This window comes from Centroberyx affinis, unplaced genomic scaffold (genome assembly GCF_046629955.1).
Source record: "Centroberyx affinis isolate AG114_WGS23_722 - 3 ecotype Tasmania unplaced genomic scaffold, CSIRO-AGI_Caff_v1 ptg000709l_1, whole genome shotgun sequence".
Lineage (NCBI taxonomy): Eukaryota > Metazoa > Chordata > Actinopteri > Beryciformes > Berycidae > Centroberyx > Centroberyx affinis.
Genome location: NW_027279326.1, coordinates 227 through 72315, shown reverse-complemented (window position 1 = coordinate 72315; position 72089 = coordinate 227). Strand labels below are relative to the sequence as shown.

General features: G+C 41.3%; 1 protein-coding gene and 3 pseudogenes across 1 annotated transcript; 2 read left to right on the top strand and 2 right to left on the bottom strand.

Moving 5' to 3' along the window:
- The first annotated feature begins 24750 nt into the window (after nucleotides 1-24750).
- On the top strand, nucleotides 24751-25938 carry LOC139644119 (gap junction gamma-1 protein pseudogene; annotated as a pseudogene).
- Nucleotides 25939-26876: 938 nt separating this feature from the next.
- On the bottom strand, nucleotides 26877-31387 carry LOC139644118 (lactase/phlorizin hydrolase-like; annotated as a pseudogene).
- Nucleotides 31388-35017: 3630 nt separating this feature from the next.
- LOC139644117 (RNA-binding protein 41-like) lies at nucleotides 35018-53866 on the bottom strand (annotated as a pseudogene).
- A 9603-nt stretch (nucleotides 53867-63469) lies between these two features.
- Nucleotides 63470-70490, top strand: LOC139644120 (cell surface glycoprotein MUC18-like; the record flags this gene model as incomplete). The annotated part of the gene is made up of 5 exons (XM_071519498.1): nucleotides 63470-63577; nucleotides 65812-66040; nucleotides 67249-67319; nucleotides 69356-69443; nucleotides 70311-70490. Coding segments are annotated over exons 1-5 (676 nt in total), but the record flags the coding sequence as incomplete, so codon positions are not given.
- Nucleotides 70491-72089: the final 1599 nt, after the last annotated feature.

Here is a 72089-nt window from a genome sequence, read left to right as displayed (position 1 = left end):
AAAGCACAGACCCCCTGGAGGAGGAGCAGGTTGACGGTCCAAATTTATGGCAGCAGGGCAGTCCCGACGTTCAGCGATCCGGCCGTGGGAGCCGAGCCGGCCCTCGGCGGCGCAGGAAGTAGATGGCGCCAAGTTCAAAACGAAGTCTGCGGCAGCGGTGGAGCCACCATCCAGCTCGGGAGCGGAGGGCTGGGCAGAAGATGGATGGTCGCCCAGCTGGAGGGTCACTGGAGAGTGCGGTCCATCCCCACTGTCCAGGGATTGGAATTTATTGCTCAGCTGAAGAGCGTCAGATGAGAGCGGTCGGAGGGAGCGTTTAGCACGACCCTTGCCACTCTTGACCAGGACCCACGGCTCCGAGTTGCAGGGAGTGGAGCAGGCTTGGGACTTGGGTTTAGCCCTGAGGATGGGCCACATGTCATCGCCCAGAGCCAGGACGTCGGCTGAAAGGTTCGGCTCCCCACCGGTGGTGACAGAACCAGACCAGGGAAGAGTGGCATCGTTGTGTGCGACAGAGGCTGAGCACTTGGTGGACGGACTGGCGCCTCTGTTGCCGCAGCAGGAGGAGCCCAAAGCGGAGAGATGTTTAGCTTGGGAAGTGGCAACAGAGGAGAACCCCAGGATTAGCTCATCCTTGTTCTTCAGATCCCACTTCAGCCGTCTGATGTCGTCTTGCAACTGTGAGTATGCCGGCAGGCAGTGTCCACACACAGGCATGATGATGTTGTTTCAGAGGCCAGCTAGCAATAGCAACCAGGCTAAAAACAAGCCTAGCTAAGCTAGCCTGGCGAAGGTGTAGTCTCTCGCACAAAGACCACAATCAAGACTTCAGACTTCAATCAAGACTTTCTGTCATAAATTAAAAACATTGGAAAGAAATACAGCTTATTTCCTCCTCAAACTGAAAAAAAAAAAACGAACTCCCCAAATCAGTACACGGAGGCAAAAAACCAGTGTGTAATAAATCTAATAACAGTTAGCTAGCTGTTGCTAACAATAAGTTAGCTCTCCAGCATAGTTAACGTTAGCACACAAACAGTTAGCGCTAAGCTGAATAAAATTTAGCTAACAGCTAACACTAGGTAAAAGTTCGCTCTTTTGTTCTTGTTCTCACTTTTGACTCGTTGGCTCTTTTCGTTAGATTACAGGTTCAAGCAAATGACAGACTGTCTAACACTGTCTATTACTGCCTCTTCAGCTGGGACGCCATAGACAGTAAATGAGGAAGTCCAATCTGGACACAACATATTTGATATGGAACTTCCCCCTCCTCTTCTGTCTCGAAGTGAGATGAGGAATTACGGTGCGTTCTTTTTCTGGAGGTCTTGCGAGAGGTGGAGGCGTCTGCAGAGGTGGAGGCGGCTGCAGAGTTGGAGGCGGCTGCAGAGGTGGAGGAAGGGGTCTTGGAGACGGTCTCCTCAAAATGCCGCCGCATCTCGCGAGACTGTTCGATGTCTAGATGCAAGGCATAAAACCTGTCCGCTGTGGACGTATTGTGGCACATGAATGTGGCGATTTTCTCCCTCACCTCTGGAGTATGGACGTTTTTTGCCTGGAGACAGTAGAAGAGAGGGACACAAAAAGTTTGGTACTCTTAGTAAAGCCAGCAGAGTTTTAATTGCAATAATGCTGCAGGACGAGTGACTGAAGAGAACTCACGTGTGCGGACACGGCTGTTCTGATGTCGATGAAGCTGGGCTTTCCTGGTAAGCCCATCTCCACCCAGGCCTCCTGCATGTAGTGGAGCATGTTTCTTGCCGGCCCTTTCCCGGTGGTGAGAAAAACCAGCTTGTTACGGGGCCGGCACTTCTCCCTGAGTTGCAGCCATGTCTCCAGCCACTGGTATTCTTCAGGTTCTAAATAGATCTGGGCCTCCCCGAAGTCTCGACTGGTTTTGTGCTCGCTCACCTGCAATACACAGAAAACAGACAGACGCCCGGACCCTGTCAGATGAAACACTTCTAATAAAACTCAAATTATAACCACACATCTGTCAAGACCCTGATACTTACACAGATCACAAAACCTTGGCAGCCAAGACCTCATCCACTGTCATGTTTATGAGCACTCCGGGCCGGTGTCCGTATATCGCAGCCACAAAGGCTGAAAAGTAGCCATAAAACCGGTAACGGAGCTGCTGTGTGTGGTTGTTCTTCATTTCCTCTGAGAGGAGGACACGGCAAAAGAAAGAGCACAGAAACCGTTTCAGCACCTTGGAGAAAGACACAGATACACACACACACACACACAGGCTAAACTGTCCATTATGCACACTTACCCAGCAGCTCTGGGATTTGGCCCTGGACAACTCCCGGCACTTCCTCAGTGTCTCCTTTGAGATAATCTTGGACATCTTCCTGGCCTTCACTTTGAGTTGGTGCAGGACCACCTTCTTATCGATGTTGGTCAGGGCTGTGAGAGCAGCCCTGACCACACCGGTGAACTGAGTCTGTGACAAGCGACAGAGACGTGGTGGGGTTTCCTTCATATATTCGAGGAATTTCAAAACATTCCTCAAGTAAAATTTTGTGGTTGTTATTGCCTTCCCCGTTGTTCCCAGGTGTTGTAACCATCTGCAAAAGCACAAGGTTGGACTTTGTCACTGTTCACAGACTTGTGTCATAATCGCTTAATAACAATTTATTAGGAAAGCCACACTTACAATTACAATTACAATCAAAGCTGCAAGCAGCGATGATCGGGCCCTCGCGCCTTCGTGCATGTCGGGTTGCGCCGCAGCCGAAGGGTTTTATTGCGGGTATGTAGATGTGTTCAGGCCTGGACTCTTATCGGACGTTGTATGAAGGAGATAAATATCACTTCCTGTGTCCACTATGTGGCGCTAGAGAACAAACACTAAATATACAACATGTTGCTGTATATCATGTGTAGACCTCACCATGTAAATTCCATGTCAATCGGATGATGTTTGTCACTTAAAGCTGACTTCCTGTTGTCAGTAGGTGGCGCTATGACAATGACTCAATATTGACATGTAGATGTGTTCAGGCCGGGACTCTTATGAAGCATGAGAAATTTGGGGAAGATTGAATGATGTACATTCAAGTTACAAGAACTTCCAGTTTCATGTCCACTATGTGGCGCTACAGAACACCCACAAATTATCTGTCATCTTGCTGTATATCATGTGTAGACCGCACCATGTAAATTTCATGTAAATCGGATGATGTTTGTCACATAAGTGTGTCTTCTTTTTGCCGGTAGGCAGTGCTATACAGGTGCTATACAGAACAAAACACTATAATGGTTCAACCAGAGTGACAACTGAAAGGGCAGAAAGAGACAAAGATACCTCTGAGCAACAGAGAAATAAGAATATCAGAAGTCACCAGTTATTGGTAAAAGAAACAAAGAAAAGTTTAAATAGGAACAGGTTCATGTTTCAGTGTCAACTGCAAAAGAATGCACAAACAATCTGAAATTAACAGGTGTGTATACAGTGCTCATATGAAAATGTAAGATAGTTAAATAACAAATATGCAGATTATACTGGCAATGTAGTGCAAACTGGCCAGCAGCAGAGAAATGGCATCATTAGCAAGGCAGCACTGCCATCTAGTGGATAGTAGAAATATGTGCAGGATATTATTACTGTTTCATGATCAAACAGATTGTTTGTCTTGTCATGTTAATGTTATTAAACTGCTCTGAGTTTTCCGGATTATTAGACACTGTGTGACTGGTTATAATATTTCTGGAGGAGTTAATCTAAACAAACACAGTAAGAATATGAAGAAAAAAGAGATTTTATGAGTTAAGTACCTCCTCAGTTTCAGCTGGTCCATTATATGTGGTGTTATGCTTTTGTTATGTCAGTAGCTGGTAATATTTAGCTATGATTCCTTTGGGGACTGGAGTTTGAGGATACAAGTTAGATACTTGTTTTTCTTTGAAAATGTATCACAGGGTTTGCCTTAACTGGTATTTGAACTTATGTTTAAATACTCCTTCTTAAATATGAATTAATATTTATCATAAAATCAACAAGCATTATTGTTGATGTGACATTTACAAATGTGTGGTCGTAATTGTACAAGTAGAATGTATTCTCCTGTGAAAAGGTCAAATTTAAATGTACTTTTGCAACTGTTTTAAGCAGGATATCTGAAGGTGTAGTCACTCAGTTCTGCCACCAGAGGGAGTGCACACCAAAGCGAGCACTACACATCACAGTAAACTGAAAATTGGTGACTTCATGTGGGATTTAGGTCATGGCACCAAGAGACTTTTTTTTTAAGTCTGGAGATGTTACATATGTCTACCAAATTTTGTACGTCTAGGTGAAACATACCTCGAGGGCTCCTCCGTTGAAATCTTTAGGGGGCGCTATGGAGCCCCCTTGCCACACCCTAAGCCCAAGACCCATATCACACAACAAAGCACATCCCTTCTGACCTGTGTGCCGAGTTTTGTGAGTCTTCAAGCATCTAAAGCGCCTGAAAAACAGCGTCCTATTTCATGGTGAGGAATGCATCGCCATGGTAACAGCGTTTGACAAAAACTCCAAAGTTTCACAAAGTACCATCTTCAAAGTCTTACAACTTAGCTACCCAAATTTTAGGTGGGTCTGCATAACCTGCTAGGACTAGTAAATAAAGGTATAGGACCTATAACTTCTTGTTGCCAGTAGGTGGCGCTATGACTATGACTCAATATTGACATATAGATCAATAGACAATAGACAATCTTGACAGTATATCATCATCAAGGTCTTAAGGCTTTTCTGACCACATTTCAGGTGAATCTGGCCAACATGCTCAGAGGAGTGCATCAAAGTATAAAAATTGTCATTTCCTGTTGCCAGTAGGTGGCGCTATGACTATAAAGGAATATTGGCATGTAGATGTTTTCAGGCCGGGACTCTTATCAGACATGAGAAGTTTGGGGGAGATTGGACGGTGTACATTCGAATTAGAACAATTTCCTTTTTCATGGCAAAACGTCGAAATTCGCCGCGTCGCCACGGCAAGGGTGTTCCACAAAAACTCAAGCTTTTAATAACTTTTCATCGCAAAGGTCTTAAGATGACACTGACCAAATTTGAAGTCGTTCTGATTAATTCTGTAGGAGGAGTTCGTTAAAGTACAACTCCTGCAAATGGCAAAAAAAACGCCAAAATTGGACAGTAAATACAAAATGCCCAACTTCATGTTGTGTGTAGGGTATGGCTCCATGAGACTTTTATGTAAGTCCTGGGATGTTACATATGCCTACCAAATTTCATACATGTAGGTGAAACCGCATTGTGGGGCTTCAACTTTTCTTCAACTTCAGGTTTTTGTGGTGGCCGAAAGGGGATGTTACTAAGACAATGGAAGTCTACCGGATGAATGTTCATCTTTTTGGTGCCGTATCATCTCCAAGTATTGCTAACTTTGCCTTGCAGCAAACAGGAAATGATAACTCAGACAAGTTCAGCATGGAGGTACCTGACACAATTAAGCATAGCTTCTATGTTGATGATTGTCTCAAATCTGTGGCTTCTGTGAGTCAAGCGATCAAGCTGACAAAGGACCTCAGGGAAGCATGCTCTCAAGGAGGCTTTACTCTAAGCAAATGGGTGAGCGTTGTGTATGGAGTGCTATACCGGCAGTAGGGGCTGTTAGCTTCACTTTCTGGTCTGTACTTAAGCATTGCAGCAAGTGCAATGAGATGCACGTGTAGATCAGGATCAGTGGCTGGGAGGCAACTTCATCATCAATCAGTGCTTCTCCTTTACCCTGAGGAAGGAGTCAAGGGATCCCTTCTCCATGAACTCGGTGATGATCATCACGGGGCTGCTCTTGGTCAACACTCCTTCCAGACGGATGATGTTGGGGTGGTCAAATTGGCCCATGACGGACGCCTCACTCAGGAAGTCCCTCCTCTGGCGTTCAGTGTAGCCCATCTTCAGTGTCTTAATAGCCACCAGGATCTCTCCCTTCCCAGGCTGCCGGAGGTTTCCACTGCACACCTCCCCAAACTCACCTGACAGGAAGATGGAAGCAGACAATGGAGGGTGAATTACATTAAACTTAAGACGCTCCAGCTTTTACCTAAAAACGTTTACTATATTTCAACCTCAGCTACAGTATTATCATTTTATTTACTATTCATTTCATTTGTCTTTAAATCTCTTTAATTTGCAGTGGGCTGATGATATATGAACTAAACCAAAACGGTGTATATTTGGGATGATAAAAAATGAATATGGTACTGAGAATTATGTTGTATATAATTTGTCTAAAAATGTGCCCAGCTGAGATCTGGTATTTTACCACTTACTGTTAAAACTGGACAGTATGTTAATCCAGAAGAAGCAATTTGTTCAGTGTGTTTTCTGAATGATATAGAAAATGAATTCCATTTTGTTTTCTACTGTCCTTTTTCCTGGTAACTGTACAATACTTTGTTAGTAAGACAAAAATAGATATTGATTTTCTAAGTATGGATGATGCACAAAGACTGAGGTGGCTGTTCACATATGAAACATATAAATTAGCCAGTTACTTGGAGAAAGCGATAATAGAAGCGATGATAGAAAGAGATAAGCTGTAGATATGTAACATTTCTTTTTTTGTGAACAGTTCATTTGGAATCTTTTGCTTATGTATTACCAGAGGATGCATGTTTTGTAAAATAGCGGTGTCAGATGTGCCAGATGTTTGGCATGACACAGAAATAAAAATAGAAACTAAAATACTAAACTAAAACTTAATCTAAACATTGTAGTTGTAAAAGACAGAATGAAATTCAAAGTACCTAAACTAGAGTTTTCTATGACATAATCTTGACAGGGATGATACATAAACTATGTTCTTATCTTGCTAGACAGTAATATGACATGTGGCATGGATATGGCCTGATGTACTAAGCCCTGAAAAGTTCCAATAAGTCCAGTAAGTCACCCTGTGAAAACCTCACCCACACTTCTCTGAGACCTGCCATCATTATCTTTTTCATGCACTGTCGTACTTCACCTGCACCGATCACTTGTTCAATCTCGACACAGGAAATGTCGATCTCCTTGGCAAACTCTCTCACTGCCTCATTAGGGTCTTCATATGTGAAGGGGTCGATGTAGATCTTCATTCCTGGTGACACTTCAACAGAGAGATACAAAGGACAGCAACAGCTATACACACACAAAGCAGAAAAATAAAAACAGAGCTAAAAGATCCAGCAATTTCAATATACTCTCTCAAATCAAAACTTGCCTCATGATGCATCAGTGTTGCTGGCTGTCAGTCTGATCATTGGACTCAATTATGCCAACAGCCTCTCTGATAACAACATACTTACTGTGACCACTGGTGTAATGTTGGAGTTTGTCTGTGTACTCTGATTCTGGTCTGTCTCCTGAACTCCTCCTGCTGGGGACAAACACACACAGAACCTTGCATGACAGCAGGTCTCCCTGAAGTGAGCAAACTCTACCCACTGACAGAAAAACCTAGTAAGTGGACCCCTTAGTTGGGATTGTTTTGTCAAAACACAGAGCTCTATTTTTAAGTGTACAGTGAGGTTGGATATCAGTGAAGAAGTATTTCTGTCTGATGCATGTTTTTTTTTATTGTCTTGCTTGGTAACTTGGTTGTACAGTGTTGTGAACTTGACTGTAACCAAGTGATACAACACACACCTACTGCACTACACAACACTGTCACTGTACTCCACCGATTTAGTGTCCCACTCACAATGGACGGTTTAAAAAAAGGATCGAAATCGATGCAACAAAACCAAAGACACACACACACACACACACACACACACACACACACACACACACACACACACACACACACACACACACACACACACACACACACACAGGCTAAACTGTCCATCATGCACACTTATCCAGTAGCTCTGGGATTTTGGCCCTGGCCAGCTCCCGGCACCTCTTCAGGGCTTCCCTGGAGATGACCTTAATCAAAGAACAAATTTAGCTAGCTGTCACAACATTTGACTGCCACCATCATCTTTTTGTAGGCTTGACAAGCATCTCAGACTGTAAGTTCTCCATGAAGCTAATTCATGGGGACTGGATCAAGGCTTAATTTCTTAGTTTGTTAAAGTCCTGCTGTGGTAGCACTGAATAGCAAACTACCCACATACATCATCAACATTCATTAAAAGCTGTGGACATTCTTCTAAGTGGTATTTTGACATTCACAAACATTTTTTTCTTCACTCTTATCTCCACCTTAAAACATTCTCACTCACTCAGTCACCCAGTTAACCACATTACCCAACTGAGAGCAATAACCTATACCCCCAATTTGAACAACTTGAACTTTTTTGACTTGAACTTGAACAGCAGATTTTGGATGAAGGTACTAGATCTTAGTGATGAGGTGGCTGACAAGCCTCTGGAGGTCCTGGGTTCAGCGCTGGGTAGTCCTCAGCACCTCCTCATGGTTTGCTTTCTCATCGCTGTCATAATCTGTCACGGCCTTGTTGGTGATAAGCGACAGACCCAAGACACGCAAGCCACAGTGACGAGCCACCACCACCTCTGGGACTGTGCTCATACCTAGACAGAGGGAAGAAGTCTGTTTCAGGTGCACTGACATGACTTGCAACATGAGGATATTTTGGGTACTGTATGTCCTGAGGCTTGAGCACATACCCAGATGACATTTAATTATATAAATATATGTATATGAGACACTCCTGTGATTTATTATTGGGCTTCCATAAAGTTGGGAGACTTGCAAGAGATAGATTAAAAAGAATAGTCAAAATCGAAGCAGCAAAGGCAGAGATATACTGACTTTTAGTCTATAGTATGGATCAAGCGCCCAAAAGACTGGATCCTACATTTCCCATAATCCAACTTGACAGCGACTTTTGTTAGACCATCCCATGCCCAAATTCTATGCTCCCGGTTTATAACGCTGGCTTTCTGTTATAAATTAGCAATATCTACGTAAGCCATACTGAGATATATGGAAAACTGAAAGTGCCACAAGAATAAATAAATGAATAAAAGAATAAATAAATAAATGTGGAAATATAAAGAAGAATAAAAAAAACAATTGGGAAATATATACAGAAAAAGATTGATAAATCTGCTTTAATTGCTTTATTTTTTTCCACATTTATTTCTTTATTAATTTTTATATTTATTTTCACATTTATTTGTTCATTTATTTCCACATTTATTTTTTCATTCATTTTTATATTTATTTTCACATTTATTTGTTCATTTATATCTATATATATTTCTTTATTTATTTTCATATATCTTTTTAAATGTATCTATTTATTTATTTCCATATAAATTTATTTATTTATTTCCATACATATTTTTGCATTTATTTATGTATATATTTCCCTATTGCCTTTGCCTTTTCCTTATGAGCCCAAACTGTCAATCAACTTGTTTTGGCCCGCCCACTAGGTCCGAGTAATCACTCCCACATGTATTCGTTCCAAACTTTCAAGGAGCCCCCAGGAACAGCTCTGGGCTGTGCAGTGATTTTGGTGTACTGGCCAAGCTCCGAATTGCAAGTGACGTGACACCATGAGGCCCAAAAAGACTTTTTCCCATAGATACATTAGAAACTAAATGCCTGTAAAACTCCGGAAAACGTTTTCTGGACATCGCACAAAGTCAAAAAGGACTCCTTGAATTATCAACTTTTAAATCATTGGGTCAATTTTTCTTTAGAAGCCACAAAGCGTTGTATAAAGCTGTATTTTCTGGAGCTCCCTGAACGCACCTCTAGGCCACGGGATTCTCTATGCGCATTCACTGCTCCTAATTCCACTCATTGTTGACAGGCTTCACAAATAGCTGACTGTTAGCAGAGGCTTTTAGCGATATCTATCAAACTAGATCACGTTAAACTCAACCTACAAGTCCGCTGACACATAGGTTTACCAAGCAAGACTTCAGAACAATGACGGATGGTTTCTATTTTGGTGTATTTTCTCTGCCGACTAAATAGGTCGCTTGCAAGCTTGCTGTATGTAGTTAACTAGCTACATGTAGCATGCAGTTTTATGCACCTACTTATTGTATATTTATTTATATCTCAAAATTCTCAGTTTACAGACTATGCCTATGTACTTTTCTTTATCCTATTAAAGTTCTGAATATATGTTGGCTTTGATGGTTGTTCTAGTTTCTTTTACCGTCTGTAAATGTATCTTTAGATGTCCAATTTGAGTTAACCTGCTTGAGTTACATAATTGACTCTATTTCCAACCAGGTGTGTCTCAGGGCACTGTATAGGGAGATCAAACATATAGAAATTGTGCAATGACAGAGTCTAGATACTAATAACTACTTGTAAACTCAAGTAAACCTTGGTGTTGCTGTGACACCAAACCAACCCTGAATATTCCCAATGATAATAGTTTAACAGATTTTTTTCACTAGCAAAACTTGCATTTAAATTGCATATTGCAAACCTATCTTCACTGTTTACATAGGACTCCATTTGATCAGAGAGCTTTAATATTGATGTCATGGACAAATGTGAGGCGACTCACCTTTGATCCAGTGTAGTTCAATCCCATGTCTTAAATGAGTAGCCTACATGCAGCAGAATAATAATGGCTACAAGCAATGCTATCTCTACACTGAGGCAACAGCATGTTCATTAACTTGAACTGTGTGATCTAGATGTGTGGCTTTAGTCAATGTTGGCAGAAAGTACTCACAAGGAAGAGACATTCAAACAATGTACAGTATCGGTGTATATTCTGTAAGACTGGCTTGTATAATTAAAAACACTGTTGGTAACACAATATTGATATTTGTGACTGGAAAAACAATATGCTGGTAAAATGTAATAACCAAGGTAAGATGGAGAAAAGTAATTTGAGGGCAGTGGACTACAGAGTGATGATAGATGAGACTTATTTATGAGATGATCCAAGACAAATTGTTGTATGTAGCTAGCGTAAACATTTATTTTAAAATACAATATTTCATTCTACATGTTCCATTTAAAATGGGTGAATCATTATCGGGAGTATTAAGCATTACAAGACAGTCTCAGATTTGGAAAAAGACCAATCCAGTGATTAGAAAATACCAATCATCTTTGAACTGGAACACTAGTTTATAACAGGTGGATGGTTTGAGAGCGACAGTCCACAGAGAGCAGCTGTAATATGTCAGTACAAGGTAAGATTCAGTAAAAGCAAGGGGGAAAAAATCTAGTGTAGGTGTTACTGTAACAGATAAATAACTGAACATGCTTACTCCCAATATACAGTATGTGCCAAAGTCCTGTTTAGATAAAAGGCTTTATCATCAGAAAGGATCACAAACAACAAAAAGTGATCTAAAATAACAAAAAAAAAACATGCATAGAAAACAGCCTCATTAAACACTAAAGTAGCCTAAGATTAAAAAAAAAAAAAAAGATGGGGATGCTTGTCTCATACCTTACAACCTTCTTTGACTTAATTTGACTATGCATTTCCCAAATACCCCAAACAATAAATAAGTAAACCCTACACCTAAATACATATGGATTTACTAGCTAGTGAAAAGGCCAGAACACATCATAAATAAGTTAATTTCTTTGGGAGCATTTTCCAGAGAAGTGTCAGGTGGTTCCAGGGTGGTTCTTGAAGATCAGTTTCTGTAACAGAAGAAACTGCAGTAAGTATCTTGGGGCAGTTGATAGTACAGGTGGCGACCGGCGACCAGCAATGGAAGACCATACATTTGTAGAAAAAGTAATGAACACAATTACAATATTGCCGTGTTTAATTAAAAAGGCAAATTCCTGGACAGCAGGGCTGCCACCGATGACAGCTGTTTAGCCTGGATAATCATAGCTTTGTAAAGTTTGCAGACAGATTGAAACAATTTCATCTGAAATGTTTAAATCAAGCATGAACATGACTGGCTAGTAATAAAAGATAAGCTTCTCTGTCCAACCCATGAGAAAATATTCCCAAATCATGTAAAACTGAAGAGTGTAAAAGACGCCACTAGATGGCAGTATGTGCACACTGCTACTCCCGTTCCTGTCTGGTCTTAAAAGCCCATTCAACAACACAGAATAGACTGGAGACTAAAAGAAAGTAGATTTACTTGAATGAAACTTGAAAAGCTGTTACATATAATAACATGTTATTAGGCTATTCTGCAGACTGGTGATAGTCCCCGTTGTCATATTTACAAATTGTATTATTATTTTTTTTCAAATGGTTACATTTTTAGTTAGTGCAAGTAAAATAAAAGATTCTGTGGCGTTATTAAAAGTCTACCATAGCTACTATGCAGTAGCGTTGTAGTGGTTGGCACACGGTAGAGGCTTGTAGGCTTTCAGAACACAATGATACACTTAACAACTTGGGAATATTTGCATTACTTTGAACTGATCGAAGAAAAATGTAAGAACATTACTGTTAACTGTTAGCTGTGCATCGGGGAACTGAAAGCACTTGCCAATGTGTTGTGAGTGCTATTTATTTTTTATACCAGACATGATCTATCAAGGCTTCCTCTGTGATCTTACTAGTTTACCATAAAGACGATCAGACCCCTAATAAATGAAAGTTACCTTGTATTAGATAACAATACTGTACTCAGTGGTGATTTCTATACGAGTGAGGACATCTCCAGAAGACATAATGGCTGTGAATGAGTGGGTAATTAGAAAGCACTGTACTGAGTTGCTTTTAATAAAGACTAACTTATTAAAGTAACTTAGAGTCATAGTAACAAAGTAAAGTAACTAGATGATTTTCTGCCTCCATGTCTTGAGAGCAAATGACTGAACATCTGCGATGCGTTCTATAATCGCTCTAGTGTTTATACTTTTTTATGAGCGTCCAAAATCAAAGTCGAGCAATGATGGAATATTGGTGATATTGTAGCGATGTCAATCGGGCGATCATACATCACTACACATACATAGCCAGGGGTTAAAGTGGGATTTGGCAGGTGGGGGAACCCTGTTTGGGGGGGGGGGGGGGGGGGGGATAGAATAGTAATTTAAAACAAATTTACTGCATTTCTACTCCACCTAACCTCTTGGATTAAGTCAAGAAACAGCAACCCTGTATAATATTAACCAAAAATGTAAAATTATGTTATATTACTAGATTTCAGCATTGAGGTACTTACATTCATGATTTTGCATAGGCATACTAACCTAAAAACCTATTATTGGGAATCGTGAGAAAGTTTCAGAGTGACAGACACAGAGCGTCCCCGTAACCATAGCAACTCACTCTCACTCCTGCCTGAGAGGAGAGGGAGAGACAGAAGAGCCGCTGACTGAGATTACTCTGAGCAGCATTCATGGGAATAAATTACAATATAATACTTTTGTGTATATTTCTCGCTATTCAGATGGTCTGAATAACTCGCTGCTGCACGGTGCTGCTCTGTCTCGTCTGTCCTGCTGTCAGTGTCATTTTTTCGCTACGTTATCAGTTATGAATTCACAGTTTTTCACTGTGTGAGAAAATGGACTTGTGGCGTGAGAGCGTGTGATAAAAGTCAATTGCGTGAGTCTGACGGTCGATGCGTGAGAGTTGGCAGCCCTGTGAACTCGCTTGACATTACTTATTAAATAACCCCTGTACATAGCTATACATCTCTAAACTGCCCTTAGGAGTACAGTATGTTTGAACCATGTCACACTGAAAATGCTCAACATTAACTTCAAAATAAATCTCCTCACTGGTTAAGCAGAGTAAACCCGCAGAGCCACAGGCTGACTGCCTGGCTAGTGATGTGTGGGATGAACTTGACTCCCTGTAAGAAACACAAGATAACGCTCAACACACGAGTGGAGCACAAACCACACATGCAGACTTTAGTCTATGATCTAGCGAACCTTTCTACATGTCTTTAAGTTAACTTGCCGAACGTTAGGCAAGCTGACTCTAGCTAACTATTACCAATGTTAGCTTAGCTTGGCTTTATCCAGACTGAATCAACTTCACATCGGATGTAAATTTTATACAAATAAAGTCAATGTTATATGATTGAATAAATTATAGGGTCATACCTGGACGATGGTTTCCAGCAAAAGTGAATCAGAACCAAATACATCCATGGTAATCAGTATTTGGCGGCGGCAAGCTAATGCTGCGTTCAGGACAACTGGGAACTAGGAAACTTTCCAACTTCCTACCATTCAATATACTTCCATGCCATTCACTATGAACGGCGCCGTAGTGATTTACGTGTAAGTGACGTCACAGAACTACATGTCGGGGGACTCGGAGCTCAGAGAAGACTCCTCAGTTTCAACTAGTAATCACGTGTTGGAGGAGTATTCATTTTCCTATTCAGAAGTAGGGCATTCTCCAGTTCCCAGTTGTCATGAACGCAGCATATCGACACAAAGATAGTATCAGTCATCTGCTGCTCAGACTTGACGTAGTGGGCGGGCCAAAACAAGTTGATTGACAGTTTGGGCTCGTAAGGAAAAGGCAAAGGCAATAGGGAAATATATACAGAAATAAATAAATAGATAAATTTAAAAAAATATATGAAAATAAATAAAGAAATATATATAAACATCAAACAAAAAGTTCGGAAATTTGTGTTTGGTAGATTATTTCTCTGTTGTAACAATGCTTCTTGGCAATACATTTTATACCGTTGGAAAGCCTGTTTATTTCCCTTTTAAATGGTGCCTCATTTGTAAGGAACATGCATTTGTGGGATGAGCAGCACAGCTGAGTATGTGGGTTGCGCTCATGTAAAATTTGCCAAATCTTCTCTGCCAATGCCAAACAGCTTATTCTGCTGTTGCTATTGACTCTTGTTTGGTGTTGTTTGGTGGATTGGATGATTGAAGTCTATCAGTAACAAGGAAGAAACAAGACATATTGGCAATTTTACAATTTATTAATTTAACAAACAGTCAGGAGCCTCAGTAGCGTGTGGAAGAACCATACACAGCCACAACAGCCTGGCACCTCCTCCTCATGCTGGTCACCAGCCTGGTCACACACTGCTGTGGGATGGCATTCCACTCCTCAACCAGGATTTGTCGCAAGTCAGCCAACGTGGTTGTGTTGGTCACTCTAGCACGAACAGCACGCCCAAGCTGATTCCATAAGTGTTCAATTGGGTTGAGGTCAGGACTGTTGGCAGGCCATTCCGTTCTCTCTACTCCCAAATTCTGGAGGTAGTCTCTGATAAACCCCGCTCTGTGGGGGCGAGCGTTGTCATCTTGGAGGATGGAGTTCGGTCCCAGACTGTGGAGATATGGGATTGCCACTGGTTGCGGAATCTCATCTCGATATCTCTCTGCATTGAGATTGCCTCCAATGATGACAAGCCTCGTTTTTCCAGTGATGGAGATGCCGCCCCACACCATCACACTGCCTCCACCAAAAGGTGTTACTCTATCGGTGCAGCAATCAGCATAGCGTTCTCCCCGTCTTCTCCACACTTTGACCCTACGATCCAACTTCCGTAGGCAGAATCTGGACTCATCGCTGAACATAACGTTCCTCCACATGTTCAGGTTCCAGTGCAGGTGTTGCCGACACCAGCGCAAACGGGCCTGACGGTGAAGGGCGGTCATGGCAGGCCTCCTGGCAGCCCCATGAGCCCGGAGATTGGCTGCGTGCGGTCTGTTCCGGATTGTCTGGGCCGAGAGCCGTGTGCCATATCGTCCTGCAAACCTTGACTGCAAATCTGTAGAAGACAGCCTACGGTTCCTAAGTGCTGAAAGGGTGAGGAACCGGTCTTCTTGGGGTGTCGTCTTCTTGGGACGCCCACTTCGCGGTCTGTCTCTGACATCCCCCGTTTCATGGAACTTGGCCTTCAGTTTGGAGACGGTACTATGGCTCACTCCAAATAATGCCGCAGCTTTTGTGGAACACCAGCTTGAAGTTGCCCTATCGCACAGGCCTTATCGAGATCAGACAAACGTGGCATGCCGATTCTTGGAGCAGACACCAATTGACCACTGTAGCAGGGCCCATGCTCACAGGTGCTGCCAATCAGGTGCCAATCAGGTACCTGATTGTCAGCACCTGGGGGTACCGGAAGCTCAAAACAAGAGTCAATAGCGACAGCAGAATAAGCTGTTTGGCATTGGCAGAGAAGATTTGGCAAATTTTTCATGAGCGCAACCCATATACTCGGCTGTGCTGTTCATCCCACAAATGCATGTTCCTTACAAATGGGGCACCATTTAAAAGGGAAATAAACAGGCTTTCCAACGGTATAAAATGTATTGCCAAGAAGCATTGTTACAACAGAGAAATAATCTACCAAACACAAATTTCCGAACTTTTTGTTCGATGTTTATTTGCCGAAGCCCCCAGCTGCTGGAGAAGTTACATCTGATCTCCCATCTACACCACTCTCTGAAGCAGGTAAGTTCAGCCAATTATTTGTGGTCTCTGTGTAATTGATAATACACTGCTATGTTGTCATTATTATTATTATTATTATTGAATGTTACAGTTACACCTTGTTACTAATTAAATGTAGGTCTTAGTCAAATTAAATAAAGTTTATTTGTACAGTGCTACTTTATATGCAGTAGAATGACACAAAGGACTTAATGCAGTGGTGTAACAGTATGGATGTACTGTATGTTTGAATACAGCTGCAGGTCAAGCAACATCCAGCACTCCAGCTACCTCCAGTGAAACACAGCTGGTAATATTTAACAATTTATTAATTCTTTGATACGTGATTTGTTTGTTTGAGAAGTGATTTTAATGTATAAAAATAAAAAAATATATATTTGTCTTGAAACCATTGTGGTGTCTGATGCTTGTTGTCCATATTTTACTGTAGAATAAGTGGGTGGTGATGAGGCAGTACCGGTGGGGTAATGTGGTGGTCGAAATGGTGCTGTGTGTGTGTGGGGGGGGGGGGTGCACCAAATCCTAATCTCGCCTAGGGCACCAAAATGGCTAGAGCCGGCCCTGGGCATGACCTCTTTGTCCTTTCACAAGAACAGTGCCATGAATTCTTTTTTGTGTGGTATGACACCATGACTCTTCCCAATCGACTGTAATATGAAACTGTGGGCTCATGAATGGAGATGTATTTCTTTGACTGAGTGGTTCCAATTTTGGAGTACACAGACAGAGGTACATGGTTGGCTTTGGCAAGGTTTTGCCGATCGAGGCAGACCTTTTTATACCTCATACTTTATTTTGGACATGCAGAGGAGTACTGGTGCCATGAAAAGATTTGTGGACAGTATAGACTCCATTCTCAGGATCTATACATTCACTCTGAAGGTGGGAACTTGCTGTTATGTCCTAGCAGCCTCTGAGATGCTGCGCTAGTATTATTATTTTATGATCATATTATTTAAAAGTGTAAATATGAATACCCAAAATCTAAATGAAATATCTGGTCACCACAAACAAATCAGAGAGGGACTTGTTTTGATTCATTGCTCAAATGGAATTGATCATAACATTCAGGCTGCTTTTAATGCATAAACACGTTGTAACTCCATTTGCATTTTCCGAGAGAATGTTTGCAAACTTTACCTTCATGGAGAACTGCACGGTTGAAATGGCTCTCTAAATGGGTTCTGACCTTGCTCAACTTTGTTGGGTGGAACAAAGTTGAGCTACAGAACGGGCAGTGGAAGTCCTTGCAGCATGTGGTGCATCTTTTCAATTTGGGCAAGGATCTCCCTTCTTGGATTGTTATATGCATCTTGAAAAAGAGAAATTAAACATTTTGAGATCATTTCACAGACATAAATTAGGCCTAAGCCTAGTGCTGGACCAAAAGATATTTTTAATCTTCTGTCCTGGATTGAGTTTAATCTGTGTCCATGAAATCACTTCATATAGGCTATATGGTAGGCCTACATGACAGAATCTAACACGTGGTAACACGTGGTGTAGGCCTGCAGAATAGGCATACATAACTGACTATTACAAATACCAAATGTCTCATCTTACCAACATTACAAAACAATGTCAACACGAAGAGACTGGCTGATAACATGTATTGTGGGGAAAACAGGCAGTCAGCTAGTCAGTTATCCCCACTGAGCAAAAGACATGATTTCAACGTCGCCTAGACGGCTACGGGCCATTTAGACGTGTTTGAGACGTCTAATCAAGTAAGATTGTTCAGTGGGCCAATTCGCTAGGTGGCGCTGTCGCAAAAAACATGATTAGAGCGGGAGGGATTTCTTTTAATAAAGAGAAAAGGGAAGGAAAAGCTCTCGAAACTTTGAGGGGCCGTCGGGCGAGAAACAGGACCTTAAAATCACAAGGTAAAATACTTAACAAACAAAGCGTGGCGGCGCAGAGCGCCATCATCACTCAGCTGTTTAGCTTCTTGCTAACAAGGATGCTTAAGCAAGTTTCGAGTTTTGTGTTCAACTTTTGCACCGGAGAGTTGTCTTTAAAACTGCTTCTGTAATTTAAAAGAGCAAACCAGGGAAGGAAAATACATCCTTTTAACGCCAGAGCAAGTTTAGGCGCACAGGCTGGCGCTGATTGAAGCAGCAAATTGGCCGCATTATGTGAGTATTGGCAATTTACGGCGCATTTGGCGTACAATTTGTTGTCATGGCACCACAAGACGTGCTAATTGTTCAGGTATGTCGATTATTTTGGCATTTTGAGTGTGTCGACTGGATTTGGTGATGGAGGAACGCGCAGGGATTGTCTCGAAGTTGCCTCAATACAAAATCTCACATTCTGGATAATAGGTGTAACGTTGTATCTTTCATTAAAACAACACGGTGATAGCGTTAATCCCGCCCTGACCGACATGTGTTTGTGTGGGAGCATGTGGGACACCCCGTCCATGCAAATTGGATTCGTTTTCCATTTCACATTGTGGTGTTTTTAATTAATTGGAGTGCTTTAACAGAATAAGGCTTCCAGCAAAAACCACACTAAGCCACATTTTTTATGGCTTCATGGATCCTGGTGATGTGAAGGGTGAATGAGTTTATAAATTGGGGGACATCCATCTTTAGATGACGTGTTAGTCATGATCGGGCCGACGCTATTTCAGCCATAACTCTTAATGTAGCCTATCTCAGCTCGTAAATGGTCACATAGTTTAGTAATTAATGTAACACAACAGCGTTTGCACTGCAATGTGTCTCAAGAATAAAACATGAGACGCTACTTTTGCTGAAAAGAAAGTTGGAAAAGAGGCTATGATAAGCCCTGCTAACCCGACGTCTCATTCATAAAAAGGAAGAATATCGAGTTATAACCGACCAGTCTGATGTGTGTAGAGGTGTGTGTGGTTATTCTGCAGAAGCCTGGGGCCTGATGCATAAAACTCTGTTAAGATTCATAACTAAAACTGTGTGTATGCACAAAGCCAGAAATATGCATACGCATTCTTTTCGTCAGATTTATAAAGCTGTGCGTACACATGGTTCTGTTTTATATATCTCATTGAGCTGGGCACACGTGCACGAGCCTAATTTCCACTCCCACAATGAGACATAAATGGATGAAGACGCCCTGAACCAGCTGTTTTCATATCAACATGATGCCTGGTCAGTCTGTACACGCCTGGCCAGTCTGTACACCTGTCAATGAAACAAACTGGAAATAAACAGTGCCGTTTCACCGATCGTGTTGCACCAGCGTGGTTCTCCAACAGTGGAACAGGTGTCATTACGCGCGACCATTACGCACGTATCGTCCATATCGTTAATTCATCACATGGACTGTAAACCATCGTCAGCAGTGATATCTCAGAAATGTAACCATAGTTTGCAGCGCTCATATCTAAACCGACTTTACAAGGTGTGACACAAGTAAGGATATAAATAAAAAGAATATTAACAGCAAAATAAAATGTGGACTCCTGTGTAAATAAAAAGAATGATAAAATTAATCACACAACGTAATTAATCAATGTTACTTTAATAAATGCGCCTTTGATTGGCATTTTACAAATCTCTGTGAAAATACAAGAAACAATCACACAATCAGTGCAGCTGGTTATCAACATCAGCAAATGTTTTACTGAAAGATTCCGTCTCTCACCTTATATTTCATCTCCACCTCATCACATCACCCTCAGATCGCTTTAGAAAAACATGTGTACGCCTGGTCTGAAGAATGCACGAGGTGCGCACATTCTCACCGCACATTCTGCTTTTGTAAATACCAGTTTATGTGCGGGAAATGGCGTATGCATGGTTTTTGTGCGTATGCATGGTTTTTGTGCGTATGCATCGTTTATGCATCTGGCCCCAGGTGTCGTTTTCAGCCGATTTAATAAAGGTAAACACAGTGAACGGCCGTGCGTAACGGCACTGCGCTCTGGCGCAGCATCTCAGAGGCTGCGGATTTATCACCATATCTGTCCTGCCGCCTTCAGATGCTGCAGGGATTTAATGAACTGAAGGAGAAGCTACAGTATAAAGCAGCTGCGGAGAACAGACACTGTAAGAATCACCCACATTAATTTACAGATGAGTACAGATGCTTTAACCACATTAAACGTTATTTTGAAATAACTTATATTTCAAGCATATTGCAGCACATTTACAGCAAGTATTTAGTTTGCTCTTGTTAATAAAATCACCAAGTGGCAGCAGAGTGACTTTGCTCCAGAAACAGATGTGGTTCTGAGACGTCTAAGACCCATTTTCCACAAAAACACCAACAACTCGCTTTGTTTTATTTGCGCTTCTCCTCCCGGCAGTTCACCACGCACGCAGCGCTGGGCACCACAATACCACACAGAAGGTCAGGAAAATACCAAACTGTCCGCACTGGTCATTGCACTATCATGCAAAATGTGGCCCAATGTTGTATTTGGTGGTCAAATTATTTAAACTAGTCTGAACTGGCAGCCATAATAGGCTACTCACAGTCCCCTGTGTTCTGATTATGATGGGATTTAAAGGTCCAACATGTTAGAGGCGGCTTAGAAATTATCGCTGTGACCATAATACCTGGCTTAGACGTTACCACTTTATTACCATAACACCTGAAAGTGGGGGGACAACACCTGTATATCTAGCCTCCCAGATGTGAGAGAAAAAAGCCTCTCTGTTCCACAGGGCTCACACAGTGTTGAAACTACTTTGCTCCTTACTTGGAAGCAGGCTGTTTTCTTTGAAGTGCCTCATATAAATATGCCTGTGTTGTCCCTGTAAATAGGACATGAAAAGGACGTGAAATTGACATGTGATGTGGTTTTAGAGAGTGAAAAGATATTAGAGGCAACTTTTAGTGTATCTGATCAATACTGAACACATACCAGCAGCTTGTTTGGGAAAACACAAGCTTCAAGATATAAGCATTAAAGAAGGTCTACAAAGTTAAGTTTTTAACATGTTTTGTGTGTTATTCTAAAGTCAGACTGATAAATCGGCTTGACAGGTGTTGGTGTAAATGTCGGCCAATAAGTGAGAAGAAAGTGCAGTAAAGAATTGCAAAAGATGTTTTTGAGGTAGGACATATATTATTTACAAGATTTAATAGCTAATTATGACAGATCTTTATCAAAAATGCTTGTTTCTGTTAGAGTACGAGCCTATAGTTTATGAAATTGCATGAACCAGATCCATTTAAGTTATATTAAAGGCAAAATCCGTTTCCACACATTGTTGCCCTCTATGGCAGGAAGAGGTACTATTATTATAATTATTATTATTATAATCCAGCATCTAGAGTAATGTCTGTAACATCTTCTCACCTCATTGTGTCTAGCTATTTTACTAATGTAAAGCTGCCCTCAAGACACACGGAAATCCTGGTGTTTATTTATCACCCATTACAAAAGTTAAAACCACAAAAAGACGCTGCAGTCCCTATGTGACAGCTCAGGCTTGAACAGACTTTGTTTGCATAGAAAGGTAGCAAATTGCCATTGTCATTGAGTAATGACACAGAATAGCAGCACAGGCACAACCGTGTTGTCAGTGAGTTTATGTCTAACAACTCTCGGCCATGGAGATGACAAAAAATACAATATTTTAAGTAAAATAGTTACATATTTGCAGCTTTAAGTTTAGATTCTTGCTGGCATGTGAAACAGTGGTTTTCCTTGGACATGGATGTTAGCTCTGACAGCAGCTTTGGGCAACTCCTAACATTTAACCTACATTACAAGTAGCAGAGTGTGATGTTGACTTCCATGTCTTCCGTAGCCTGAAAAGAGAGCATTTTAGATGATTGATATACTGTAGACGACCACTGTGATGGTGGAATGTAACTGATAAGATAAAATGGTAGCTCAATATATTTTTAGGGCTCCAACTAACGATTCTTTTCATTAGCGATTATTTTCTCGATTAATCTATAAGTCATGTTAGAAAAGGTGAAAAATATCAATCACTGTTTCCCAAAGCCCAAGGGTGACGTCCACAAATGTCTTGTTTTGTCCACAACAGTCCACAACCCAAAGATATTCAGTTTACTATCATAGAGGACTAAAGAAACCAGAAAATATTCACATTTGAGAAGCTGGAATCAGAGAATTTGGACATTTTTTCTTTAAAAATGACTCAAGCTCATATATCTATTTTCATGATTGATTAATATGCTGATTATTTTCTCAACTAACCATTTTGTTAATAAAATGTCAGAAAAAAGAGAAAAATGCACATTATTATTTCTTAGAGCTGAAGGTGATGTCTCTGAATATCTTGTTTTTTTCTGATCAGCAGACAAAACAGCAGTCCAGAATCCAAAGATATTAAGTTTACTATCACGTATGACACATAAAAGCTTAATCATCACATTTGAGAAGCTGCTACGATATTCGATTATCCTAAATAAATGCTGATTAATTTTCTGCTGTCGACTAATTCTTGCAGCTCTATATACAATCAGTTGGTGCTAAACGTGTCTCTGCATTTGTTTTCAGCATGAAACCGCGTGTCTCCCCTGAGGAAAGTGTTGTCAGTTATCTTGATTTAGAAACCTGGCGGTAAAGTCGTCAATACTGTCATTCAGGTGTAACTGATTGTATGCAGGATGCAGTTGCATACAGGCAGCACTGCAGAAAGCCACAGATGAAGGGTGATGACAGCGGTAGACACTGTGAGCAGTAAATGGTTAAACTTATCAATCAACTATTAACTATTATCAACTTATCAACTATTTCTTTTGCATCCGGCTCTTTTCTTTACTGTTATATGTTACGTTTATGACACATTTTATATAATAAAAATAGTGAAATATCAGATTTTGATTTGAGTAGATAATCTGTTTAATAGCATAGATTTTTTTCTGTAGAGCTTGAAGCTTTGTCTGTCAGGAGAGTGTATTGGATAAAGCTTTGCTACTTTAGGTTTTAGATACCCTGTGCATTCTAGTGAATTTACTTGGTGCAGGAATAATAGGAGATTAAAGGATACTACCATGCTACTTAAAGAAAAAATGTTAAGAACAGTGTCCAAAAGAAACAGATGATTTACTCAGTTTACCTATCAGCTAATAGTTAGTAAAATCTGCTTAAGTGGTGTTTGACTCAAAGTAAAACCTGCAGATTCCATGACTTATGATTTCACACATTTGGATTAGAGTTGAAATGATTAATTGATAATTTTGAGAGTTTAAGCTTCTTAAATGTGAATATTTACTCCTTCTCCTTGTCTTACATCATAGTAAACTGAAAATCTTTGGGTTTGGACTGTGAGTTGGTCATAAAAAAGCGATTTAAAGACATCACTTTAGGCTGGAAAATGTAATTTTGGGAAATTATGATGGACATTTTTCACCATTTTCAGATGTTTTATAGACAGTTAACTGATTAATCAAAGCCTGAAAGAAAGTAGTTTGCTGTGCTGTTTCAGTGTTCATCTTGTTGATTTAAAAGAAAATTAAAGCTGTGAAAGTAATGGAATAGGTAGCTGTAGAGTGATATGCTAGTTTCAATAAGCACCCTGTCATGTAGCTTACCTACTTTGCACAAGCCTGGTAGCACAGTTTATAGCAGTGGATAATTACTCAGCAAAAGTTGTTATGAGGTTGGTCACAGATGGAGTGAAACCACAAGAGCTCTTCATTGCCTCTTTGGTGTTTTTACTATCAGCTTTTTACTTGGCAGTCAGATTAATAAACAATGATTACCAGAAAATGGATGTTACATCTGTATTCAGTGTGTGTAAAATGTTCAAGTGTGATAAGACTGATCGTATACAGTTGAGGGTTATTGTGGTATTTTACATTTGGTGGATAGTGGAAAGACAGCCTTGAATGATGCTTAGTTACATAGCACAGCTCGTCATATTTCTCGTCAGAGCTCATAACCTTTTCATTTTTCAGTGTGATATGCCGCATGCGCCCTGCTTACTGTCTTAGTAGAACTTGTGGTCGCATGATTTGATGATAGCACCTGCTGAGGCCTTTATAGAAATCCTTGCCTGAACATGCCCTTGTCATAGCAGTGATGTTAGTGTTTGGGACATCTCAGCTTTGTAACAGTGACATAGTAGCTCCACCTTGTGGCTATTATTGCAAAATCACAGGAAAGTCGAGAAGACAAAGTATTTTGAGATGTGGTGTACCAAAATTAAAAAAGTAATGAGATTATTATTTAGGATTGTAGTGAAAAAGAGCTTATATTTTTATTTTATTTTAAACGTTTCATACAGTTCAACTTTAATTATGGCCTTAGCTGTCGCTTTGATTAAGACCAAGTGTCTCTAGTATGTCAATGACTGCGTTAAGGTTTTCAATGACAGCTATATATTGCCTCTCACATGCTTTCGATTACACTCAATGAACACTTTCTTTATTTAAAAATGACAGCTAAATTCATTTTTTGTCTGTTCTTTTTCTTTGCAGATTTGAGAGGTTCCCCACTGTTCAAGAGGCAAAATGAGCTGGAGCTTCCTCACACATCTGTTAGATGAGATTTCCAATCACTCCACCTTCATGGGCAAAATCTGGTTCACCCTCCTCATTGTCTTCCGCATCGTGCTGACAGCTGTCGGGGGCGAGTCAATCTACGATGATGAACAGAGTAACTTTGTGTGCAACACACAGCAGCCTGGTTGTGAGAATGTGTGCTACGACGCATTTGCGCCACTGTCACACATCCGCTTCTGGGTCTTCCAGGTGATTATGACCACCACCCCGACCATCATGTACCTGGGCTTTGCCATGCATAAGATCGCTCGCATGGAGGACAATGACTACCGGTCCCGGAACAGAAAGCGGATGCCCATCGTGAGCCGCAGCGCCAACCGGGACTACGAGGAGGCAGAGGATAACGGGAAGGAGGACCCCATGACCCTGGAAGAGATCGAGCCAGATAAGGAAAAGGACGTCGTTGAGAAGCCCAGCAAAAAGCACGACGGACGCAGTCGCATCAAGCGAGACGGCCTCATGAAGGTGTACGTGTTTCAGCTGCTGTCACGTGCCATTTTTGAGGCCTCGTTCCTGTTTGGACAGTACATCCTTTATGGGCTGGAGGTGGCACCGTTGTATGTGTGCACACGCTCTCCTTGCCCGAACACAGTGGATTGCTTCGTCTCACGCCCCACAGAGAAAACAATCTTCCTGCTCATCATGTATGCTGTCAGTGCTTTGTGTCTGCTCTTTACCGTGTTGGAGATCCTTCACCTCGGCTACAGCGGTATTCATGACTGCTTTTGCGCACCACGGCCTCGGCCTCGGCCTCCCATCCCCCGTCATCCAGCTCTGGCCAGCCAGACGTCCTCCATCTGCCGCCAGCCATCTGCACCTCCAGGCTCCCACACAGCTCTGAAGAAGGACCCATCAGGAAAAATGGGTTTCAGGGACAACCTGGGAGACTCGGGCCGCAAGTCGTTTGGGGACAAGGCTTCATCGCGAGAGCTGGAGAGGCTGCATAGATACCTAAAACTGGCCCAGCAACATCTGGATATGGCTTACCAGAATGAGGAGGGCAGCCCGTCGCGCAGCAGCAGGCCAGAGTCCAATGGCACCGCAGTGGAGCAGAACAGACGAAAGTTCGCCCGGGAGAAGCAGAGCAGTACATGTGAGAATGGTGAGGCTTCTACCTTTTTCTTTCCTCCACCTTAGGCAGTATAGATTTTCAATTTGAGAACACTTCATCGTACATCATCGCTTACATGTTTGAGCCTCGGTTGTAGTTTGAAAGAAATGTTCGCAGTATAATTTCTCCCTTAGAAATTTAACCTCTGTCGTGTCAGTGTATTTTGACTTTAATAACAAAACGCTTTACTGACATCGTCACCATCTCTGTGTTCACAGGTCTCCGTGTATAGGTTCTCATCAGTCCAGCTGACACTGTAGATCAAAGTTTACATCAGGAGCAGTGAGCGGACATGAGGGAATCAAACAGGGAGTGTGTGTATGCGCGTGTGACGTCATGACCTTGCTTGAGGTAGATGAAGTCATCCCAAGCCTTTCAGTGTTACCGCCAGCCGTGGTCAAACATCAAAGTCAAAGGAGGAGTAGATTGGTCGTCTCAACCCAGCAATACTCAGTAATTTTCATGCTGATGAAGACTTTTTGAGTTGTTAATTTTCATACAAAGGTTTCTTTCAAGTGTGTCACTTATTTTATTTTTTTAAATGTTGGCACTGCACCAGTCAATGTTCTTGAGTCTGGTGCCAGGTATGCTAACTGGAACACACTCGGGGTGCCTTTTTCCAAAGGAATAAACAAATCTGGGTAATGCTTGAAAAAAAAAAATGCTTGAAAGAAAAAATTCTTGATATTGTCTTGTATTGTTCAAACTTGTATTTGATACTGTTCTTTATTTTATTTGTTTTGAGTATTGTGGTATTGAAAAGAGGCTCTTGTCACTGTGGCAAACTTGTTTTCTCATTTTTTTTTCAAAGAATGACATTCACTGCTGTCTTAGTTCCATGAAGCCTGATTGATGGATTCTGAAAATGGTTTGGTACAATTCACGTTCACGCCATCAAGGTCAGATCAAGACTAAAAATCAAAACAGTTATGACAATCATTAATGTTTATCCTAAGAAATGTATTTAAGTCAATGCACGTTTGAGAGCCTCATCAATATAGGTCTTATAATAAAACACTCTGGCAGAGTCATCCCAAGTTGTCTTTGAATCTGTAGCTACTCCATTCTCAGTAATGTAAATCTCTGGATTTCCATACTCCTCTTTGACCCAGTTGAGGAGCTCTCTGGTTGCTGATGGCAGTAGTTGGTGAATCGTCTTCCTCTGCTTCTGACAAATCCTGATCATATTCATATGACTGAAGGGCAAGCCTCAATGTAGCATGGCGTGCAATCTTTGTAGTGTAATGGTTTACACAGAACATGTCAGCAGTCCCCTTGATGTAGCTCTTTTCGTCTTCAGTAAAGGAAGGTAGTCTTGATTCTGAAAGATCTTGGAGTTCACTCTTGTTTCCAACTTGCCACTTCATTGCATCTGGATAGTCACCATTCTTGAAAATGGGGTGTGCAAACTAACCCAGTTGGAACTGCAGAGCGCCATCAGCAACCACCACTTCACGGGGAACACTGACATCTTTAGGTTCAATCCAGTCAGCATTGAGGGCAATGGATACCAGACCACCTTGGGATTTGCAATACTTATCATCATATGTGTGGTAGTGTGATGGAAATTCTGGTAATTAAGGAAATTTAAACAGCTCTCTTGATTATCCTTTATTAAGCTTTCTGCGCAGAAAGGACCAGTTACAGAGCACACAAGAACTCTTGTAGACTGATACCAGACAAAGGGTGAAGTTCTCTTTAAATAGCATAAGTCTGAATATGCTACGTGACAGTAATAGTAGAAGTCTGAGTATGATAGCAGAAGTTGCCCTTTTGGCTGGGGTCATGTCTCGGCCATCGAGACTTGCTTACTAAGACAAAACAGCTTATGAAAGCACATACAGTATCATAAGTTGGAGCACATGTTGTAATTTTCCATTACATCTCCCCTCTTTTTGTCATTATATGACAACCAAAATTTATACAGACATAGCGAAAATTACATCAAACACATCAATTCACTAGGATTTCAGATGTATCATCATTAATGCACTATGTAAGAAAGCAAATGCCATTTTTGGGGCCATAGTGGCCCTCTTCAGAGATAGCCTGGGGAGGTAAATGTAACAAGGAAGAATACAGATCGTTCCTCGCAGGCCACAGAGGCCTGCATGTCGGAATGGGTGCCATGGTCGTCTGCGGTCCATCGTTGTCCAACGGTGGTGACACAGGATCACTCATTTGCAATGTTATTCTCTGGAACGTGTATGTGCAATTGTGACTCACCGGTGCAACTCAAGGCAGCGCTAGGCTCACACCCTAGTTGTGTTGTTCAACGCCGCCCCACTTATTTACCGTGTGTATGCACAGTTGTGTGTGTACAGTGGGTGCAGAATCATCAAACGGTTCTGGAATCTTTTTGCAGTGGCTCGCGTGAGTCCACGTGGCTCTTTCAGCAACCTTTATTGCTGTCTGTGTGGTTAGCAGTACCTGGTATGGCCCTTGCCACTTCTTATGGCGCCAGCACGTCCGCCGCAGACACTTCACTACCACCCTGTCTCCGGGTTTCAGGTTGTGGAGCTGTCTTGTGGCCGGAGTGGGGAGGGCGTCTTTCACCTGCTTATGAATATCAAACAGAACAGAAAGGTTTGCACAATAACGAAGCATTTCATCTTCACAGTGGTCGGCAGTTGTTGCCTTGCAGGCCCAATGCCTGTATTAAGTGGTCGCCCGAACAGGATTACAAACGGGCTAAACCCATACTTTGGTCTGACTCTGGCCCTCATTTGCATAAGAACTATGGGAAGTGCTTTAGTCCATGACAGGCCTGTCTCTGCACAGCATTTTGCCAGTTTGTTTTTCAGGGTTCCGTTCTCACGCTCAACTGCACCACCACTAGCCGGGTGATATGCACAGTGTTGTCTCATGTCTATGCCTAGATATTCTCCTATCTGTTTTATAGCAGCGCTGACAAACGGTGTTCCGTTGTCGCTGCTGATTTTGCCTGGAATTCCCCATCTTGGAATTATCTCTGTGATCAGTGCTTTAGCTACTGCACTTGTATCTTGTTTGCTTGTTGGAAAAGCCTCAACCCATTTGGAAAACATATCCACAGTTACCAAACAGTATTTCTTTCCTTCACTAGGGGTTAATTCAATGAAATCCATCTGCAAATGATCAAATGGTTTCTGTGGTTGTGGGTGTGTGGCTTGTGGTGTTGCAATACCTCTGCCAGTGTTATTTGTGGCACATATCACACATGACTGACAAAATTTCTGAGCGTAAGAAGTGAACCCCTTTGTGAACCAATGCTGAGACAGTGCTGCCATCATCCCTGCCTTTGACACATGGTCCAACCCATGTGTCAACTTTGCATAAGGAGGAAACAGATACCTGGGCAGGCAAGGTTTTCCTTTAGGACCATACCATATTCCCTCAGTGAATTTACAGCCACACTTCCGCCAGAGGTGGCGTTCCTCTGGAGTGGCCCGCTGCTGGAGTTCCTGCAAATCAGCTGTGGGAGTAGAGGGTGAATCAGTGTCATCATGCAAGAAGAGGTTAGTGTCAGTCAGAGGTTGGTGTGCAGCAGCCTTGGCAGCTGCGTCTGCTCGTGCGTTGCCTCGTGAAATCGGATCTGTCTTAGAAGTGTGTGCTTCACATTTACAGATAGCAACCTGTTCTGGGAGTAGCACAGCATCGAGCAACTGTGACACAAGAAAGTGGTGCGAGATAGGCTTGCCAGACGAGGTCAGAAACTGTCTGTGTTTCCAGAGAGTGCCAAAATCATGTACTACCCCGAAGGCATACCTACTATCAGTATAGATAGTGACTGTTTTACCTTTAGCCAACTTGCATGCCTCAGTAAGGGCTACAAGTTCTGCAGCTTGAGCTGAGAATGAGCCTGGGAGAGGCCCTGCCTTTAATGTTTCATGGGCCGTCACCACTGCAAAACCAGCTTGGTTCAAACGTGTGTCAGGGTTGAGAGATGCTGAGCCATCCACGAATAACTCGAAGTCAGCACTCTGCAAAGGCGTTTCCTGTAAGTCAGGATGTGGGGAACACACTTCAGCAATTGTGGCAACACAGTTGTGCTGTTCCCCATCGCCTTCTGTAGGAAGAAGAGTAGCAGGGTTTAAAACATTACATCTTTTCACAGTTATGTTAGGCATATCAAGCAGGATGGTGTTGTACCGGAGCCAGCGTGCTTTGGAGAGATGAGAGGTTTTTTGTTCAAGCAAAATCATCGACACAGCATGTGGTACCAACAAAGTTAGATCAGAGTAACTCACAATGTCCCTGGAGGCCACAACAGCCGCCTCTGCCGCTGCTACTGCTCTGAGACATGTAGGAAGTCCTGCCGATACTGGTTCAAGCTTAGATGAGAAATAAGCTACAGGTTTTTGGCGTCCTCCATGCTCCTGGAGCAACACTGAAGTCATGTACCCGCCCCTTACGTCAACTGTCTGAGTGAAAGGTCGGTCAGGGTTAGGTAAGCCTAAGGTCGGAGTCATTTGCAGGGCAAGTTTCAAGTCTGTAAAAGCCTGTTCAGCCTCTGCAGTCCGGGTCACATGGTCATGTGCTTGTAGTCCTTTCCCGTAAGCGATTGCGCTAAGGAGAGCTTCAAGAACAGCATAGTTTGGGATAAAGGCTCTGCAGTAAGAACACATTCCTAAAAAAGACATAACCTGCTTTTTAGTGATAGGTTTTGGAATGTTTTGGACAGCTGTAACTCATTTGGGGGAGAGGGATTTGCCCTCTGCCATGATCACGTGGACCAAAAATGTAACTTGTCTTTGCACAAATTGTAATTTAGACAAGCTGGCCTTATGGCCTTCAGGTGCCAAATGTTTCAAAAGAGCGACTGTATCAGCTTCACATTGTTCTTTGGTGGGCGTGCAAATCATCAAATCATCAACATATTGCAACAGTGCGCTGCCTGGAGTCAAAGTTAAGGAGCTCAGGCTGTCTTTCAAGGCTTCGTTGTAAATGGTAGGCGATTCACAATAACCATGGCACAAACGAGTGAATGTGTAGCTCTTTCCATTAAAGGAGAACGCAAACCAGTACTGACTGTCTGGATGTACTGGGATGCTGAAAAACGCATTGGCCAGATCCACTACGGAAAACCACTCACTCTTTTCCGGCACCTGTGAGAGGATAGTATATGGGTTAGGAACATTTGGAGCGCGCTGTTGAACTTCATCATTTACCTTTTTTAGATCTTGCACGAAACGCCACTCGTCCGGTTGACCTGCATCTCTAATCTTTTTCACCGGAAAAATCGTGTGCGTACAGGAGAGTTTGGACACGGAATGATTACTCCGGCCTTCAATAAATCATTGAAAACGGGAGTAATTCCATCCACAGCCTCTTATTTTAGAGGATATTGTGATTGGTGGGGTCTGAAATCAGATTTAGGTGTTATCACAACCGGTTGTGTATTTTTTATTAGTCCCACATCGTGTTTACCTTGGGCCCACAGAGTCTTAGGGACTTCCTGTAAGGCTGGATGGGAGGTGACATCACATTTTTCATGTAGCATAGCAGATGCGCATTTAGGCTTTTGTTGTTGTTCCAATTGAACAGTTCAAACTGTTTGTACCATTGAGGTATATTTTTGCCTATAAACCTTCAACCTAGGATTATACTGAACATATGGATCGGCAGTGTCTTCCCATGATGTTGCATGCAAACAGCTTTTCACCCATGGTCCCAAATCTTGCCATGTGTCATTCTTACGTTTTGATAGTGAAACATGTGGGCGAGAACAAGGAACATCAAACAGAGATTCAGGGACTGTGTTAGAGAATTTGACCTTTGGTGAACTATTAAAGAATGGAAGAATGGAGAGCTATTCATAGGGAAGTGCTCATAAGGGTGTCGTGGCCCCCCTTCTTCATCCTTTAACAGCACAGACACAGCACATCTATGTTCTGTCCAAAACATACTTCCTAAAGCCAACTTTTCCTTTAAGTAACCTTCTTTGAACCATTCTTTCTCATATCTCTTGCCCTGCCCTTGATGTACATGAGCAGTACAATGCAAATCTTGTGGTTTCATGTAATCAGTTCCTGTGTTTTGTGTACGGCATGCGCTTTGTTGACTAGATCTGTGTTTACTGAGGCTACTGCTGTCATGCAAAGCTGTGTAGCGTGTAGAGTCGAAAATATCGAACTTATAATTTGGTAAAGGCATATAAATATAAATATTTTGATCAAGAGATCAAATTACACTCGTAGGGGCACCACCTTTGTAAATGAAGGACCTTTACTCATACTAATCAGTCATCAATCTAAAGATCATGAGATCTTTCCAGTTCAGGGATTACTTTTCTCTGCAGGTAAGGAAACACATGACAACTTCTCTGCAATAAATGGGAATATTTATTTAACAATCCAATAATCATATTCAATAAAATAGGCAATATAAGGCACTGTTATTGATCACCAGAATGAAATACTGAAACTATAGACTAAAATAGGTATGAAATGTAATCAACAAATTAAGGATGAAAGGAAAATGATAATGAAATGTAAGAATAAGAATTGGCAGCAGTAAATGGAGGTATGGATCAATTAAGCAGAGGAACGAGGCGGAAAGCTACGGGACAACTAAACTATAAAGCCTAGCCTTTCTTGACCTATTTAGATCATTTAAATCTAAGCTTTTGCATAAACTCTCAGCAGTAAAGACGTGGATAGTCAGAGCCTACTTTGTTCAGTTGGAAGTCCTGCCGGTCGGGGTTGTCTGGTCCCGCTGAGCTCAGAGAGACGGACTCGGCGAGGCCTGTTACCTGGCAACGGCAGACGCTGGATGGAACAGCTGGTCTCTGGTACTATCGTCACGTCGAGGCAAGCAGCGCTATCGGCTTACTCAAAGCTGTAGTCGACAGGCCCCTGGATGTAGAACACTGTGGCGATGTTGCACCAGTGTTGGCTGCTGAATGGAGTTGAAGTTTCTAGCTCTTCTAACTGTTGTAAAAGTCTAAATAATCTCGTTCCTAAATAGCTTCAAAAGCAATCTTCGCTTGGCTGGGCGTTGATAACTTCTTGACTATTAGATGCGAGGTTCAAACTTCTTGCAAGCGATTCTAAAGTTCATCTGGAGAAGACGTCGCTAACTCCAGGCTCAAACTCGTAAGTTTCACTAAAGGCGATTTGCAGCTAAAATTGTTGATCTTGGTTTCTTGGCGAGAGCGGAATGTTGAACTGCGAACAAGGCCAGATAAGAAAGTTTTATAGATCTTTGAATTTCCAGGCGTGGTTCGCTATGCAAATCATGCTTCGTGGTCTTTTTCTGTTACGCCTTGTTTACTAATTAATTTCTTTGTTTGAGAAGATTCCACCCCGGTTTTATTTTGGGGATCCATTACTAAACAGTCTTAATAAAGATTTCTTTTTAAAATAATACGCAGGTATTTTACATCTCCACCAATTACTGTCAATTGATCAAAATAATAAAAACCTGTGAACTTACATTTGAATTTATATAGCTAGCACATCAATATAAGGACCTCAAATAAACCTTTCTGGTCTAATCTATGACTATACAGTCTTCATCAAGTTAACTCATATATGTAACTTGTGTTTCTAACTGCGTGACTAATGTGAAAAGACAATTTAACCATTTAATACAATCAAACTTCGTCGGTATTATACTGACATATCATAGCTATAAATGACCACACGGTGGCAGTGTGGTACCATGCAAATGAGAGAGAGAGAGCGATATAATTGCAATTATTTCTGAAACTAAAGTAGATAACATTGTGGGTGCATACAATTCACTACTAATTAAACAACTTCAACATATATAAAGTTGACACATTTAGCCTATACTTCAAGATACATAATAAACTCATTAAAAACATTTTGAGTATAAGTATAAGGTTGAAAGTAGGTTTAAAGAAGAATGTGGAGCGGGGAAAGATTTATGACTCCTGTCCCAGAGAGGGGGTGGTGATGAGATTCTGGTAAGTGTCAACAGCAGTCTGTTGTTCCTTCGTATTGACACATTGGTATGTATACCCGTTCTCACCCAATGGTAACTGTCCCTTTTGATTAATCAGAACAGTCTAGTACTCCAAATGAAGAAAGGAGGATGATTCCCTATATTCATAGGTGTGGAAGGTATGGGTGTGTGAGTGTATAGTTCATTAGTATTCCTGAGTCCTTGAGTCGTTCTCCTCCTGATGGCTGGAAGATAAAGGTCATTAACTGTGGAATGTGTGAGAAAGTTTCAAACCTCTTCGCAGTATCCTGTTGTTAATCCCCAAGAGCTTTTGGGGAGACATCTACTGCTATCAGATACCACTTTTGAAGCTGTGGGTTGTGTCAAATAGACACCTTTATGGCCACTTGTTGTGATAGGCCATTCGGTGTTGATTCAAGAAAGCAACAGAGAGGTTGGGGCTTTCTCCAAAGGTCTCACTGGTATCGCTACAGCGGCCACTCATACACATACAGAGGTTCATCTGGGCTGTATTTTACAAACATGTGATTTAAAGGAACCTCGAGGTCAGCCGTTCGGACCACTACAACTCTGTCTGGTGTTGAAATCAATGAAATGCCTAGTGTACACATCACATCCCTACCCATAAGGTTTATGGGACAACAGGAGGATAATAGGAAGGAATGTTTGAATTTTCCTGTAACATCATCCAGACATGTCAGAGGAGTAGTGAATTTTTCCACAACGATGTCTCCTGAGGCCCCCATTGATCTCACATATCTGCCACTCATTTTAGGTGGAATTTGGAAAATGTCTGCTTTGATTACAGAATTTGTTGCGCCTGAATCAACTAGAAATGTCACACTTTTTCCTCCCACGACTAGAGTATGTGTAGGCATTTTAACATATGCATCACTCGAGTATTGCACATAAGTGTCAGTGGGTGGTTTCTGTTTTTCAAATTTCACTTCTAATCTGGATATGGCTTCTTTAACTAATGTGTGTTTGTCTGATAAGGGTGTGGTGCAATCACCTTCCTGCTGAATTGGTTGTTCCTCATCTATCTGCGGCTCAGTCAGAAGTGCTGGCTCCTCCCTCTCCCGTGCTCCCACCTCGGATCAGTCGGCCTGCTGGACTGTGGCAGAGTTTCTCTTCGGACATTCTTTGGCCCAATGTCCTTTCTCACCACAGTAAAAGCAGGTGTCGGGGTCGGCTCTAGGAAAACGACCCCCACTGCCCCCTCTGTAACCGCCTCTTCCTCTCCCGCGTCCGCGGCCTCTGTTCTGCCCATGGTATTGACCTTGGAACATGGTCAGAGTGGCTTTGTGCAGGTCTCTTCCTCTTTTTTCTTGTCACATTTTTGTCACTGTCTCTGAGGGTTTTCTCTGCATGCACAGCATGTGCTTCCATGAGACTCAGTTTGCACAAGTCCCATGTGATGCACGTGCGCTTGATCATGGTGGCGATTTCTGGTTTCAGTCCATTCAGGAAGCTGTTTCTCAGATGTGCTTCCCATGGTCAAATGTCAGCTGCTTGAATATCATCTGGCACATCCAAGCCGCTGTGTTTTGTCCAGGGAGTGGTGGATACATTAACTGATATTGCCTGCCGCTTCTTGTGTGACGTGGTGAGAGAGAGACCATTGGTGCATACGGTGGCAGGCCAGGTTGGGGTGGAGCTGTTGGCGGTTCAACGTGCAGGGTTGCAGCTTGAGGGGCACCTTCCCCGTCCTGTCCGGGTCGTCTCGGTGGAGCACAGTCGAGGTCGAAGTCCTGCATTTTGAAAAACTGAGACACAGATGAGCTTTTCTCTGTCCCTGCCTGTGACCTTCTTTCCCTTCTGTGAGCTTCTTCCATCCATAACCCAAACGCTCGCCAATCGGCCATAAACCTTTGCTTTCCTTTCATAGTCTCCTTCTCCTTCCCTTCCAATCTTTGTCTTAACTGATTCAGCTGTCTCACACTGAAACTTCCTGCCCCTGGGACCCCAAACTCGGTTACCCAGCTCTCCGCCTGTGCTACGGATGATTCACCAAAGTTCGTTCTCATATAGTTCATGTTAGGGCCGGTTGGATCAAAGCCACCGCTTCCCTTAGTTCTCTGCTTGCTGTTCGTTCCACCCATGGCGAAAATGCCGTTTTATCTCAAATTATAAAATTTATGAGAGATTTTAGTTATTCAGACACCTTGTTTATACTTTACAACTTATTTTAACCTTTTTAGCCATTTACACACACAAAACCATAAGACCCACTGCCTCTTTTACTTATACTTTAACTTATTCTTATACTTTAACTTATTCTTATATTCTTATCAGGTTAATAAAACAGCTATAAACTAATTCCCAATTTTTTTTTAATTTTTTTTTTTTTTTAACGTGTCCTTTAGGTATGCAGCCCCCCAGGTTCTGTCCCCAGGTTGTGTAGGAGCTTCACTTCACGCTGATACGGAACTCAAGTAGTCAGCCGACTCTTAGTGAACTCATTAGGCAGACTCGTCAGTGTGCCTCCAGGTTTCTACTAAACCTTTGGTTAAAAAATACTTATGGGACCCTGTCCCATAGGAGTTCTTCACGCTGGGACTCAAACCCACGGAACTTTCACAACCTCGCTGAACAGACCAAATGTAACTTCTTTCCAAACAGTAGACACTTCCGTCCTATTTCTTAAAATTTTTACAAGTGTTGTTATGTAATGAGATTTATCCAGATTTCCTCACCTGTCTTTTATGGATCGCTGCGCTGAGTTAGCCCGGACTCGGGTTTTAGGTCCTCCGTCTCACCCTCTGTGGGGAGGTTGAGGCTGGGGGCTGTCCCACAGGATGCGCGGTCACCGTTCAACACCGAGTCCAGACGTCCTCAGTCGAGCAATCCCACTTCTGACACCAAGTTTGTGATGGAAATTCTGGTAATAAAGGAAATTTAAACAGCTCTCTTGATTATCCTTTATTAAGCTTTCTGCGCAGAAAGGACCAGTTACAGAGCACACGAGAACTCTTGTAGTTCTCTTTAAATAGCTGAAGTCTGAATATGCTACGTGACAGTAATAGTAGAAGTCTGAATATGATAGCAGAAGTTGCCCTTTTGGCTGGGGTCATGTCTCGGCCATCGAGACTTGCTTACTAAGACAAAACAGATTATGAAAGCACATATCATAAGTTGGAGCACATGTTGTAATTTTCCATTACAGTAGGCTTTAGTGTGTGCTTTTATCAGGTTGTGTGCAACTTTGTATGGTGCAGTTCCTGGCTTCTTAACATTTGGTGGAATCTGTCCAAGTCCATATCCCAACCATGCAATCGTGTGAGGCTGGTTGAAGGTCATCCAAAATTTCACTCTGTCTCCAAAAGTGGCAAAGCAGAAGTCACAAAAGTCATTAAAAATGTCAATCATGCCTACATTGTCCCAGCCACCAAGGTTTTGCAAAGCCTCAGGGAGGTCCCAGTGGTAGAGTGTCACCATGGGGGTAATGTTGTACGCTAACAGGCCATCAATGAGTCTATTGTAATAGTCAACTCCTTTCTGGTTCAGGGAAGTACACTGACCATCAGGAAAGATCCTGGACCAGGACAAAGAGAATCTTGATGAGGTTGACCCGGTGTTGGAATCAACACGTGCTGCCCATGATTTTGAATTCTGAGGCAAGCACTTCAACATTTGACCCCGGACATTTGCGTGCCATGGTTGCCACCTGTGCCTGCTGGGCTGTACAACGACGGCATCCATGGACCCCTAACCAGGAGGAGCTGATGTCGAGGCAGCTTCCACTGTATATAGTTCACCTTGTGTCCTAAATGTTATTGTTCCTCACAAGGCTTTGTAAATAGTTCCATTTCATGTATGTTTTTTATTTGTTAACTATTCTTATGTATTACTATGAATTTCACCCACATGATTTAAGGTATTTATATGTAAACATCGAACAAAAAGTTCGGAAATTTGTGTTTGGTAGATTATTTCTCTGTTGTAACAATGCTCCTTGGCAATACATTTTATACCGTTGGAAAGCCTGTTTATTTCCCTTTTAAATGGTGCCCCATTTGTAAGGAACATGCATTTGTGGGATGAGCAGCACAGCTGAGTATGTGGGTTGCGCTCATGAAAAATTTGCCAAATCTTCTCTGCCAATGCCAAACAGCTTATTCTGCTGTTGCTATTGACTCTTGTTTTGAGCTTCCGGTACCCCCAGGTGCTGACAATCAGGTACCTGATTGGCACCTGATTGGCAGCACCTGTGAGCATGGGCCCTGCTACAGTGGTCAATTGGTGTCTGCTCCAAGAATCGGCATGCCACGTTTGTCTGATCTCGATAAGGCCTGTGCGATAGGGCAACTTCAAGCTGGTGTTCCACAAAAGCAAGTTGCGGCATTATTTGGAGTGAGCCATAGTACCGTCTCCAAACTGAAGGCCAAGTTCCATGAAACGGGGGATGTCAGAGACAGACCGCGAAGTGGGCGTCCCAAGAAGACGACACCCCAAGAAGACCGGTTCCTCACCCTTTCAGCACTTAGGAACCGTAGGCTGTCTTCTACAGATTTGCAGTCAAGGTGTGCAGGACGATATGGCACACGGCTCTCGGCCCAGACGATCCGGAACAGAGTGCACACAGCCAATCTCCGGGCTCATGGGGCTGCCAGGAGGCCTGCCATAACTGCCCTTCACCGTCAGGCCCGTTTGTGCTGGTGTCGGCAACACCTGCACTGGAACCTGAACATGTGGAGGAACGTTATGTTCAGCGATGAGTCCAGATTCTGCCTACGGAAGTTGGATCGTAGGGTCAAAGTGTGGAGAAGACGGGGAGAACGCTATGCTGATTGCTGCACCGATAGAGTAACACCTTTTGGTGGAGGCAGTGTGATGGTGTGGGGCGGCATCTCCATCACTGGAAAAACGAGGCTTGTCATCATTGGAGGCAATCTCAATGCTGAGAGATATCGAGATGAGATTCTGCAACCAGTGGCAATCCTATATCTCCACAGTCTGGGACCGAACTCCATCCTCCAAGATGACAACGCTCGCCCCCACAGGCGACTACCTCTACTACTACTACAGAGACTACCTCCAGAATTTGGGAGTAGAGAGAATGGAATGGCCTGCCAACAGTCCTGACCTCAACCCAATTGAACACTTATGGGATCAGCTTGGGCGTGCTGTTCGTGCTAGAGTGACCAACACAACCACATTGGCTGACTTGTGACAAATCCTGGTTGAGGAGTGGAATGCCATCCCACAGTAGTGTGTGACCAGGCTGGTGACCAGCATGAGGAGGAGGTGCCAGGCTGTTGTGGCTGTGTATGGTTCTTCCACACGCTACTGAGGCTCCTGACTGTTTGTTAAATGAATAAATTGTAAAATTGCCAATATGTCTTGTTTCTTCCTTGTTACTGATAGACTTCAATCATCCAATCCACCAAACAAGAGTCAATAGCAACAGCAGAATAAGCTGTTTGGCATTGGCAGAAAAGATTTGGCAAATTTTACATGAGCGCAACCCACATACTCAGCTGTGCTGCTCATCCCACAAATGCATGTTCCTTACAAATGAGGCACCATTTAAAAGGGAAATAAACAGGCTTTCCAACGGTATAAAATGTATTGCCAAGAAGCATTGTTACAACAGAGAAATAATCTACCAAACACAAATTTCCAACTTTTTGTTCGATGTTTATGTATATTATTAATTTATGTCATTATTTTTAAGTAAAAATAAACTTTATGTAGCTGTATGTCCCTAAATGTTGTTGAACAGTTGAAATCAGGGCCCAGATAGAAAGTGGAAGGGGCCTTGGGTGACAACCTGGCTGCTAATAATCAGACATTTATGGTGCTTTTCATTACGCTAACTCTATGCTTCTTCGCATCCTCTCTCCTCCGTGACCTGGAAACCAATCTCCCTCTGCCATCATGGAGGATCTTCCAATTCCTTAAACGCACCTGGAGGACACGAGGAGCGAGGAGAGAGGAGGCTCCTGGAGGAGCTTAGAGCGAGGAACCACAGGTGTATCCTACGCAGAAGTTTTTCACCGGACGGCAACACCCCTTTGATCCAATGTGTTTATTGATTGGTCAACTGATCTGAGGGGACAGTAAACAGTCGGACTGTTGTTGTAATACAGCAGATCAAACTACCTGTGGAACAGGAATGACGACACCAACAGCAGCTGATCATATTTATTCATAAAATAAAAATTACTGAATCATGAATCAATCACAAAAAACACTCTTGTAACTTTATTATTTTTCTTCATAAGCCAAAAGGCTTCTGCTTTCTTCTTCTCTGTTTCAGTACGTCTCAGATCCTTCAGGAAAACATGACGCTGCACAGCTGCGTGTCTCCTATAAAATCACCCTGAGCCTGAGAGGGATGTCAGGCTTTCACAAACTAAGGGCGTTTTCACACCTGCGCTTTTAGTCCGGTTAAATACGACTCTGGTTCGTTTTCCCCCTTGGTGCGATTCGTTTGGGCAGGTGTGAACACAGTAATCGCACTCGGGTGCGGACCAAAACAACCGCACCGAGACCCTTTAGAAGAGGTGGTCTCGGTCCGGTCCCAAACGAACTCTGGAGCAGTTCGTTTGTGGTGGGAACGTGATCCAACCTTGATCCGACCCAACCACCAGTTGCACTCAATTTACTCTGCAAGTTTGAGCTAAACGGCTCCTGTAGCCAGGTAGCAGGTATAGCAGGTATAGCCAGGTAGCCTATAGCCAGTATAGCATTTTCAAGACGTTTCCTCAAATTGCATTCCGCATTCTGCTGGTACAGTTTTGCCTGGTATAATTACAACAGTTATGAGCAAATGCCAACTCTGCCGTTGCTCCATGTTGCGTAGCAATGTGCACTGGTCCAGAACACAGGATCTTCTTCCTGTATTTACTTTCCTGCTCCCGCCCCAGACACATCTGACCAATTAGCGGAGTGAACATTCTCACCTGGTTTGTAGTGATGCATTTTGGTTCGCTTGGATTTTTCTCCGTGTGAAAAGAAACCGAACCAAGGAGAAAACGCTACAAGTTTACAAATTCATCAACTGATTCAGACCAGAGCAAATGAACTATAGGTGTGAAAACGCCCTAAATAAGCTATATTTTATTTAAACATGTTCTGCAGGCTACAGCTGTTTTTATTGCTCCTTTATGTCGGTTGTGTTCTTCCTGTAATTAACGGGTTATAGATATAGATCTATAATCAAATAATAAAAACTGGAGCAGTATCAGGTGTTTTCCTTCCAGCTATCACTATGTAGAAATTATTAAGTAACAGTGTAAAGTGTTAATTAAGGCCGTATTCAGACCAAATCAGGCGGTGCGGCGAAAACGCCAGTCTTCCCATTCATTTGAATGGGGGTAGTGCGTTTCGTCCGCGGCCGTTTTGGCCGCAGCGGCGCCGCACCGGACTGCGGCCAGAAAGTTGAGCCAGAGTCAACTTTTGGAGAAACGCAACCCGACGTCACTGCGGCTGAAGGCTGCGGTGGCCAATCACAGCCAGAGATCAGACTGATCAGAGCTGTAAACTCTGCCATGAGGGAGTACAAAGACGTTACTGGGAGGAGGGGAGGACATTTCTCTTCGTTTGATAACGTTAAAAGTAAAGTCAGACTTTGCTGTCGGCTTCCCGACTCATTTTAAAAAAGACGAGAGAGAGAGAGAGAGAGCACCAGCGCGAGAGAGAGAGAGAGAGAGAGAGAGAGAGAGAGAGAGAGAGAGAGAGAGAGAGAGAGAGAGAGAGAGAGAGAGAGAGAGAGAAGCTGTGGTCGAGCGAGCTGGAGAGTGAATGAAGAGAGGGAGCGCTGGTAGTGAAAAAGCCGGTGAATCAGATCAATAAAACGTTATTTTCTGATTGTTTCACAGCGGTTACGTTCTAGAGCACAAATAAACACACCCACACCCCCACACACCTCTGCTCAACCCTGCGGCAGTGGGCCGCACCGCCTGATTTGGTCTGAATACGGCCTAAGACGCGAGGAAGAGACGCGAGTGAGGGAAGCGAGGAGACACGTTAGCATAATGAAAAGCACCCTTAGTGTGGACAATACCAGACAGCTTTCAGGGGTGGGTCAAATCTGGTCTCTATATTTAACCTGGTATTTCAGGCTAGCATGATCTGATTTACTGGAGTCCTACCACATTTTAAAGCTCAGATTCAGACCTTTTCATAGAGTCCAACATTGTTCATGTCAAACTTTCTGATGTCTAGCAGAACTTTGTTGAATTATGTTTACATTTAGCTGTTTTAAAAGGCCCACAGGCAACCTGTATTTATGGTTTTACCTATCCTCCTGTATTTCTGCTAAACCTGCTTTAATTCAAACATATTGTGCACCAAATTAAAGCAGATTCTCTTCTTTCCAGCAACTATTGGCTTTCGCAGGGGTGGGTCAGAGGTCAAATCTGGTCTCTGTATTTAACCTGATATTTCAGGCTAGCATGATCTGATTTACTGGAGTCATACCTCATTTTAAAGCTCAGATTCAGACCTTTCCATAGACACCAATATTGTCCAGTTTTGGGTTTCACGTGCCCGTCCGCCCACTGGTCTCATGAGCCAGAAATCTGCATAATCGCCTAAATGACAATATGAATCAGCTTTCTTTCCTGTCTTTCCTCAGATATTTAACAACCGTGAGCCTTTTGCTGTTGCAGGTGACCTCAGTGACAGGGCCAAACTGAAATTTATATCATTATTTTTCTGTAAAATAAACTGTATATACCTGTATGTCCCTAAATGTTGTTTGTTTTCTGTTTGTATATATTTTATGTATTTAATGTATATAATATTAATGTATATAGTTACGCCGGACGTAAGCGACAATGAGCCGGACCATAACAGCATATTAAGACTCCTCATATGGAGTTACTTTTGCATCTTTATTACTGGCAAGTGAACTCCGTAGCTGTTAATCTTCAGCAGTGAAAGCAGTGAAATTGCCCTTTTTTCAGGTTTCACAAATCTGAAACGGTGTTTTAATGAATCTCTGGAGTTTCCATGTTAATCTAGTCCAGAAATGACAGGTCTAAGTATAGTGGTCTACGATTCATTCTCATTTCATTTTCCCCCTATTTGTTAAGTTTTTCAGTTCATGAATTAGCTTGAAAATGACTGAACAAAGCCATCTACAGGCGTTATGACACTTTTAAAGGGGCCCTATTATGCTTTTCCTTATTTTCAGACATATACAGTGCTCAGCATAAATGAGTACACCCCAACAGATTTGTCAGAAAACCTTTAGTTTCCTTTCAGAATCAACATTTTCTATGGGATATTATACTACAAAATACTCCCACAAATGTGGGCCATTGATTGCAAACAAGATTTGTTAATTTGCACACAAAAAAGTAATTTTCCTAACAAATTCATTAAAGACCATGTTGCAAAAATGAGTACACCCCAATGAAAGTCTTACGAGCAAAGCTAAATTTTAGACTACAAAATTCTAATTAACAAGAATTCAACCACAGGTGAGTCTAATTATTCATTAAACAGGTGTCCAGCAGACAGTTGACTATAAAAGGGTGTTACTTAACAAAGAAAACCCCTTCCCATTTCATGCTGTCAGCAATGGCACCACATGGAAGAGAAATGTCACAAGACCTGAGAAAGAAAATAATTTCTTTACACAAGAAAGGTGAAGGCTACAAGAAGATCAGCAAAGCTTTACTCATCAGTCAGAATACTGTAGCAAAAGTGATACAAAAATTTAACAAAGATGGAACTGCAACCATCTCACAGAGATGTCCAGGCCGTCCACGGAAGTTAACACCTCGACAGGAGCGTCTTCTGATGAGAAGGGTTGAAGAAAATGCCATGCAAGTTCTCTGCAGTTAGCTAAAGAAGTAGAAAGCCAAACTGGGGTGACTGTTTCCCGTGACACAATACGGCGTACACTGCAGAGGAATGGCATGCATGGGTGTCGTCCACGAAGGAAGCCTCTCCTAAAGCCCATGCACAAAAAAGCCCGCCTAGGATTTGCCAGGGCCCATGCTGAAAAAGATGAAGACTACTGGGACTCTATACTCTGGAGTGATGAGACCAAGACAAATGTTTTTGGAACTGATGGCTTCAAAACTGTATGGCGTCGCAAAGGTGAGGAGTACAAAGAAAAATGCATGGTGCCTACAGTGAAACATGGTGGTGGCAGTGTCCTTATGTGGGGCTGCATGAGTGCTGCTGATGTCGGGGAGCTGCATTTCATTTATGGTATCATGAATTCACAGATGTACTGCTCTATATTGAAAGAGAAGATGCTACCATCACTCCGTGCCCTTGGTCGTCGTGCAATTTTCCAACATGACAATGATCCAAAACACACATCTAAGGCCACTGTTGCATTTCTGAAGAAGAGCAGGGTCAAAGTGATTCAGTGGCCAAGTATGTCTCCTGATCTGAACCCAATCAAACACCTATGGGGAATTCTGAAGAGACAAGTTGAGCATCACTCTCCATCCAGCATCCAGGCTCTAAAAGAGGTCGCTCTTGAAGAATGGAAAAAGATAGATGTTGCAATATGTTGCCAACTTGTTCATTCCATGCCTAGAAGACTTGGTGCTGTCCTTGAAAATCATGGAGGTCATACAAAATACTAGATGTAGTAGTTTTTGTTGTGGTGTGTTTTTATTTTTGCATCAACTAATTTGAGTAAAACTGAAGATTTTGTAATCTAAGTTATATTATTAACCTTACTTTCATGTCATGAGTTAAACAAATGTTCTATAAAACTCAGTTTTGTCAAAATTTTGGAAATTGTTCTTGTGTTCATTGAGATATTGATTAAAATCTTACTTTTCAAAGGGGGTGTACTCATTTATGCTGAACACTGTATATAATGTCACAGCATCGGATGTTGATGTTAAAAGTGGCTGACATGTCAAATAACGAGGTAAACGTTATGTAGAAGTAATCTCTGCAAGACTGCTCTGAATGCTAAGTTTCCAGCGTTTTTTCTACTTTCAGCCCGAGCTGACATTGGCTCGTGACGGATTTCTTTATATGGACATCTGCTCCACACACAGCACGCAAGTTCACTGCTCCGCTCCTGGGGTAGTCACATTTTTGACCTGTGACAGGCTGTCAGCTGTGATGCTCAAGTGTTGTGAAGCGTTGCACTTGACTCGAGTTTTTTTGGCGGAACCAAAAATGGACATTAAAAAAAATACAGGAGCAGGAGCGAAAGTCAGATACACCCTCTCTTTGTGTCTGTCTGTATCAGGTGGGTGGGTAACAGTTAACGTTATTTAACTCTTTGCTTTGATAAGTTGTTTGCCGGTTGTTAAATCACCTGGGTGTATTCCAGAAAGCGGGTTTAGTGAAAACTCTGAGTTTGTTCACCCTGAGATGAGGGAAACTCTGGTTTTTCAGTTCCAGAAAGAGAGATAACTTAAACTCTGGTTCAGTTACCATGATAACTGACTCTGTGAAGCTAACCTGCTCACTGGCAGGTTTTCTTCAACAAACCCTGAGTTTCTCTCTGTCTCCTCCCTCTTACAGAGCCAGACACGCTGTTTCATTTCCTCATTCATTCAGTCCGTATCAAAGCGCGTATTGAAGCGCATTAATAAGCGGAGGTTTACTGTCTGTCAGAATCAAAATCCTGGGTTGGATATTACTTTGTTACTCAGGACTTTCTAAAGTTTTTATGCGCATTTGACATTTTTCCTTGCCGCTGTGGCCAAGTGCTTGCTCATGGGGGAATTGTTGGGTCTCTGTAAATAAAAAGTATGACGGTCTTGACCTGCTCTATGTGAAAAGTGCCCTGAGATAACTTTTGTTATGATCTGGCGCTATATGAATAAAATTGAATTGAATTGAATCAGTCATTTCTTTGAACAGCGTTTTTTGCTCTCACAGTCATATATTACACAGCGTGAATTCCCCCTCAGCTCGGAATAAAACCTCTGCATGTCCTTCTGTTATAACACTGTGACTCTGTGCACATAAGACAGCTGTCAGTTTGTTAGAGCAGCTCCTGCACTGATATGTTTATTGCACATAATGTGTAATCTCACTTTAAATGTAAAAAATCGGTATGAAGCTTCAGACACGTAGGATCAATGAATAATTATCTCTATCAGTCATGATGTGATTCGTCGCACTGATGGAACATCATTCCTATACTAATGTGCTTTTTGTATGAATTGTGCTTTTTGATATGCATGCTGTCAGTTTGTTTTTGCCATGTAGTGGCATTGTGCAAATAGCTTATAGGCTTAGCCTAAAAAAACATATGGTTGTGTGGTTATCCTTGCTATTAGAAAATCTGATGTGATGTAGTTAGTGATGCATGTTAGACCATTGCAGTCGCCACAACTCCAGGTTTGACATTGCTTTTATGCAACAGTTGTGCTATAATGTTATTGGGGAAATCACTGCAGCATTAAATGAAGAAATAATGTTGCAGCTCGCCTCCACCACCTTATTTCTTGAGTCTATCATATGTTGCTAAGCAACAGTAAACAAAACCAGTAGCCTGCTATCGATACAATGAATAATAGGCAAATACTAATACTAATACTAATGAGATCTTAAAACAAGAGTAAAACACTGTTATGGTTGATCTACAGATCACTTTGGTTCTTGCACACCTTATATCCCACAGGCACACTTAAATTAATATTTCTGGCTACGCCCCTGACCGAGCCATGACTCCAAAACGCAGGTGACCTACACTCAACACTGTACCTGAACACCTCCTGCGTAGACACACAAACACAGCACTCACTGCTCTGCTAACATGCTGCTCACACTACACTTTCTGTGTAGTCAGACAAACTGATCCCTTGTTTATGGGTGTTATCACTTATATACATAAAATGAAAGGAAGGGGGAAAAAGGTTATGTTTTCTTTTCTTTTTTTATGTCTATCATTTTGGTTAATTAAATCACTATTTAATCCTGATCCTCTTTATTTTTTGCATCACATCCCCTAATCCAAAACATTGATTATTATAACTGCCTTTGATATAAATGATTTTGTCGAAGATGTTTATTTGGATGATCATTTTAATGATGATGACTATTATTGTTACTATTATAATTTTACATATGTCACATATTATTATATATGACGATGAGAATGAGGATGTTGATGCTGATTATTATTATTATTATTATTTATTATTATTATTGATACATGATCATTATTATTATTATTATTATTATTATTGCTGTTGTTGCTATTGTTGTTGTGGGGATGTCATTATCATCATCATTATTATTGTTATGAACTTTATAAAGACAGACTGGTAGGATGAGGATAGGATTATTATTATTAAACAGAATACTATTAATAATATCACACAATTTATAAGACAATGATTATGAGGCTGATTATTATTATTAGATAGATTATTATTGGTGGATCTAGATTGAGGATGATGATGATGATGATATGCTTAAAATATATTACACTGATTATTACCATTTGTACAATGGTGTTGATTTATGTACAGATGATTATTTTTATAGCTATTTGACATGTCAGTAGGATGAAGAAGATGTAGATGATTCAACTTGAGGCATTAAATACAGTATGTTGCCTGTCTAAAGTCCTAACAGGATACAGGAGGTCATGATGCATCTGGCCTTCTATTACTGTAAGTATGAAACTGGATTTTATGATTTTGTGGGGTTATATGGATAATTTTATGTGGAGATGGCACATCACAGCTGGTAATAAAATAAAACCAGGATACAATGTCTACAACAGGCCAAAGGCCAGTCCCAGGTTGACACTAAGATACAATTTTTACTGTCATCAAGACTTCCAGCTGATCATTCAACACATAGATTGAATTGTTAGTCTAAGCTGTGTGCTATATCATGACAAACTGTTGCTCATTGTCATGATAATATTATCCAATATTCTTTAACCAGTCATGTTAAATACCAGTTAAAAGATCAGCTTGAGGGGGGACACATTCTGAAATGCAGGAGTAAAAGCACATGGAAAGGAACCTTGTGTAAATATATGAATAATACATTGTACAACACACTTACGGGTTTTTACTTTGTACCAGCCAAATTATTATTCAGGGATGTTGATTTGATTGGGAATGCCTAGAGGTGCTACATTATACAAAGTCTACGTAGTTATAAATCTGGTTGTAAAGCTATAATCTTGGTAATGTTCCCTCTATGCCTCAAGCTTATATATATATATATAAAGTATTATCTGATAGAGAAAAATGTTGACAATGAAAATGTTAGATGTGTAAAATATACCCAGTCACTGACCAAAATGCCAGTAAACCCTTTGGTCACAGAGGCAGCAGAACGCACCGCTCTCACCTCTTGTATGTGCGAAACAGCTTCTCACCTGGCAGAGTGATGAAGGCGGTAAATGACAGCAGGCCCATTTTCCTGCTCGAACCTGGAGAACAGTGCCACCAGCTAGGCCACTGATGCCTGTGCGCTCAGGTTCCTTACACACAAAACCTACAGTGAGACGCACAAATACATAAATCTTAAATAAGTCGCTGCAGATACTTAGTGGAGTCCATAGTACTTCTGAACTTCTCCCCCTGTGGTGTCTGGAGACAATGAAACATGAAAGTTATTATTGCGGCTTGCCGCCCACAGACGCCATGACATGATCAACGCGCTGTGTTGAAGTTAACTGGTAGTTACTCACAGTTTGATGATCCACGGAGTTCGGGTGGTCCAGGGGTTTGAATGGCTACCGAGAATTGTTGGGTTATGCTATAAACTGTTTCGGCTGACTGTCGTGTCATAGATGAAACCAAACCAAAACCCCAAACAAACAAACATTCCCAAAAATAAAACCAATCAAAAACCAGTGGGGAATAAACAAATTCATCAAACAAACTAAGATTAAATCAAACAAAATAACCAACACACGCGGCGGTTGAAGACTGTGTCTTCACGGCGTCTTCCACAGTTCCCATTTCAGCACACCTGCCTTAATTAAGGGGCTTCTGTGAGGTCAGGTGATGCCATACGTTTGGTTTAGCACCAAAAACTACCACTAGGGGCTGCCAAACTATTTACATTGAAATAATTGAAAAGAATAGGAAATTATAAAAGCTTTCTAGAAATGGCTCGAACAGTTATATTGATCCAAATTACATTTACCAAAATGCTCATCTATTCTTTTGACCGCATGTCGTACCACTGTCACTCTAATTATTAATGTGTTTCTAAGTGAAAGCACCCTGTTTACAGCGTGTAGCTCTTAGATGTGCCGCAAGAAAATAATACCCCAAAATCACAATTACAGTATACAACAATCATCACCCTGTTCTTTTGACAGACTAAAACAAGTCCAATTTATGAGTCAGTGGTTCGCAACCTGGATATCTTAAAGCACTGTGTGTCTCTAATGTTATTCCTATGGGAAAAGTCTATGTATTTTAATTGTTGTCTGATTAAATGCTACATTTTGTGACTATATACAGTGTATACATCACCTGTCATACAAAATTGGAGGTCAGATTTCAAGAGAGAGTTCATTGTATATTCTGCTGTTAAATAAATACACCATATATTGAATTTGCAGACATTCAGATGATTTAAAGCCTCATTTGGCTCCTATGTTGGAGGGCAACAATAGTTGAGAACAGCTGACAGCATTTCTAAACTCATTTTTTTTGGCATACATTTAAACAATTTTTGAATCTCTGGACTGGTTTTGACTGGGAATTAATATTTCTCCAGTGACAATTTTGTATTTTTGTGTGTTTGGAAACCATTAGCATTGTAGCTACCCTAAAACAACCCTATCAGGATCATCTGGTTTACATCATAACAATGATTACATGGCTAGTAGATGTAGCTGTCCATACCTTGGATGGTTTTCCCGGTTGGTTGTTTCGGAACCTTGGGATGCTCCAGATTCCTTCCCCAGATTCACGGTTCTTTAGGATTTCTTCATCTGAAACAGTATCTATCTCCCCTCTGACAGTCAGCGGTGCTCCTGACCCCGCCTTCACCGCTCTGCACAGACTGCCAATTGGCTGGCTTATATTTATCTTTATTGGAGCAGCCAGTTGTGGTTTCCCTGGTTTATCCTGCTGCTCTGAGGTTTCTGACTCTGGCTGACCTGATGAGGTACTTTGTTCACCCTGCAGCTCTGACTGATAGCCAGAAGCTTCTTTTGATTGGTTGTTATTTTTCTCTATGAGTTTTGGTCAGATACAGTTCCACGTGTAGAAAGGTGTGATGCTCCAGCAGTTTCTCCCTGAGAGTCCTGTAGTGACCCTCGTGGTCTCCCCTCACAGAGAATGTCTCTGTAGAGAGAGTCCATTGGATCAGAGGACGAGGCCCCCTGCTGGCTCCCCTGGTTATTTTCATCTGTAAAGAAAAATAAAGCAACACGGGTGAGATCTTCTGACAGGAACTGTTTTATTTATTCTCCTGTTATCCTATTTATTTATTTATTTCTGTCATCACCGTATGGATTGATTATTCCCTCGACACTACTCTTTCTAATTTCTTTCGTAAATGGTTTCTCTTGTGTGATCATTCCAAGATGACGGGATCGGTTTCTTCTTTTGTTAATGCTGATATGGGACATTATATGTTTTGGAAAATTTGGCCAATGTCATCATTAAAAAAGTTTGAGAATGAAAGAAACTGGGTAAGAAAATTATTTACTGTCTCTAACTGTTAAGCTTTTTTTTTCTTTTGCTGCTTTTATGTTTGGAGGTGAGTTGTTTTCGTATGATTCTTGGGTTTAACCAGTCTCACTTGCAAAAGTTTCTTTCTGACGTCTCTTATCATTTCACCTCTCTGTTTTGACATTACAGAAATAAATGTTCAGCATGTCACTCATAGTGGTCGGCAGATACACAAAACTGTTTCTCAGCACAGGACTGGAACGCCTGACAACTCTCTCGCACTCTGTACCTCGATGGTAAAGTGCGGTGAGGAAACCCAGGCGATCGTTTCCCTGGAACAGCTGCTTCACCCCAGGAGCTGCACACACCCCATGGGACTGCGTAGGCATAGAGATGGGGGTCAGACATTAGTTTGTTGGATGAAATTTATATACTGTAGTAGTTCATATAGTATACATATCAGTGTCTCCTCAGAGAGCTGTAAGGCAACATGCATACGTGAAGGAACCTGGCCCCTACTGAAAGGATATCTGCATTATTTATTTTGAATAAAGAATTATGAAGTATATTTGACTGTTAATCTGACTTACATAAACAGGTATACATTTGGATGTTTTATTTATCGTATTATTTGTCGTTTAAACACTGAGCATGAAAATCAGTCATCACTTTTCCCCAAATGGACAGTATTTTGGAGAATTTAAAAGTACAAAAAACACAAAACACGAAAACATAAAAACATTAGTTTGTCGGATCAATATTTATATGTACAAGCTGTACATTTCACCAGCAGAGGATGGAATAAAGGCTAAATATAGAGCTCATAGAAGTCTAAATGGGCTGACCTCTATGACCTTTATAAAAGTGTTTTTGAAGTATTACACTTCTAAGCCTTCAATGCAGTGAGGAGGGTAAAAATAATGAACAATCACTCATCATTTCCAGTCCACATGACCTGAATGTGTTTGCATAAAGAAAACCAGAGTAACTCCAGGTTCTCCTGTTCTTAGCCACCTCTCAGTCTCCAGCTGTTTTTACTTGCTCTGCTGCCTCCGTCGCGTCTCTGCTCTGCCACAGCTGGATCTCAGATTTGGTGAGGCCCAGCTCCCGCAGGCTGGCCAGCTCCTGCTCCCCATCCTGCAGGGCCTGGAACTGGGACAGGGTCCTCACTCCGGCTGCCTGCTGCCCGAATGGCTGATAGAGCGCCGCTGGGGCGAAGCTCTGCCTCTTGGCTACACATCTGTAAGACAGGATTTATTCCAAAATGAAATCAAAAACTGAGACACTTTCTGGTTTTAACCTGACAATTTTGTGTCTGATGTTTAACAATCTGTTAATCTGTAGCCCTGAGGGTTCTGTGTAAAAAATCCTCCAGGCTGCTCTGTGGAACACAGTGACATAACTCAACATAACTAAGCATTTCATGGATCCAAAGCACCTCACAGAACAAGGACTGTGGGAGTTTTTTCTTATATAGCACAGAAAGCTCAGGTGGTAATGAAGCTACAGACACTGCTTTCTCTTCTACACCAGAGCACACAGACAGGTTTTATTAGCACTGCTTGTTCTTTATTTATTGTTATTGTGTGACGGTAAATTTATCCAGTGAGAGGTTAACCATAATTTGAATTTAAATGACGCTTTGGACAAATATTTTTGGAAGCAACAGGGCCAAGACCACATCCTAAACTCTGTTTATAAATCAAACTGATCTTCACACATATTCATATTTTGTGCAAGAAAAGAGAAGGATTTGATTAATTATTTCAATAAATGTAAACTGTTATCTAGTACACTATACTACAGAACAGTTATACAGTCTTTACCACAGTGTGTAGTAATGAACGTAGTAATGAATATACGTAACTATCCTACACAAATTATATATCTGTAATTTGTGCTGTTTCCAGATATTATCTCCTAAACTGAGCTGAATTAAAAGACAAATGATTTAATTTAAGTCATTATTATGTTACTTTTTTAAGTATTTTTGATCATATCAAGCTAAAAAGGCTTCAATCTAAGTATTTTAACTAGTTGTAAGGTCAGATAATGTCTTTTAGTGCCCATAATTTATGCTACCGTCAAGAACTGTCATCCACTGACAGATTTTTGCTTGGGACCTGCAAAGTTCACCACAGAAAGTTTTGCTTGTTTGCGGTAGGGAATTTTTGCAGGATGTATTGCAATACAGGTGCTTCTGTACTGCAGGAAATCATATAGTGGTATACTGTTGAACATGGTACTTGTCCCAACCCCCAGATGATGTCTGCAGCTCTTAGGGTATATCTAGTTGGCTGGAAGTACTGAGAATGTGGCCAGTGGACAAGAAAACTGTGTATCACTGCTGTATAATTGATCCAATTGATGTTTCCATATTTCATTATCAAGGAATGTCTGGGAAGGGATTTTGGTTTAACTTTCTGCAGTATCATGTCATATTAACCCCATCTTCTGGTGATAAAAACAGTTTCTGACCGGTCAGTGTGGAGCTGCTGCAGCAGGAGGCTGTGCAGCTGCTGCTGGCCCTCTGTCTCCTGCTCCTTCAGTAACGGGCCATCCTCACAGGATTGCCGTCTCAGTCTGACCGACAAAACACAGAGAGACATCAGTTTAGTGGATGCTGATACAACAGTAGGAGCAGGGCATTCCCAGCATCATAAACATAGTGATACTTTCAGGTGAGTATTACAGTATTTTACCATTTGGTGGGCACTTTTTAAAACTGGCTTACGGTACTACAACCAAACTGTTAATGTGACTGAGTCCATTGGGAGGTGTTAGTACAGTTTTCTACACAAACTGTCTTAACTCACAAAAACATACAGTACTACATGATACAAAGAACTTTTGTAGTAGTGAATAGCTGTTATGAAGGAATTTACATAACTTTTGTCTGTGGTTGGACAATATAATGAGGGTTACAACTAATTATTGATTAATCTGCCAATTACTTTCTCCATTAATCGTTTAGTCTATAAAACATCAGAAAATAGAGGAAAAAAGATTAAATGATTAGCAAAATAGTTGCCGATTAATATTCTGTTGATCCACTAATCGATTAATTGTTTCAACTCTCTAGACATTTTTCTATACTGTTTATACTGCGATATGGATCCCTTATTATCACATCAACAACATTGGATTTACAGGATTTTTGCATCAAAGTGATTAAGTACTTTAGTCAGGTATTCAGTTCGTTCATAAACAGACATTCCCATCATTTATTTCAATTAAAGCTGCAACAATTAGCTGATTAATTGCCAACTATTAAATGAATTACCAAGTATTTTGATAATCAATAAATCTGTTTGAGTCATTTTTTTAAGAAAAAAATGTCCAAATTCTCTTATTCCAGCTTCTCAAATGTGAATATTTTCTGGTTTCTTTAGTCTTCTATGACAGTAAACTGAATATCTTTGGGTTGTGGACTGTTGCGGACAAAACAAGACATTTGAGGATGTCACCTTGGGCTGTGGGAAACAGTGATCGACATTTTTCATCACTTTCTCACATTTTCTGGACCAAACAACTAATCGATTAATTGAGAAAAAAATCGACAGATGAATCGATAATGAATATATTCGACGAGGCTGAAGAAAAAAGTGGCATAAGATGGCCTGTAGATGGCGTTGTTCTGTCATTTTCAAGCTAATTCATGAAATGAAGAACGTAACAAATAGGGGGAAAATGAAATGAGAATGAATTGTCATTTCTGGACTAGATTAACAGGGAGACTCCAGAGACTAATTAAAACACAGTTTCAGATTTGTGAAACCTTTATGCTATTTGTGAAAATGAAAAAAAGGGCAATTTCACTGCTTTTTTTCCCATTAAGACCACATTAGACCAGGTCCAGATCAGAAACCACTATACTTAGACCTGTCAAATCTGGACTAAATTATCTCAGAGAGGCTAAAGATTCTTTAAAACACAGTTTCAGATTTGTGAAACCTTTATTGTATTTGTGAAAATGCAAAAAAGGGCGATTTCACTACTTTTTTCGCATCTAGACCACATTAGACCAGGTCCAGATCAAAAACCACTATACTTAGACCTGTCAAATCTGGACTAGATTAACATGGAGACTCCAGAGACTCATTAAAACACAGTTTCAGATTTGTGAAACCTTTATTCTATTTGTGAAAATGGAAAAAAAGGGCGATTTCACTGCTTTTTCCCATCAAAACCACATTAGACCAGGTCCAGATCAAAAACCACTATACTTATACATATATATATATATATATATGTTAGCACGTGACGTCATCTAGCAACATCTAGCGACTTTTCCTGCAGGCTTTAGCTCCTTCCCACTGAAAATAGTTGGGCCCAAAAAGACTTTTTCCCATAGAGATACATGGGAAAAGACACAACTGTAAAACTCCGGGAAAATTTTTCTGGGTATCACTCAAAGTCAAAAACGACTCTTTGAATTATCAAGTTTTAAATCATTGGGTCCATTTTTCTTTAGAAGCCACCAAGAGCCGTATCAAGCCGTTTTTTTCTATGCGCTGTGGACGCGCCTCGGGAACGCACGAAGCGCGCTCCTTGCTACTCCCTACTTCCCCGGCTGACACAACGGCAACACAGGCTGTTGGGTGACTCTCTGCTTTGTGTCTGTCTCGTGGATACAACCGCGGCAGAAACATGGCTCTCCTACACAAGTCCTTTATACTGGTGTTTCTTCATATTTGTTCCCTGAGTTGGAACGGTGAGTAAAGCAAATGTGCCCCTCGCTTTTTCACTGTGAAGTTTAGTTCATGATATGCAACTAACGTTAGGTGTACAAAGAGTTTCAAGAGATGCGGTGTGGGTTTTCATTGATGCTGCGACTAGTCTTTCTGTTGAATTTAAAGATGTTTTTTTTTGTGTTGCTGAACTCAAGTATAGCTTGCTCGAATGTTGTAATGTTGTAGTAACAAACTGAGGTCTTTTTTGGGTCAATTTTAGCTAACATACCTGTTAGTTGTTATTTTGCTCTGTTAGTGAATTTGAACGTGCCGTCTAATTTACATAGTGGAACCAGCGCACGTTGAATTTGGTGGGCTTCATCAATTTGAACATTTCAGGCTACTAGCCGTTCAACTTCTTCTATTATTTCCTTCTTTCTTTGTTTTTGGTGATTTTCTACCCTAAACTTGAATGCCCTGCCGTCGAAAGATATTTATAGCTGTAATTACAATGGGGTTAATTGACGCTGTTAACCGATATGCGAAGAACAAAAACATAGCCTAAATTGGCATTCACTGGATGTTGCTTAAAGGCTAACTGTCATAAACTATACTACTGGGCGACAAGGTCGGAATAGGTTATTTAAGGGTTAATACTACTGCTATTAAACATCTAAAGAACCACACGACTTTACTTAGACCACAGAAGACTCATAAGAAAACCCCAGTTCCCAGGCAGGACAGGCTCTTGGACAATTTTGAGTCTGGGTGATGTGTGTTTTTTTTCGCCAGTCACACCAGACAGTAATAGCACCATTTTGATTGAAACAGGCTTGTCTCAGACCTCAGACATAGGACAGAGCAGTACTGGCAAGTGTGTGTGTGTGTGTGTGTGTATGTGTGTTACCTTTCATATTCACCCTGATGGTCTCAGCTTCCTCGCAGCCTTTTGAAGTTGACATGAAATGAGGAGCCTGGGGACTTTTATAGTGCTTTCTGCATTTTTGGAATTTATGCTTTAATCAGCTAGTCTCATTGAGATCCAAGAGCAAATAGCATTCACGAAGATGACAAAGAAAACAGTACGATTCAGTCAAACGGTCAGCAACATACAGGGACATACAAACATTATAGAAAATGGGAGCTATAAAGATATCATTGGCTTTAAAATCATTCAAGTCTTCCATTTTAAGGGAGTTTTTGTACAATAACAGAAACCAATTAACTAAACGAATCAATAGCAATCATATTTATGACCAGAATGTTTGGTTCAATTACAATTACAATTACAATTTCACATTTGGCAGACGCTTTTATCCAAAGCGACTTACACATGAGATTTTCATACAACACAAGCAAGGTTCTAGTTAGGAGAGAACAACGAGAGTAAGTGCTATAAAGCTAAGTTCTGGTCCAACAGGACATAGGTGCTACGAGGCAGTGCTACAAGGCAGTGCTATGAGGCAATGCATAGAGTGCATAGAAGCACATTTTTTTTTTTGTTTTTGTTTGGTTACCCGGGCCATTAGGTGAGAAGGTATTCGCTAAAGAGCTGGGTCTTTAGCCTTTTCTTAAGGATTGAGAGGGACTCTGTGGATCGAATGGAGTTTGGTAACTCGTTCCACCACCGGGGAACCACAGAAGAAGAGTCTGGATAGAGACTTAGGGCCTTGCTGTGGTGGCAGCATCAGGCGCCGCTCCTTGGCAGAGCGTAGTGAGCGGGAGGGAGCATAGACCTGAATGAGGGAGTTCAGGTAGGTCGGAGCCATTTTGGTTATTGTTTTGTAGGTGAGCATCAAGGACTTGAACTTGATGCAGGCAGCAACTGGGAGCCAGTGGAGGGAGATGAACAGCGGAGTGACATGTGCTCTTTTGGGCCGGTTGAAGACCAGACGCGCCGCCGCGTTCTGGATCATCTGCAGAGGTTTGAACGTACATGCTGGGAGCCCTGCCAGTAAGGAGCTGCAGGAGTCAAGGCGTGATATTACTAGAGCCTGTACCAGGAGTTGTGCTGCATGCTCAGACAGGTAGGGTCTGATCTTCCTGATATTGTACAGAGCAAATCGGCATGACCGAGCAACAGAAGCCACATGCTCCTTGAAGGTTAGTTGGTCATCAATCATGACACCCAAGTTTCTGGCAGACTTTGTGGGCATGAGCTGAGTTGATTCGAGCTGGATACTGATCTGTTGTTGTACAGAGGGACTGGCTGGGATGACAAGGAGCTCAGTCTTTGACAAGTTAAGCTGAAGGTGGCGTTCCTTCATCCAAGCCGAGATATCGGCGAAGCATGCCGATATCCGCGCCGAGACTGTGGGGTCGTCTGGCGGGAACGATGGGAGGAGCTGGGTATCGTCAGCATATGAATGGTATGAGAAGCCATGTGAGTGGATCACTGCACCCAGTGAGGTGGTGTATATTGAAAAGAGAAGGGGTCCAAGCAGTGACCCTTGAGGTACCCCTGTGGACAAGCAGTGGGATTTAGACACTTCCCCTCTCCAAGACACTCTAAAAGATCTCCCTGAGAGGTAGGACTCAAACCAGCAGAGAGCAGATCCTGAGAAGCCAAGCTCAGCAAGTGTGGAGAGGAGGATTTGGTGGTTAACCGTGTCAAAGGCGGCTGATAGGTCAAGTAGCAGTAGGACAGAGGACTGACCAGCAGCTCTAGCTGATCGCAGTGTTTCCACGACAGACAAGAGCGCAGTCTCAGTAGAGTGTCCGCGTTTGAAGCCAGACTGGTTAGGATCATACAGGTGGTTCTCAGAAAGGAATTCAGAGACTTGATTAAAGACCGCACGCTCAATTGTTTTGGAAAGGAAGGTGAGTAGTGAAACCGGCCTGTAATTATCAACCTGAGATAACCGATTTGCGGCTAAAAGCATTTCTCCTGCATGGAAATCAACCCATCCTGAGTATGAGAAGAAATCCAAACATGTTGTTCAGTTGATGTACACCAACTTCTATTGATTTCAGAGACCGTCGGTCTGTATGACAGCATTGTGTTCATCTGTGTGATGGTCGTGTGGTGTTACGGGAATGGGCAAAGTGCTAAGAGCAGTGTGGTTGTGCAATAAATCAGAAGAACAGTGGCAGGGGCTTTTATGGTAAAATGTGCAGAACAGAAAGTGGGCAAGAAAGAAAAAACAACACCTGGCTGCCTTTTTGCGGATTCTGCCCCTCTACTTCAGCTAGGCTACATTTAGGGGGGGGGGGGTGATGTGATCTGCATCTGGATATGCTGTCCAGATAATGAACAGTTCACACCTGAGATTTATAGGCGTTCTTGTTGCACTTTGTCCGTATTGTGATCGGATCGCCTGGACTTACTTTTCCTTTAAGTAGGTGATGTGGTGGGTTGAGGTTTCTACCCATCGTGGTAACGTTTCTACCTGCAGCATGATGTTTCTGTTTTTTTTGGTCTTTTCTGCCTTTATTTTGTTAGTAGACAGTAGGGAGTAGGTGGAAGACATGCCTTAGCCAACTAAGCCATCATTTTTAACCTCGAGACAGCAGGGGCTCTATGGATCGCTTTGTCGGTCGGTGGGTCGGTCACTCTGTTCACCACTTTCGGTCCCGTGGGTGAAAGTGTGCTGCAGGGAGTTAGATTGCAGACTCTCAATTGGTAGGCCGGTGTTCGATTCCTGGCAGAGACGCTTCCACAAAACGCAAAATGGGGATGTTAGACTCTTGTTTATGGGTGTTAGGGTCCTTAGTTGGTTCAATCAATCAACAGACACACACTACTGGAGAGGGAAGCATCACACACAGGTGAGAGCATTCGTCTCAGAGGATGAGTCGGGACAGTATTCATATACACCAAGGTTACACAAGGTCATAAACATCATTGGACTTCACAAGAGCTATAGAAAACAAAAACAAAACTGGTCTGAGGCGGCAACATTTGTTCACATTGTTTTGTTTTAACAATCATTTGAAACACTTTGGGAAAGGTCCATTGCCATGATGTTCTCAAATTAATAGGACTGATATGACAATAGTGTCAAGCTCTGCAGCCTGTGTTGTGAGTATACTGCTACACCCCTATGTGCCTGTACAGCTCCCCAGGCCATTTAATCACGCAAGTTGACTTGGGGGGGGGGGGGGGGGGGGTTGACGTTTTCTAATGCTGTTTTGGCAGACATATTCAAAAATAAACTAAGAAATTATAGCCAATTTGACACTCCAATCGCCGTCAATGTGTGTTGCAATTATTTATGAATTTGGAAAATTTTTCTCACCCCTACCCCTATCTATTGTTCTTGATGTATGGGGCAAATTGTGAATAGACTCTAGCAACTCATATGGTGATGCAGAGACATTTCAGCAGCATTGGATGGATGGGTGTGAGCTGTTTTAGAGCCTAGGGGTGTTGAGGCTCACCACTCTCTTCAGCAAACCCACTGAGAAACAACCCACTTCCTTCCTGATGGAGAACTACCTGACTTCCTCTGACGGAAACCACTTTGGCTTATTCTTATCAAGTGCTGGGAGTGCTGGGCTATGTGATAAGCCCCTAAATTAGCCCAGAGTAACACTTTGGAGAATGGATTCTTAAATTCTCTGCACAGATTAGGCAGTTCATTATTAATAGACTTAATGCACAGTTCAAGGGTGCAAGTTTGGCACAAGTTTGAAGTCCCCCAGAAAACTTAAACATTTTGAAATCACATTTCCTGCAGTTCCAAACTATATTCTCTGACTGATGTAGTGTCCTTGACCACAAACCTTTGGACACAATTAAGTTCAATATAGTCAGTGTACACATGTACTTATGAAACATGTAACTTAGATATATTTGTCATGGCTATTTTACATTCTAAAATGTACATTACACATTAGCTTCCAGCTAGGCTATCGCAACTATTTAAACCTGGAAAGTGCACGCTTCATACCAACTTGGACAATGTCTTTGATCTTAGATAAGACCATGGCATAGGGCTGGGCAATATGGTTGAAATCAATATCATGATAATCATAAGGATTTTTCTCAATATCAGTATATATCACGATATGGTCTATGTATGCAAAATCATGTTAAATAATCAAATTAATGTTCATCTCATTGAACCGAATGGTAATGTTAGGTGTGACAAAACAGAAATATTCAAATAATATTCCTATCATACCTCATTTTATGAGAGTTTTTAAGTAAAATTTGCTTGTCATCATCAATTTAGACAGCAGAAATGTGTGTCACGATATTAAAATATCTTCATATCATCACGATATGATTCCACTGAAAGACGATAAATTATAATACTGAGTTATCGCCCAGCCCTGCCATGGCATCACAATTGGTTCTCATCTGCAGTTGTATAGCGCAAGTGGGAACTCAGAATGTGTGAAACAGTTACATCGTTACTTTGTTTTCATATGGCTGTTATAGACTATAAAAGTCTGTTAAAGGTGTGGACAGCTAATTCTGATACGGTATACAAAGGCTATTGCTTACCCATTAATACACTATGTCACATTTACATAAAATATCGTCTTTCACATCGCAATGTCTCAGCCATTGTTGATTATCAGTTTCTGTCAGTAGTAGTTCTGCCATGCAAAGGGTTTAAAGGAATAGTTCACCCAAAAATGAAAATTCTGTCATCATCTACTCACCCTCATGCCAAATGAAACTCAGGTGAAATTTGTTAGTCCATATACTCTGAAGAACTGGTCCCCACTGACTTCAGTTGTTTTGGAGAAGGCTGCTATGGAGTTGTGCTGCAGCCTCCCTGTGTGTTATATGGACAAACTTCACCTATGTTTCAACTGGCATGAGGGGGAGGAGATGAGGACAGAATTTTCATTTTTGGGTGAACTATTCCTTTAATGCCTTGATAAGAATTCTCACACTAAAAGATATCCAACGCTGGGACTCAAGTCTCCAAGGGCCTCCAAGATATTTCAAACGCTCCAAGCAGACCAACTCAACTCTTAGCTGAATCCCTGGCAAATATCTATTCTGTTTTGTCTATCCTGTTTTGTTGATATAAACAATTGTGACATTGAAACCCCACACACAGTCGCTTTTGAGTTTCTCACACATAGAGCTAGATCCATCATTAACTTGATGACCTTTCACTTGCTGATGGGGAGCTTTCATTACAATGTACAGGAACAAACTGTTTATCATCACTAAGTCTTATGTTGTTGTAGTATGAGGATAATTCCTGGATGCACTTTTACAAAGATAAACACACTTGAGCTTAAAGCAAATTGTTAGACCTCTTAACAATACTTTAGACATGCAGTAATGCTTTTTTTTTTTTTTCGCGTGACACAACATCCAAGGCATGTCTTTCTTCGCGTAATGACACAATATGTGGTTCTTTCTTACACCAAAAATGAAGTGTAGGTCTGGGAACCGAGGGGAACCATTTGCATTGGAACACTTGGAACTGTTGCATGTTTGCTGACTGGATTGAAATATGTTTGCCTCATTGACTCCTGTTAACGAGTCCCAGTTTTTTTCCTGCTTCTTTTAACGCACTGATCAAACTGTATGACTTGAACAGTCCGTAATGTTTTTGGGGTTGATAGCAGAATCTTAATCAGTTCAGTACAAACTGTCATGCCAGTAAAGCGCTATAGAAGAAAGACACGGATAAGGGAAGCGTTAAGGAATTGGATTATTATTATTATTTTGTTCGTCTTATTTTAACCTTTATTTGTCCAGGGAAAGTAGACTGAACACGCTTGCTCACAGCTGCCCAGTACAACCACAGTCTTCCCAGTACAACTGCAGTCCCACTGGAATAGTTGGGGGTTCAATCCACTCACCTTCTTTAGTAGCCTATGTTTTTTTTAAGTATGAAGACATTTGGAAAGCAAAGAGGGAGACACAGGAGAGAAAGCTGTGGTAGGATTCAAGCCTAGGCCAGTGGGGAAATACATGGCTTCCGAGGAATTTAACTATTCTGGACAAAGTTCCCAACCCTAGTTCCCAACCCGAACAGTGTTTATCCCATCCAAGACAGCCACTTCTCTCTCTGTGGAAAAGTTGAGAAGATGCAGATTCATCCATCTCCCTGACCTTTTCTTCATCTGTCTCCGCGGGTATAGGGGGAATGCCTTTTTGCCGCTAGGATTGTCTAGAGGAAGCAGGGAAGTGTGCAGCTGTCGGCTCCAGTTGTTCACGGCGGATTAGTGCATTAGCTTGAGTGACAGCCAGGCATGACAACCACATAATCTAGCGTACTGACTCATTGTTTTCATTAAAGAGAGTGTGCCATTTGATCCCTGCGGTATTGTAATGGTGCCGTGGTCTAGCATTATAGGCAATTATGATGCAGGCATTGATTAGGTAGGAAAACTAAAGCAAACATTGTGTTGAATGTCACGCTGGACGAAAAAAAAATCAAACGCCTCCTTTTGATTGAATCCTTTTCATTACATTTACGGACCATTTGGCCTCTTGCAGTCTTTTTTGCTGCGATTGAACCAAGACCCTCACCTTCCTGATGTCTATATTCATTCAGCTAACAGCGAGCTCCTTCTGGAGGCTCTAAGTCTATATCATTAGGCTTCAAGCCTCACTGTGCAGTAATGAGTTGAGACAGGAACATGGGGGATAAAGTTTAGTGCCAAAGCCCTTCATGTCCCCCTTGTCCCATTTGAAGTCACCACTGAAGGGTGGACCAAAACAACAAGCAGCAGCTCCTAATGGCCCTGGGTTTGTTCCATGAGGGCTTTGGTTGAGGATAGAGGGGTAAGTATCTAAGGCAGTGGTTCTCAATGTGGGGTCTGGGGACCACCAGGGGTCCTTGAAGGGCTTCCAGGGGGTCCCCAGCAAATTGATAAATTGTTAAACTTCAGCATTATTTCATTTACAAGAAGTTAACACAATTAGAGAATGTAGAAGAATGACTGTTCTGATCATAGTTTCACTGTTATCTCTCTGCCTACAATACAGAGGGTCATGGAATTCTGGACAAAATCATATCTAGCAATACAAATATTCTCAGATTTGGGTCCGAGAGACAAAATCTCATCAAATGGGGGTCCATGGCCCTAATGTGGACTAAATTTGGGGTCCTTGATATGAAAAAGGTTGAGAACCACTGCATTATTTCATGCAAATCGACTCTTTCTCCATTGTATTTAGCTTCCACATTACCAAACCTGAACTATTCCTTTAAGATTACATTTAGGTTAAGGATTTAATTTAGTATGGGATTATGATTTGGGTTGAGGATTAAGACCAGAATCAGAAATAGGTTTAGGTTAGGGTAAGAGCTAGGGTTAGTTTAAGGTTAGGGGTCAAGGAAGGAATGCAGTCAGTGTGTGTGTGTTGTGCGTATTAATCCTTTAAACCAATGTAAGGACAAATTCCAACACATGCAAAAAGCATTGAGTTGATTTGTGTGTGTGTGTGTGTGTGTGTGTGTGTGTGTGTTTGTCTTCCAGCATGGGCCAAGGTGGAGCTGACTATGGGTGAGAGTGTGGAGGTTTACCTGGGTGACTTGGCCCAAATCCCCTGCCAGTACAACTTCTCTGATGCCAACAAGCCCAGCCTCGTCATGATCCAGTTGTTTGTGGTGAGTACTATCTATCTATCTATCTATCTATCTATCTTCTGCTCAGCTATTGTTTTTTGGCTACTTTTACACCTCATGTACGCTGGTATCGGTCTTCCCGATAAGCTTTTTAAAACTTTTCAATGCTCATGATGATCTGATGTTTTTTTTCAGAGAACAACACCATTAACAGATTCAACTGAGTGTAACCAAGATAACAACCTGGCAAAACCTTAATTGTGTTGAACCGAAATAATAACCTAATCAATGATGTTTGTTATATCAGAGTTTAGCTACTTGAGGCACTTTTGAATATCTAAAACAGCCGATTGTTTAAGGGGTTTATGGTGTGTTTGTGAAATGAGATGAGGTTTTGTAGGAGCGTGTTGTTAATCTTTTGGTCGTGAAGTCTGATTGCACTGTGGAGTGATTGTCCAGGTCACAAATTCCCCTGAGGCACTGAGACTGCATATGGGACGTTGTTCTTCAAATGGGGGAGGAGGGAAGCGGTCAGCATGGAAGATAGTGTCGCCTTCAGTATCCATGACCCTCCATCCAATCACTTTTTTATAGTGGTGCAGTCGTCTGACAACAGAAACAGAAAGATGTCAATGACAACACATGTATTGTGTTATATGCTACACTGAAACACAAAATACGTGATCACAGACAGAGTCAGAGGCAGCAGAAAGTTGGCTTCTTAACACTGCTGGCAATGGTGAGAACTGATTTATACCCTAAGGAAGGTACGTCAGCCATGTTTGTGAATACTACTAACTAAAAACTAAACTGAAAATCTAACTATTTGAAAGTAACTAATGTAAATTTGAGAACATTACCCCCAACTAGTGCTGAAAGATATTGACAAAAAGTTTTCCTTGTCAGAGTTTTTAGAACTTAAAAAAAGGCTTAAGAAAAAGTGATTTTGTTAAAAATAGAGTTTTTATACTCTATATAAATAGAGTTTTAATATTTACTGAGTTTGAGTATGATGCAAGGTTTTCACCAATATTGCACTTGATCCAAGATTACCTGCAGCTCTAAAACACCTTGTTCAGAAGGTTTGGACACTCCTCTCTCTTACAGTAAGAAATGAATTGCAGCCTCTGTGATTTGGATATTGCAGAAGTTCATATTACGACTTTATTTTTTCAGTTACAGTTTTTTTTCAATTGCTAACAAGCATGGGTCAATGCTGAAGCCACTTTTTCAAAACTCTTCATACAGTCTGCATTACCAACATGCATCTTGGCCAAACAGTTAATCTCACCTCCAAAACTCACTCAAACCACCAAAACACTTCATACATGTCTCAAAATAAGCTCATTCCACCATAACACTGGCAACAGTTCTCACTCAGAAAGCAAACACTGTCACTCATGACACACTGACCTAAAAAACACTAACAACAGGGAGCATTACATAAATGATGAACTTTTATCTTTGAAGTTTGAATGATTTTTCACATAAATCAGTATTTCATTATAGAATAAGAATAACACCTTTTCACTTTATTGACTGTACTTAAGTATATGTAACAAGAATGAATCAGAAATGCAGCAATTTACTTCAATATCCTTTATTTTTTCTATATCTTTGCATATATCTTTTCTATATCTTGTGAAAAATAAAAACAAAAAAAAACACTTTCCTGAAATTCCAGGGCTGCAATAATACAGTAATTCAAAAAAAAAACATTAGTTTTTTTCAATGGCTAACAAGCTTCGGTCAATACTGAAGCCACTTTAGTGTTTTGCAGGTGGTGGAGTATGAATGAGAAAAGAGTTCATGGATTTTGGAAAATGTGGTCATTGAATGCATTTTGTGTGAAAGCAATGAAAAATGATTCACAGTTTGGTCCACACAGACTTCTGTTTCGCTGACTGTGTGAAGAGTTTTGACCATGTGACTTCAGTTTTGACCAATGCATGTTAGCAATCGAAAAAAAACTGTAAATGTGCAGCTCTACCCCCAACACTGGTCAGGTAGCACTATGGCACCCCCTTTGTCTGCAGCTTGTATAATAATGTTATCATTCCCAGACTGCTCATCGAACAGTGCACAGTCTTTGCGAGAAGGGCAGGCTTGGGCAGTGTGAATTTGGGAATAGTTCCTCAATGTCATGGCCAACGTGAGGAACTTCCACCATGTCAGCAGTAAACAACACTGACCGACCGATATCTGATTTTGAATAATAGTTGTGTATCGGTCTGACCCTAAAATAAGCTCAAATCTATGTCTGCGTCCTCCTCCAGAGAGCCGTAGGTAACAGGACGCGGAGGCGGATTTTCTACGGCGACGACAGCCAGCAGATGGTGGACGACAACACGGACTACAGCGGCCGCATCGAGGTGACCTCAGACCAGCAGGGAACCCTGCTCACCATCCAGGACGTCCGGCTTTCTGACGAGAGAGAGTTTTTCTGCCAGGTTAACGGGCTGGCCGCCGGCCACGCTGAAGGCAAGACCCACCTGAGGGTGTTTGGTAAGGAAGCTCCCTGAACACTTTGAGCTCAGGCTTGGAGTAACTGTTCCTGTCTCTTTGCCTCAGGCCTTAAAGGAATACCCAAAATATTAAGACTATCCTTTTAGTAATAAAAAGTTGTTAATGGTTTTTATTGTGTGACTTGTAGATTCATCAGTTTCAAAAATTAAATATCAAGTCTGGTAAAAAACCACATATTCACCCACAGCGCAGTGATTTTTAGCTGTACACAGTCTCCCGTCACCCTCCACCTTCACTTCACCTATGGAAACAGGGAAATTACATAGAATTTTTCATGTACATACTGTATTTCCTCTAATAGTGGTCGGTAGTCAATTAAAAGCCGGGTCTCCGATAATGTCCGGGGCTGTGGTCGACACAAACAAATAAAGGCCGGCCCCAAATACAGGCCGGGGAAAAAAACAAAGAAAAAAAAAACGGTGGATACCGGTAAACTGGTGCCTGTTATATAATGTAACTGTAGTTTGTAGTAATGTACAAATGCCACAAGATGGCAGTATGCCACAAGATGAATCGGCCGGCGGAAGTCTCTGGAGCGTGCTGTCGTCGATTACCGTAATTATCGGTAATGCGTTGCAGTAACAAAAAAACGGCTACCTAACGAACCCCAACAGAAGTAGATCAGAAAACAAGGAGACTTCGTACTAAAATATGAGCAAATATACTTATCAAACAGAGGGAATTAGAAATAAAGGCCTGTCTCTAATATAAGCCTGCTTCCAATAAAGGCAGTTGAGGCCAATATTAGAGAAAATACGGTATTGCCAATCTCCTGCACAGACCTGCTAGACTTAGCTACATATCATTGAGCATTATTTAGCATTTAGCTGTAGCACTACTACAAGTTCTCAGTTTCTCACTTCTGAGATAATGCTAGTGGCCAACTATCACTAAACATAGTGTATGCTAAAGTGTTTGCATTGAGCACCAGAGCAAATGATCTAGCGGGGACCCATGGATGACTTTGGTGTCTATGTTTTCATCACTTAATGGCTGAGTTGACCAATCTGCCAAAATGTATTCCTTGAAAACACATTACTAGTAATATGTTCTTCTTCTTCTTTCCCTCACTCACACACCATGTTTATCTGAGGTAACATGTCCTGTGTAAGAAACCACAGGGTTATTGGTTGAAGTTTCATGGTTATTTATTATCATTGAATGCACTGATTTCTCTCCTAATCCAGCTCCTCCAGAGGCTCCAGTGATTGAGGGCGTCCTTACTGGAATCTCCGTGACCAATGAGGTGCTGTCGAAGGTGAGTGCACTTTTAGCTTAGCCTATCACGGGCCAGCTAATATATCGTAAAAAAAATCTGAAAGTGAATTTTCACTTTGGTAGAAAATAACTAAACCCTAGACCACTTTTTGTGGGTTTGCTGCCATCTAATGCTTAAAAGTGTGCTATTGCAGTTGCCATCTGCTATTGGCTGATCTTTGTGTTCCCAGTAGGAAGCAGTAGTACAAGCAGAGGTGGAAAGTAACTAAGTACATTTACTCAAATATTGTACTTAAGTACAATTTTGAGGTACTTGTACTTTACTTGAGTATTACCATTTTATGCTACTTTATACTTCTACTCCACTACATTTCAGAGGGAAATATTGTACTTTCTACTCCACTACCTTTATTTGATAACTTAAGTTACTAGTTACTTTGCAGATTCAGATTATTAATACAAAATATAATCAACTAATAAATTGTGATGTATTATTATAGATTACTGTAAGCTACCCAGCAGTATATAAAGTAGTGGAAATCAGCCCCACCTTTTCCAGCTGCAACATTAAAGTGATGCTTACACATTAATGCATCAATAATTATAATTCAATAATATAATATATACTGTATTATTCTGAAATGGGCCAGTCTGCATAATGAGTACTTTTACTTTTGTTGCTTTAAGTACATTTTGATGCTAATACTTTTGGACTTTTACTTAAGTAACATTTTGAACGCAGGACTTTTACTTGTAACAGAGTATTTTTATACTGTGGTATTTCTACTTTTACTTAAGTAAAAGATCTGAGTACTTCTTCCACCACTGAGTACAAGACACGCATATGGGACAAAACTGAGAAATGTCAGGCGTGTTGAGACGCTAAATACATTTAAAATCGACTTTCAGTCTCATGGTTTCCCACAGAAAATGTGTTAGTGAAGGTTAAGTAGCTGTATAATAATAATGAGATGGAAACCACCACACGTTCTAAAAGTAGATCAGTGGATGGCTCTACTTCAAAGAGTTCTTGTTTTTGAATCACTGATGGCAAGTGGTGCAAATATGCAAACTGTTGAAGTACTTGCAGATGCAGCTGAATTAGTCAAATGTTGTATGTAGAATTTGTAATTGAGAATTCTGCACATGGTCATCACAAATGTACAGTACATTTGCAACCTTATTTGTATGTAGTAGATCAATGTTTTCATGTTCAAGGTTTTTAATGTATGGCATGGGTTTTACATTCTTATACATATGTATGTGTATATATATGTGTGTGGGTGTGTTTTTATTTTTTTCCCCTCTTTGGTCGATTTAAAAAAAGAGAGAAAAGACAGAATAACAGCAGTCGGGGTTACATACCAACATTTACACCATAATTTAGCTGAAATCGCCACTATTTAATCGCCAATTTCAAGAAATCAGCACCCATATTAATGTTTGATGTCCACTTAAGTCTCTGTTCTGTATGTAATCTGCACAGTGTAATACATGCAGCGTTTATAGTGACAAATGGCACATTTTATGGCATTTTTCATTATTATTTTGACATCAAACATTAATATGGGTGCTGACTTATTGAATTTGACGATTAAATACGAAGTAATTGGTTTAAAACAGTATTTCTACCTATTTTCTAATCTTGTGCTTTTATTTTGAAGGCTAAAGGGCCAAACTGTGATTTCAGCTAAATAACGGTGTAAATGTCGGTCTTTTCAAGTCACTTTGGGATTGTTTGGCTTCCGGAGACTTGCATTATGCTGGACGAGCTGCATGGAGCCATTTTATGGTTATTTTCCATTATTTTTTTAATTGTGAAGTCAAGTCTCTTGTTTTCAGAAGAACAAATTTTAGATTGTAATTCGAAGGAAATATTGTCTATCCTCTGTTCTAAATAACCATTTATGAACTTCTATAGCGATATGCGCATTTAGAAAAGAAGTTGTTCTACCAAAGTGAAATATCACTTTCAATGTAGATCAGATATTTATTGAGACCTTATCCATTTGTCTAGTTCTGTTTCCCATTTACTGCTAAGATAATAAAGATTTGTCAATGTGTATCTTCATCCAGGTTGCATCATGCGAGGCCAGGAACGGCTTCCCTAAACCCAACATTACCTGGTACAGGAACAGCATGCCACTGGTGTCTGCACAAGGGCGTAAGTAAAATCAGCAGACAAGAACAACAACATAATGTATACCTTCATTCTACCAATAACAGTTTGACATAACATAGCCAGAAGAGGCGCTAAAGGTATTCAAAGTACATTGTTGATAATTAACATGTAAAGGACTGTATGTCCTCTTTAGCTTTTATGCTTTCTCTCAGTTTGTTGGAACGTCATTTCAAATCTCACCACTTTGCAGAATGGCCATGATCTAATAAGCGTCCCAGTTGTCTCCAATTCAATGTCAAGTACACAGTATTCAAATTGGAGAAAAGTTGGGGGTTTCTAATGTGTTAAAGGAATAGTTCACCCAAAAATGAAAATTCTGTCATCATCTACTCACCCTCATGCCAGTTGAAACACAGGTGAAGTTTGTTAGTCCATATAACACACAGGGAGGTTGCCAGCACAACTTGGTAGCAGCCTTCTCCAAAACAACTGAAGTCAATGGGGACCTGTTCTTTAGAGTTCCAAAACAAAAACAGCCAAACAATCACACTGTGAATAGAAAGACCTATACACCATTATTTGTTGCAAATCAATCAGCTGTAGTTCAGATTTGCACTAAATGATGGTGTAAATATACTGTAGGTCTTTTTGGAACTCTGAAGAACTGGTCCCCACTGACTTCAGTTGTTTTGGAGAAGGCTGCTATGGAGTTGTGCTGCAGCCTCCCTGTGTGTTATATGGACAAACTTCACCTGTGTTTCAACTGGCATGAGGGGGAGGAGATGAGGACAGGATTTTCAGTTTTGGGTGAACTATTCCTCTAAACGTGTTTAGTGCAGCTTTAAATCTGATACCAGTGTTGTATTGGTACATTCTTACATATCTGCACTGCCTCTGTCCCTACCCCAGATGTGAATGTGTTGACCCTGGTGAACAGAGAGTCCAATGGCTTCTACTCAGTCCAGAGCAAGCTGGAGTACAAGGTGGTGAAGGAGGACAAGGATGCCCGCTTCTCCTGTGAGGTCAGCTTCTCTGTCCCTGGAGCCATCAGGACAGCCGAGTCCAAGGGCATCAACATCACCATTTACTGTAAGTTAACCTTGAGCCTATTTATCCTATTGCTGCGTTTACATCATATCAGAAGAAGTGGAAGAATGGGATGACATATCGTTGCTTTAACTTGGAAGTATTCACATATTTAGCTCATTGGAATGCCCAAATCCAAAATACCCCAAAAAATAAAATAAATAATAATAAATAGTAATAATAATGATAATAATAATAATACAAATAAAATAAATGAACTGCAGCAGATATCACTCACTTTTTTAGATTTTGAGAGATATCGAAGCCCGCAAAAAATTCCCACGTCTTAAGGCACAGTCACATGAGCATGAACCTGCGCAGAACCTTTGTTTCCCATTGACGCCAATTGAAAACCACGCAAAGGTTGAGTTCAAATTTAGTGAACTTTAGCTAACCTGCAAATTTGTGCAGCAGGCCAATTGTTAAAGGCAAAATGTGTCAAAATACCATTTTAAATTAAATATTGTGGTGCTGCAGAGATGTCCTGGCCTACACATCATATTCTACAGACTTTAGAAAACATCTTTGTTTGGTACAGATCCCCGCAAAAATCACACCATAATCATTTTAATATGGTTTTCAATGAAAATGAGAATAATGATGTAAAAATTATCGCAAATCATATCGCAAATCATATTGCAATTGCAATATCAGTCAAAATAATCGCAATTAGATATTTTTTCAAAATCGTTCAACCCTAGTTGACGGCCAAAAACTCCAACACAGTACAGTTAATGTTAGCTTGTTAACCACATAGCATAGCATCAGAGTCGATTGATTGCTACTTAGCTACGTTAACTAGCCAACGAAATAGCATAGAATCAGAGTCGATTGATAGCTAGTTAGGTGCTTAACCAGCTACTAAATAAAGAATAAAGACTTATGCGAGGTTGCTTACAAAGTGTAATTTATGTGTCACAAAATATAACGTCACATTTCGTTGCTAAGAGAACTTGTCGGGCAAATTCAGATGTGACCGCCCCTTTGTGTTTTTTTCCTAGTTGGCAGCTGGTATTTATGCTTAATCCAGTATCACATGAACACGGCTTATTTCCTACTAATGCTTAGGAACACTGGAGAAAACACTTGCATGCTCCTTGAACATCTTTGTTCTCACTGACATGCTAGATAACGAGCGAAAAACAAAGCAAAAGTGCGGATTGTGGTTTTAGTTATACAAGCATTTGTCGGAGGCAGAGCTGCTCTGAAGGCAGAAATAAAAAAAACAAAGTGTTTTAAACATTAGTTAAACATTAGTGGGTGGAGCTAAAGAACCACAGTTTTTGGAGCACATGTAAGCTAATTGGCAAACTTGAATGGCAAAGAAGAAACTGGTCTGGAAACTGAAGGAAAGAGGCAAGAGAAGTATCATCCATAGGTTGTTAGCTATAACTTTTTCTTCTTTCTTCTCTCTCTCTCTCTTCTTCAGCTTGGTCACCGCCAGACCAATTTCTTCTGCACCCTGAAACACTGTGGTAGCTTTTAATGTTTGGATGCAGCAAGTGACTGCCTATCTTGTGGTGTACCATCTTTTTCCTTTGATCACATCAATGAAATTAATTTTTTTTGTGTGCACATTTTAAAATTATTTTTGTGTACATA